General features: G+C 39.9%; 2 protein-coding genes across 3 annotated transcripts; one reads left to right on the forward strand and one right to left on the reverse strand.

Annotated features, from left to right (window-relative positions):
* Positions 1 to 43629: 43629 nt before the first annotated feature.
* Positions 43630 to 45957, forward strand: CLEC14A (C-type lectin domain containing 14A). Its single transcript, XM_071426858.1, is given in 4 exon segments — positions 43630 to 43928; positions 43931 to 43999; positions 44002 to 44030; positions 44033 to 45957. Coding segments are annotated over 4 exon segments (1404 nt in total). The 5' UTR covers positions 43630 to 43885; the 3' UTR covers positions 45296 to 45957.
* An 8381-nt stretch (positions 45958 to 54338) lies between these two features.
* Positions 54339 to 58393, reverse strand: SSTR1 (somatostatin receptor 1). Of its 2 annotated transcripts, none has more exons than XM_071426859.1 (2): positions 58288 to 58393; positions 54339 to 57906 (listed from the first exon to the last, which is right to left on the reverse strand). In XM_071426859.1, the coding sequence occupies exon 2, from the start codon at positions 57724 to 57726 to the stop codon at positions 56524 to 56526; it is 1203 nt and encodes a 400-aa protein (XP_071282960.1). In that variant the 5' UTR covers positions 57727 to 57906; positions 58288 to 58393; the 3' UTR covers positions 54339 to 56523. The 2 variants fall into 2 exon arrangements, with proteins under 2 accessions (XP_071282960.1, XP_071282961.1); XM_071426860.1 differs by lacking the exon at positions 58288 to 58393 and having other exon boundaries at positions 54339 to 55038; positions 56477 to 57931.
* Between the last annotated feature and the right edge of the window lie 13696 nt (positions 58394 to 72089).

Raw genomic sequence — 72089 nt, forward strand, 5'->3', positions numbered from 1 at the left:
CTAATGTTGGCATCTGCTTGCACCCAGAAAAAACTTAGCAAGCACATAAAAAACTCACATCAGGTTCTGCCCAAATTACTTCTGTAAGCTGTACCATATGGTCAAAGATAAAATCTAATATTGGAAATACCAGTTGTTTAATTGCTAGCTCTAATACACTGGGGAAAATAAGATATTTACTCTGAAGGACTCATAATTTGACTTCATCTCTTCTGGTTTTATTGCATGAATGTCAGTGCTGCCTTTTCTGATCATTCAGCTACTCATTAGCTCCTTGGCAGATGTAATGTTCCTGCTCTCTTGCAGTTAAATTTTAACAATCAGACTTCTCCCTGTCTATCACAGCCCTCAAGCAATTAATGCTATCAGAAGGAAAAGTGACTTTTCAGATAACTGAACCAGCCTCACAGCTGAGCATTCTAAATAATTTCTCCAGTAAAAATGATTTTATAAGGATTTTTGGATCCCTTCTGATCTGCATGAAGATTTTTATATTCCCAAACCTACTTTACTAAACAAATTTCCCTGAGAGTTTAGTCAAGTCTATTTCAAAAAACTAAGAACTGCCTAGTAGCTGAGGACTTTTTATTCTCAGTATTAAATAATCCCATCAAATTAACAAAGGATGTTGCTATTTTATATACATTTGAAGATAAAAATATGGTGATTATATATCATATACATAATATATGGCATTTTACAAAACACAACTATTTGAACACATCTTAGCTCCTGAAGACATTGTATATGACAGAGGTGCTCTTTAAATTCCACAAGAATTTTTGCCACAAAAAAAAGATTATCTATTTTAGATCCGTGTGAAAGCATACCACTCTGTAGATGGGTTTGCATAGTCATGTAAAGAAATGAAGGAGAAATATTCCCTCAGGTACATAAATACCACACAAGACTGTCCTGAGATTTTTTTAAACTGAGATCTTTTTTCTCCTTAGTTTGAGCATGTTAGGTAAGATAAAAAAATTACATATGGAATCTACTGCAAACTGGCTTCTTTATTTACCATTTTTTATTAGCAACCCACTCAGATGAGTCCATTCAGAAAGTACTAGAGCTCTCATTATAACTACTATTTCTATTTTTATCTTGATCTGGTTCAAATGCAATATAAATCATTTCTTAAAAGATTGATTTGCTATCACTCTATAGAGTAGCAGTTTTAAAATCAATTTACTGATGACAAAAAACCAACTTATAAATTATTGGATCTGGCCCAGTAGAAAAATTGATTAAATATACTTATTCCAATTCTGAGATTTGGGGGTTTACCTTTTTTTTTTTTTTTTTTTACTATTTCTTTATTTTTATTTCTAAGGCAGTCAGGATGACAATTACCTACTCCTTTAAGAACAAGAACAAAAATACCCATAACAAATTCATGAATTCACGCCTACTGAGGAGCTTTCTTTGAAACCTGATTTGCTAATGATTAAAAATAAAGACTGGGTAGCTGTTTGGAGAGGTAATCTGTTTTTCAGTATGTGTCAGGGGGTGCCTGATACCAGCTTTATTCAAATGATCTTTTCAAAGCTTGGGTTATCGGTGTTTCCAAGTGTTTCCCTTGAGCTGCATGAAAGAGATGAGAATTGGAAAAGGCAATACTTGAGCTACTTTTTTTTCTTAGGTACATTACCCATATATTTGTGTCAGTACAGCTTTGTGTTGAAGCTAATAAGCAGGAGATGTGAACAGCTGAATTTCTCTGAGATGGCAGTAAATGAGATAAAAAATAATGCAAAATATCAGATTTCCTAATGTCCTCTGATGGGTCTATGTAGACAGAACTGGCAGCATGTTATCAGACACAATTATGGAATGATTTGGATTAGGCCTGCTGGGGACAGGGAAAACCAACTGTTTGTATACTTACATACATATATACACTACAGCCACATGTATTCCCACAGCCTGAAATGTTTAGTGACAATTTATAAAATATATAAACTTTTTTTTCAAACCCCCCACTACTAAAATATCTCCCCCCTGTGTAAAAAATGTCCTCTTTGGCTGCGTTGCAGTATTGGTTTCAGTCAACCCGCGGTCCTTTGCTCTATCTTAATCTGACTTCTAGAAAATTTCAGTGCATGTTTTTACCAAAGTTTTTTCTTTTTTCTGGAAGCAGACAGGGAAAGTTTTTATTTATTTTCTTAATTCTACTTTTTTTTTAATTTCTAGATTTTTAGATATCTAAAATAACTAGCAGACATGAATCACTGACTGATGGGACCCTAATGGTCCACTGTGGCGGTGAATAATTGGTAGCTGTACAGAACTACAGAAAATTGTACCCCAAATGGTTGTCTCACTGAAAAGAGACAGCTGGTACCCAGATCAGCTATCCTGAATTTTAGAGGATGGAGATTGCAGGATTAAAAGTCTCTTTTTTTTGCAGCAATCAGTTAAAAGTTCCAGGGAGATTTCCCTACTGAGTATATCCAGGTATTTGACAAAATGGTGACTCTGTATATATTAGTTATCAAATGAAGATCAGCACTGCAGTCATATCAGGATGGAAGAGAGAAAGTCAGAGATGACATTTCTAGCATAAACAGCTGCTTGATAGGATTAAATTTTCCATATAAATAAATACATTTGCTACCTTGATAATATCCTCCCTTTATCCCAATTCAGGATTGGTTTACAAGACTACACCAAATCCTCTCACAAAAACATTTTGAAAAAAAATCCTAAAATGGACCTTTTAACAACATAAATGCATAGTCACTGACACAATGTTAGTAGGATTACAACACATCCCCCTCCACAAGAGAAAAAAAGCAGCTTAACTTCACATTTAAGCAAAATGAAATAGCTGTCATTTCATCCCACTGAGTTGAGGCCCAGCTAGAGTCTGCCTGTGCCTGTGGATGAATTTTCTGCTAAATGAGAAAAGAAATCTTCTGATTAATATGTAAATTTGAGAAATATAATAAAATATATTAGTATAATCTTTATCTATTGATGAGGTGTAGCTGTGGGAGTATGACAATCATATTTGGTTGCTCAGTCGAACATCTATGAAAGTAATGATCAAGTATAGATGCCCTCCTCAACTCAGCATGACTTATCATCCTGGCAAAGGAATATCTCAATTAGTGGAGTTTGCTGGTGTCTATGTTTTGTTGGTTATACACTTAGAGAGCTGTCCTATGGAAACATTTATTCAAATTGCACCTCCCCCTCACCTCCCCAAACTGTTCACATTTAACTATATATCCTTGGCATTTATTTGGCAAAAAAATTTCATCTTAGAAAAGAAATACTACACTAGTTTCTTGTTTGACATTGAAAAATAATTTGTCCCAGCAGACAATGCTGTAGATTAGATCATAAAACTAAAGAAAAAAACCTCAGTCAAATAATTTAGACCTGATTAGATTTCTAAAAATGGGAAAACTTCTGTAGTTTGCAACATTTACGGATGAAGAATAAGCTAATAGAATAAAAAAGGTGATTCTGATTGGGATTTGGTAATGTACTATATAACATCTGGGACGACAAACTGATACTTGTCAGTTATTTGTGTGCTGCAAGGTAGATACACACATTCACATAAACCTTACCCAAGCTATTACAGCTTTCCAATAAGAGAGTCATTTTGAAGGAATGAAAAAGCTTTGATGTTTTATTAAAACAGCACTGTTTTGAAATAGCCTTCCCTGAGGATCTAGCAAACAAAATTAACATCAAACATACTTCTGTGGCAAGCATTTTTTTTGCCCCATAACGTATATAGCTATAAGCACATAGATTCACAGCATTCTAAAATTTGAATTTAAAATGCAAACTTGCTGTTCAAGACAGTGAAAAAGAGCATTTGATAACTATGGTCCTCGTGGGGAACCCTTGTTCACACTGACAAGAGATTTTCAAGTGTACAAAGAAAATCACTCATTCTACAGTCTGATAGCCAGCTAAATAACTTGTGTTTAGCTTTATGCCTCTGGAAAGTTTCCACTAAAATAATGAAGGTTTCAAGAGCCCTTAGGACTTTCATTAAGGTTTTGTGATTGTTGCTAATACCAGATTAGCACAGGATACTGAGGCCATGGCTTCACATCTTAACTCTGCATCTTTGCACTGTGATATCAGCCATCCAAGCTGTGTTACATCAGTGAGCCTTTGTAAAAAGAGGTGTGAAGAGATTTCATATCACATTTATGATGATGCATGTAGAACAAAATGTATTATTTGTTGCACTGTAGTGTTACTTAATCTACCATTGAGCCTCTTGGTAAAATGATATTTTGAAAAGGTTTGAGCATACTTTAAATAGCAAATGATGTTTCTCTTTTATGGGTACTGTGTTTAGTGCAGTTGCAGCATCTTTCCTGCCATTCTGTTGGTTTGGATACTGTAAGTCAGCAAACCAGTCAGAATTATCCTCTCAGTTTTGGATTAGGACTGGAGACAGTCAGTGGCTGACACACCTTTGCTTTAGCTGGAGCTGTGCCTGTGAAAAGATTTCCACTGGATAAAATCACAGAAGTTAATCTGTTCCCCCTTGCAGTAGCAGCCAGGTCTGTTCCAAAAATAACTAGCCATTTTCTGTATCACAGGGTAAAGCTCAGTTGTGAAAATAGAAAGTAACTGACTTTTGCCATGGAACATTTATAACGAAAATGTGCAATCAAAGGAAGCATTTGGCAGAGTTAAAGGCATGTGAGGAAAGGTAAATTAAAAAAATTCAGTGCACTGTTATGAGGATTTATGGAAGAACACCAGTATTACTCTTTTACACATCTGTCCAGTTTTCCTGTTTGCTCAGTGTCATTTTGGATATTGGCTAATGCAACAATTATGTCTTGTCTTTTCATGATTTTTAACTCTCCACAGTCTATAAAGGATGCCATGCAGTCTTGTATAGCTACTGCTCTCTGGTCCCACTCCAATCATTTTAATTCCCACTATATTTTTCTTCAAGACCTTGACTGTGACATGAAGGTGGACCTGCAGAAAGAAGAAAATCATGCTGCACTGATCCTCCTGCTCTGTTCAGCAGAGAGGAGCACAAGACCTGCAGAGTTCATCCCAAAACACACCCTAAAATTGCAGAAATGAGAATCCTGTTAGGCAAAAATGTTTCAAATGACTGAAGAATTGTCACTAGCACAGCTGGAAAACAACAAGTCATAATACATGCTGCTTTTCCATTAGAATCTTTATTTTTAGTTCCAAACCAAGGACCTTGGAATAATCATTCCAGTGAGGTTTACAGATCATGAGACTGCATTTCTGAGGCATTTACTCTATAGATGTAATATATTTAAGAATTTCTTTACTTTGAAAAAAAGAAATTTTAATTGGAAAAAGACTTGTCTTTTTTTTTTAATTTAACAAAATAAGAACTGTTTCTACAAACAGTAGTAGCTCCAAAGAGCTTTAAACTCAAACAAAAAAATTCTAAGTAAAAAAATAAACAAAAAGAGGCAGAATGCAATCTCCCACTAGCACCACCTTCTTTGGAGTTAACCAGAAGGTGGCTGTGGGAAATATATGGTATTCCCAGGCTCCTTTGTATGCTTTTTTCCTCACCTAAATAATTTCCCATGTCAGTGAAAATATGTGCTCCTTATTCAGTAAATGATATACCTTCATGGGAACGTGTGGAGGCAAACCTGGTTTGGTTATGCACCCTGATACACTCCCTAAAGCAAACAATTGTCATCATAACAAATCAGTTTTGAGTGGAGGATGTCTTGTTGCGATCCAGGCTTACTTTTAAAATATGTTTGGAGATATTAAAATCAAGGAATCCATCAAGACACTGATTTTACCTCCTCCTGTAATTTTCCCACAATCATTCTTTCAATGATCTAGATGTGATAAATACCTGTTTCTATTTCTTTGAAACACAGGGGTTAGCTACCCCCTCACCTCTTGCAAACATCCCTTTCTGCTTCACAGCTACCAAACACCTTTTTCATCCTGTGGAATTTGCCACTTCTGTTTTAGACCATAACAATGTCCCCTATGCCAAAACCAACTTTTTCATTTGACTGTATCTATCAGTTCAACAAGAGTTAACATATTTCCCTGAACATGTATTCATCATCAGATACTGTTTTCTGATGGACAGAGTGTTTTGGAACTTGCATAAGAAATTGTTCCATTGCTTTTTCTTGGTCGTTTTTGCTCAACACGTGGGGCTTTGATACATAGGGACCTATTGCTGCAGAGTGAGGGTAACAGCAGATTTGAATGACCTCCTTTATATAGCAAAGAGCTGCAATATTTTTTGTGTCTATACAAAAATAGAGAATTTAGGATCCCTCCTATTTAACTTGGAAAGAATTAATTCATATACGAAAACTGTGTTACACTTGCATATGCGCATTTCTGGAACATGGCTTTTCTTGTCATTATCTCTAATTAAAAATGTTTGTGAGCAGGCAGTGCTTGTGTGTAATGTGCCATGCAATGTGTGCTTAGGGAATATTTTTTGGCCAAACTAGTCTCCATAACTTTATGTGAGACAGCAGGGAGATGGAGTCCTTCCAAAGTAATGGAATTTGTGAAGATTTAGCTGTAAGGAGACTGATAGTGGCTTATCTTACCCATTATACTGGAACAGAAAAAGCTAAACTAAGAAGCTGGACTGGCCCAGAGCCAGCCTGAAAGAAAGGAGACATTGTTACAGCAATCTGAGAGGAGAAACTCATGTTCATGGAGCTGTTTAGAGATAGGCAGCTTCAGAACAGAGCATGTACAAGAAGATAACAAAGATGGAACAGTTACAAAAGGGATGGGGTTTTACAAAGATGTTTATGATAGATGATCCAGAATTCATTCCTTCCTTCCTTCCTTCCTTCCTTCCTTCCTTCCTTCCTTCCTTCCTTCCTTCCTTCCTTCCTTCCTTCCTTCCTTCCTTCCTTCCTTCCTTCCTTCCTTCCTTCCTTCCTTCCTTCCTTCCTTCCTTCCTTCCCATAAAACCAGAAACTTTACTTGGAAACATATCAGCCTTGAAAGAAAAAAACGACCACCAAAAAAATCCCCAACCCAACAACTGCCCCCCCAGCCCAGAACCCTTTCTGACAGCAGTGGAAGGAGCAATGATTAATGAGTAACAAGAGGTTTGCAGGTAGGACTCCAGGGCACTGAAAGACCTTGTGGAATCTGCTGCTGTGCCTATAACCTGCCATCCCATACGGCACAGGAGTTCTTTGACTGTGAAATGAGATCAAGGAGGCTTGCCTCCATGGACTATCCAATATTTATACAAAGTAAAACAGCTCCAAGGAGCCAGGGGAGCACAGAGCACAGGGAAGGATTCATACCCAATGTCCAGATGTTAATTCATTACTATCAAATAGTAAGATAACATTGTCATATATTTGAGTATCAGAATCTAAATGATGTGAGAGGAGAGCAGTATGCTCATGTTACTCTGAGATGCCAAATGACAACTCTGCTTAGGGCAGACTACAAGAAACTTTGAATTAGCATAGTATTGACTGAAATTTCAGCTTCCAAGGGGTCTGGTAGTGTAAATCTAGAAACTTATGATGGAGGATCTTGGTAAAAAAGCCCCTGACAGGTGAAGGCAGATAGAAGTAGACTTGCTAATGCAGTTTGGATACAAAATCAAGTGTTTAGTAATAAAAGCTATATATATATATGCTGTGGGGAGGGTGGAAATTAGGAAAAGGATGACTGAAAAATTTTTTGTGGCTTTGTGTTGTTAAAGCCAGTAGCACAAATTAATTTTAGGAAAACAGGAATGACACTTGTAAACAAACTGGAGCAAGGAGTTCTGCCAAATAGAGGGATAATAATATTATGTAGGTATATGTCTGGCACTGCATTTCAGCAGCTTGAAGGCCCCTCTTTTACCATACTGTAACTTGCCAAAAAATATTCATCCTGTTCTTGCCAAGGGCTCAGCTGAGATCTAGAGGTATGATGGAGAAACTTGTAAAATTATAATGCTTTATGTATGTAAAGGAAATAAATTATTATGCAAGAAAACACTCCTGTTAAACTTATTGAGGAGTTGTACACAGAAATTGCCAAGTTTATTAAATGCTGGCAGTAATTTTTGTTCTTTGTACAACCATATTGTCAAAGTTATCAATCCTCATTGCTGTTAATCCTCTTACAGCACTAACTGAACATTCAGAGTGCCTCCCTTGCTTTTCCAGTGCTAAATGAAGGCTAATAAAGTATTAGTTCAAGCTTTTTTTTTCTCTTATTAACCATATAGCTTGATACGTTGTAAACAGAGAAGACAAATGTAGAGAGTAGCACACGATTTGATTTAATTTGTATTTGGCATAGCACATTCAGATACATTTTTAGCAAGCACTGACTTAAGCAAATACACTTGATTTTATTTCTTTATTGGTTTTCATTACTATTTAATGATTTCCAGTTCAATTTACCCTAATTTTGACTCGCATTGTTATTAATCATCTTTATCACTTGAAAATATTTGGACTCCATGGCATGAAAACAGCATTTAAATTTTGCTTGGAATTTGCTTTTCCTTGGCAATAAACAATAAAACAAGGGCAATCCTAATCTAACTTTCTTATTTTTAGATCTAATTTTATTATTTAGCCTTATCTTAATTTGAAGAAGAATACAATAGCTAATGTTACAGAGAAGTCACAGTATACCTTCCTCTTACTGTATGTTTTCAAAGCTTAAAGAAATAATTTAAGAAGTATTACTGTATCTATTCTTTTTACATTTCCTCTTGAACATAAAAGCTATTTCACAACTGAGTGATGAACCTTTCTGACTTCAGATTCAGTTTAGAGAATCCCAACTTTCCCACTGCAGCCTTTCTTGAGAGAGGAAGAAGTGCTTCTAGAGTCTCTAATTCAGATCCTAGCTCTGCTTTTTCTCCAATAATCAATTATGTTATAGAAAAAGAACTGCTAGCTCCCAAGAGCTTCCAGAATAATAGACTTGAGGCAGAAAGGCAAGCAGGATTACAAGTCTGCTCTAAGATCAGTCAATGAATGCATTGCTTTCTCATCCTCTGTAGAGAGCTTTTTGGAGAATTGGTTAGCTGAGAAAGGACATTCCGATGTGATGCCGATGGATAAGGGTAAGAGAAACAAGCTGGGAACTGAGCAACCGGTGCCCAATTACTGACGAAGGTCACAGTGACCTTCTCTAAAATGGGAAGACGGGGGAGAAAATTGCTTGCCAGAAAATGTAGTTATCCCAAGGTAGAGAAATTAGAAGAATGTACACATAGAAGCAAAATAATTGTTAAGAGATAGAAGTAGGTGTGTTTGATTATAGTGTGCTTTAACCAATAATGAGCTCAGATTTTGCAATATGCATAAGCTTCATTAACACTAATATAAAAATGTGTAAGCTTTCAATAAACTTCGAGATTTGCTATTCATCGCATATGGTGTGTCGCATCTCTCCCGCCGTTACGACAATCCTCCCCCCAGCTCTTCTGCTTTTTCTGAAAAAAAATGGAGGGGCTTACAGCTGGTGGAATAGAGTACATATTTTGAGGGAAAATATATACCTCTTGTTCTCATTTAACTAAGTAATTCTTGATATGGTATGCTACTGAAATGTAATTGTGTGTGAAAATTTTGCAGTGTTCCCAAGACAATCATACAATAACCTGACATAAATGCAATAAATCACATGCAAATAATAAACCCTCCTAATGACATCATCTTCTTGTAAGAACATTTCTCCTCAGACAGAGAACAGACTCAGAATAAACAAGAGACAGCTTCTTTCAATCTCAAACAGAAGAGCAAATAGAAACAATTCTAATACTCCCAAGCCAGATAAAGAGTCTTCATTCAGCCGTGTGAAGGCTGATCCCTGGGAGGAGTTTTCTTGGCTCCAGCAATGCTATTTGTAAGACAGTGCTCAGCCATGCCAGCAGCTACTACACAACTCTGTTTAAGACTTCACCATAACTTTGTCAGAAATAAGGAATCCAGAGGGATCTTGAGAAATGAACACATGCAAACCTCATGAGGTTTAACAGAGTCAAGTGCAAGGTGCTGCAACTGGGCTGGGGCAACCCTGGTACCAGCACAGGCTGGGGATGAACAGCCCCAGAGCAGCCCTGCCCAGAAGGACTTGGGGGTGCTGCTGGCTGAGAGGCTGCACATGAGCCAGCCCTGGGCACTGCCAGCCCAGAGAGCCAAACGTGTCCTGGGCTGCATCCAGAGCAGCGTGGGCAGCAGGGCCAGGGAGGGGATCCCTCTGCTCTGCTCTGCTCTGCTCTGCTCTGGTGAGAGCCCACCTGCAGGGCTGCATCAGCTCTGGGCTCCCCAGAGCAGGGAACTGTTGGAGCGAGTGCAGAGGAGGGAAACCAAGATGATCAGAGGGGTAGAGGAACTCTCCCATGAGGAAAGGCTGAGAGAATTGCAATTGCTCAGCCTGGACAGCAGAAGGCTTCCAGGCGATTGTATCGCAGCCCTTCAGTACCTAAAGGAGGACTATAAGAAATCTGAAGGGGAATTGTTCACAAAGGCTTGTGAACAATTGAAGGAGGTAATGTCTTCAAACTGAGAGTAGGATTAGATCAGATATTACGAAGAAATTCTTTGCTGTGAGGGTGGAAAGCACTGGAACAGGCTGCCCAGAGAAGTTGTGGATGTCCCTTCCCTGGAAGTGTTCAAGGCCAGGTTGGATAGGGCTCTGAGCAACCTGGTAAAGCAGAAGATGTCCCTGTCTGCAGCAGGGGAGTTGGAAGTAGAGGATCTTGAAGGTCCTTCCAACCCAAACCATTCTATGATTTCATGGTTCTATGATTCTATGTTTAACAATTATCAGAATGAGTAATTTCTTTCCCACCATACTGCAGATTACCACACAGGATGTACTAGTTCAGAGGTCAAGAAGATCCAAATTATTTTGCCAGCCTGGTACAATGTATTCCTTTTTTTGTCAGTATGTGTTCTGCAGGAGAGTATTCACAATTTCTACATGATTGGAAAAAAAACTGTTTTGGTTTTTTCAAAGTTTCTGTGCCAGTTAGTTCATCCATCCATATTTGTGTAGACAAGGAGGACTCAGTGCATGAAAACTAAACTAACTCCTAATAGACAGATAGAGTAATTGCCCATTAGCATTCTGGCAGAATTCAATTCAAATACTTTTTTTTTTTTTTGCTTCTTTGGCAACTGTGCCAAATGAAGAAAACTGTGGATGTTTTCTGACTTATGTTAATGGCTCATTTTCAGGATTTGTAGGTGGAGTATCAAGACAATGTGAGTCGGGTTACATCTTTGCACATTGTACAAAATAAAATTAAGGTGGATGACGTTTTCATTCATTTAAAAAAATAAATATAGGGAGTTCTTTGCAAATGACAATAAAGGTTTGCCCATAAGAGGTACTGGTATCTTATTTAGCTGAGCAATTTATGTTATAGTCATAAGAGAATGTCCAAGATTAATTAGATAGGCACGGCAAGCATCATGGACTCATTGCAAAGTTTGTGCCATGGCATTCTGATTGTGCTACAAATTTTTCATGTCACTGGATAGTGGGAAAAGTGCGTGTAATAATACAGCCCTAAGTTATATATTACTGCAGAAAAAGTGAAGATTAGAGTGTCTCACGTGTCTGTCTCAAGGGAAGAAAGTAAAATTACTTTGTGAATCCTCTCTACTTGCAGTCTTGGCAGAAGCATCAGGAGGAATGTTGGAAAAATCTTCTGTAAGTGTGACTCACTCTATGGGCAAATGGGAAGGGGCAAGCAAAGTGATGCTAAAAATCACATATTTAAGAGGAAAGGAAGAAAAATGATCAAAAGACAGAGGGTTGTGCACAAAAGGCATCATACCACTGTGGTCAGTAAAACTGAGGAAAACCAGTGTGATTAGAGGTGCATCAATAAGTCTGAATGTAATTACACTATGAGCTGCTGGGATTACAGATAAAAAGAATGTTTGAAGGCATTTGATTTCTGCAGAGAAAACTTTAAATTTGTCAATGCTCAAAATCTATTTTAGAGCAATTCAGTGTTAGCAAAGATAATTTTTTCAACTGAAGCTATTCATAGACTAATAACAGAGCATGTGTGAGATGTCACATACCCACTTATTACATGTAATTCTGTGAAAAAATGAATATTTAATTTGTATTGAAATCAATGGAAGTTGTGAATTTTACCTCTCACAGAATTGATTTCTGTCTGAAAAAGGTGCTGTTAAGCACTGTGACATTCACCTTCACTATTGCAAATGTTTGTGGAAGAAATCTATAGACAGTTGTGCAGTGAATACTACATCTCTGTTATAATCTGGGGGGTAATACATGATAATTAAAATGTTTTATCATCTTAAGAGAAGAAATGACTCATTATTGGCACACAGTCACACCAGGTTATATATATGCTGCTTTTCTAAATGTTATTAAAACAGAATGATTCACTGTGAGGCTTCAAGGACCACCCAAGTTCCACCTGGATCTCACAGGAAGAGCACTAGCAAGAGAGGGGGAATTTTTCCTGGATTTTGTCACCTACAGCATCACCTCACAGATCCCTGCACTTCAGGGAGTTCTGGTTGAAAAACTTGCCAAACAGAGAAGTCAAAAAGTTTATTGATTTAGAGGGATGGAAATTCTTAAAAAAATAAAGACTGAAAACCAGTTGCCAAAACACTGGCTTATTTAGATTTGTTTTCCTAGGAAGATTTTGTTGAGATTAGCTACAATTTTTCATGGTTAGGCTTCTCAAAAAAAGAGCCAGTCAAAAGCAGATGGCATGTTAGATAGGTTTTGATAGAATTTAGGTCATTTGAATTTGTCCCTAAGAGATTGCACATTAAATTGGAACGTATAATTTTTTTTCATGTCGTATGAGATTCTGTTTTGATGTACATTTTTATCTTTGTATTTTTATTTTTTTTAATGCTTTGTTTATTTTTATTTTAAAATCCAGCATATAAACCCAGGTCTCAAACCTGCGACAGCAGGTAAACAATTCTGTGGTAAATGTTTTTGAAACTTGGATGAGAGCCTCACCACAATAATTAACTCTACATCTGAATTTCCCAAAGCTCATTTAGGGAAGCTAAAACTCCCTAAGAAATATTGAAGAGAATGGACTCAGGAAATGATCATAAACCTATTTAGTAAATAAAATACATCCAGCAAACTATTTAATATGTTGCCTGATTTAATTCATTAAGTAACTAAACTGGGCAACACGTTTGTGCACTGACCATTACATGGTTTTGAGTGTTAAAGAATGGTTACAATCTGGTTCATCAATATTTAACTCACATTCTGATAAAATCTGGGCTGCCTGGTATCTTTAGGACAGCCTTCTGTGTTATAAATATCGTGCATCTTACTAAAGACTCAAGATCTTTCCCTAAAGCTATTTATGTGACAGTCCAGCTGTGTGACATCATCACTTTTTATGTCCTTTATACTTCATTTTGTTTCTCATTATGATCTGAACATTTTAATTTTTTTAGGCAATTCAGACCTCTCCTGCCCCTAAAGGTAACAGTCTTCATCAGACTGGGTTAATTTAAAAATAAAAGAAAATCTAAGTAGCTTCTTGAAAGTGATGTGCTGAGTTATCAAGAGCTATTCCATTGTAACCTGCCAGACATATTATAAGCCAAGGACATGCAAGTGACCAGCAGCTATCAGAGAAGACCTTCAGCTGAAAATGTCTTTAAAGGCCACATACCTTGTAAACTATGTTTTAGAAGGTGCTTTCAAATGTTAACCAGTAATAGCATCCATGGCCCAAAAATGCACTATTATGCTATTAAGGAGATTTATAAGCAACTCAACTGATATATACTAAATATATTCACTACATTGGTAAGTACCTTTTCCTCTAATTTGAGACAGGGTCAAACTTTTAACTTAGTAATACCTCTCCTCAAACCTTCAGCTAGGTTTTGGGATAGTCAGAAATGTTCTAGCATGAAAAAGAGAATGTATAAAAGCTCCTGGAGCAGGAGCCAAATTCAGAATTTGATACATTAAATGAAACTCTTCTCTGTGCTATAAGGCTTTGCAATGTTAGGCAATTAACTAGAATTTCTCTTGGCTCTTGTACCAGCAACAAACAGTAGTCAGAACACTTCTAATTACAGACTGCTGCAAGACAGAAACCAAATGCAGATTCTGATTGATTTACATACTGAATGAAGCCCATTTTGCATTTTGATAGTTCTTTCTCCTAGATGCCTCCGAGTTTGTTTTATTTCTTCTTTACCCCTCAGCACTTTATGATTGCTGTGCTTACATGATTTTATTATCCCCTCTTTGCTCCAACACACTTCAGTTAACAGGAACAACATCACCCATGGAACCTGGACAGCTTCTGATTGGGTTTGCCTGTGGGTCAGCTGGCCTCCCACCTCAGGACAAGGCACCTCTACAACAGCTCCCCCTCTGTCCCTCTTTCTATGGGAGGGAAGCTCAGGTGCACTGCTGAGATGGAGCCTGCAGAATGATTCAGCAGGTGTGGGGAGCCACCTCCCATGAGATGCTACGTCATGTCTCAGCATCAAAAACATGCAAAAGTGCACTATTTGTATTTCTGAACTTGCCAATGCCAACCAAAAAGACAAATCAGGAAATGCCATGGGAGTAGTCATTGCTCTGCTCTTTGCAGTCCAAATTCTGAAACAAACATTAGGCTTATGAAAATATTTTCAGGATCTTTTTCTACATCTTTGCTCTAAAAAGGCTGAAAAGCCAAAAGAGCCATCCACATTGCTAATTATCTACTAAACTGCAAGCACTTCTGTACAAACTGCTAGTTGTTGCTTTTGTGGTAAACACAGTTTAAATAAAATATGAGGGCACAATGGGACTTATATTCTTGTGTTGAGAAATACAAAATAGGAGGGAAGCAATACCTCTCCTGCTGTGCACAACCACATATACAGGTCTCCTGTAGCTCTGGCATAGTGGGATATCAGACCAATCACAAACTTACAATAAATACACTTTACCTAAAAGTTACTTCTTGAAGTAATCCTAGTGAAAGTTCCCCAAAAATATTGAAAGATGTGTAGAGTTTTGAGCTATTAATGGACATATGGTTTTTGTACAGATAGAGTATATTAAACATCATTCACACTTCAGGAGATTCCCTTTCCCCTTCAGGGCACTCAGCTTCAGCTGCTCAGCACGTTGGCTGGGATGTTGGCCCACCTGCTGCTGTACAGGGAGCAGTAGAAACATTTTTGTACTTTTGCAAGTCTCAGCTAATTCACAGTCTCTCAAGTCCTGCAATTCCATCTCCTTAAAGAGCTCAATGGCTTTTGGAACACAAGTTAAATTGTCTTTGGACTTATTATTTCTTAATATTACATGCGTTAGTTATTATAGTTTTCTTTACTGCAGTGTCTTTGAGGCATTCCTTGTGATTCTGAGTACAATTTATGTCTTCACATATTTTCATATGCAATGAAAATTCATTAAAGAAGAAATTCAGACAAAATCTCTCACTTTTATATGCTTTTCAGGTTAATTGGAATTGCATTCTCTATTGTCATAGAATCATAGAATGCTTTGGGTTGGGAGGGACCTTAAAGATCATCTGCTTCCTGCTGTGTGAGGGACACCTTCTGCTCAGAGCTCTATCCAGAGCCCTGTTCCAGTGCCTTCCACCCTCACAGCAGAGAATTTTGTCCTAATGGCTAATCTAATCCTCCTCTCAGTTTGAAGACATTACCTTCTGCTGTATGTTCACAAGCCTTTCTGAAGAGTTTCCTTTCAGATTTCTTGTAGTCCTCCTTTAGGTACTGAAGGGCTGCGATACAATCGCCTGGAAGCCTTCTCTTGTCCAGGCTGAGCAATTGCAATTCTCTCAGCCTTTCCTCATGGGAGAGTTCCTCTACCCCTCTGATCATCTTGGTTTCCCTCCTCTGGACTTAATTTGCTTAATCAATGTCCCTCCTGTGTTGAGGATATTGTTACTGTTCTTGCCTACTCCTTATAAAAATACATTAGTATTATAAAAATTTATTGAACCAGAATTACTGTGGAGTAAATATCATGCTATTGTCCTGCTTCCTCTTTCAAAGGCTTTTTTGTGCTTTCTCACAGCTCCTGCCTTTTGATAATCCAACTTTCAGTCAAAGGTCTAGCCAGTGGTGCTTTTTTCGTTTCCATTTTCAATGCTAATATTTTAAAGGCTCATATTAAACCCTGCCATCACAGCTTCCTTCCAAAACAATGGATATCTGGATGTAATAGCTGGAATAGATGCTACTACCTTTCATCAGTACTTTGCATTATTAATTTACTCTTACTTTGTTAGAATATTGCTTCTTCTTCTTTGTCTTCGTCTTGTTGTCAATGTTATTTTTTAATATTGTTATTATTTTATTTTATTATTATTGTTATTTTGCTGTTGCTCTTGTTATTATTATCACCAACATCAACATCATGATCTTTATTATTACCTCAATGTTTCTGGATAAGAAGAATTTTCAAGCAAAAACAATTGATCCAACATGGCTAAATAATTTTAATTCATGCTTATCCAGAATAGCAGTGTGGAAAACTGTAGGTGGGAGTTGAGTGACAAGAGCATAACTAGGTGCAAATTGATTGCATATTTATACAAAGCAAAAAAAAAAAAAAAATTAAATAATGACATATAAGAGCTTTAAAGGAAGACTATCAATATTTAAATGTCATAACTGCCAAATAATCATTAGTCATTTTCTGTCAGATAAAGCATAGTAGTGCATTTTTGACAGTGTCTCTTGGATTAATCTACATTTAGCCAGGATGGGAAAGTACTATTTCATGAAGACTAGAAGCTTTTTTGCAGGGTTGTATCCATGAGTACAATAGAATGGGGTCTAGGGAGAACAAAAACTGTCTTCCAGAAGTTCTGGGGTTTGGGAGGAAGCCAGGAGGACCTAAGAGCCTTATGAAATACTATGCCTAGACACATAATTCAGCAGTGTTAATGACAAGTATGCGGGCTAGACACATATGTTAGGTTCAGCAGTGCTGAGCTTTTCTGTGCCTAAATCTCCACTCTTGATCTATCAGCTTAATAAAGCTGACTTTGAGTGCCTCAAAATAGCTTTGAAAATGGAAGGAAGCATTAGAACATCACCTCCATAAGAAGGAATATATCTCTGGGATAGTTTATTGAACAGATGCCAATTTCTGCTAGTGAACTAGAAATATATTCTAATCCACCGTGAAATTGAAGACACAAATGTAAAACACTATGGTGTAGTAACACAGAAAAAGCAATCAGTCATTGTAGCTATCTAAGTTTATGTCCTTCCATTGTGCTGAAGGCTGTTTCTAAAATGTGTGGGGAGTTTAACATAAAAGGGAAAGATAATGACCCTGCAGCAAAGCCTTCAGGGAAAGATGACAGAAACTTTTCCCACTTAGTTGTGTCTGAAGTTCAGAGGTCTGTTTTATTCCAAGTCTTTCCACAGCACACCTTGCTTAGGTGCAAATGTATTTGTACTGTGCCTGTCCTGCTGAGACCCAGCAAGAGAAATACTAAGAGGACCAAAAGGGACTAATGAACACTGAGAACACCAAGCTTAAGGGTTTAAATCAGGGCATTCTGAAAGAGATCTGTTTTTAAACTTTGAATTCTCAGCTCGTGTAGCTACTCCATTCATTACAAATGCCAATAATCATGGCATTGAAATTAAAAAAAAAGTAAATAATGGGAAGGAAAATGTAGCATTTAAAAATTATTTGGTGCCTCCTGCATATTCTTAGCTCCTTTTCTTGGAAAACCAGCTTGAAATTTTTCAAGTTAAGACATAGAAATGTTTTTAACTCTTGGCCTATGCTACTGCCCAACACAATAGGAGAAACCCCTGACCAGAGAAAGAGAAGAATCTGGATTTCCTAAGCCTAAGCCTGCTCCAGAATCAGAGCCAAGGAATGATTCTGTGACCATTTGCAGGATTTTAGGTCTTTATAGTAAAAATAGTGGCTGGTGAAAGATCTACCTTTCTCAGTGAGTGATATCACTGCTTAGTGAGACTTTAGAAAAACAACTTAATGACTTCACACAGGAAAGAGAAGAGGTTTTTTGATGTAATAAAGGAACAGTACCCATAGAAAGGACATGGAAACCAGCTGGCAGTCATCACAGTAGAAACAGAAAGCACAGGATTTTGCTTCCAAATTTGAAGTTCTTAATCTCTCACAGTACCCTATTTTAATGGGTTTTTCAGACCAACAGTAAGTTAATCCACCACTTCATCCACACCATCATATTGTCAAATGAATAGATATGGGAATTGTATACTGTGTTAGTTCAACTCACCAAGTAAGAGAAATTAGGGACATGCTTTTTCTAATCACAATTTGTACCCATAAATATTTGTTACCACTTTTCAGCAGGTCTAAATATATCTTCCTGAATTAATATGATCTATTAGCAGGAATTTTATTCTCTACTTCTATCCCAAAGTACATTATCCTTATTTCACTTTTCTGACTTGGAAAATAAGTTTCCTGTCTTCCACAAATTTCTATGCTCTCTTTGGCTTTTCCTGCCAAAACAGCAGACCCTGCTCTATCTCATCACCCTCCACTGCTGACACTATCCCTTAAGCTTTCAGGGGCACAAACTGGTGGGTTTTGGTGGTTTGATGTCTGGTTAAACAGCCTTTCTTGTTTTTAACTTTATTCAACCAAGAGTCAAAAAACTCACAGTGAAGAAAACCCAAATGGATAGAGTAGTTTGTTCCCAGCAAGGCCCATTCTCAGTGCCAGGGTCTGGCACAAAGGCTGCTCAGGTCATGTCATCTGGGATGCCCAGAGCAATGCTGTGCTGGCTTATGGGCTCAAGGATGCCAGCAGTGTGTTGGGTAATGAGAGAAATCCAAGCTCAAGACTGACTGTGAGTGTGCTCACAAGCAGGGCTTTGCTGAGTGCCAGGTATAGCCAGATGGCAAACCCATGATGGACAAGGTCTGTAACATACTGTCACAGGGGAGAGTAGAGACTGAGGCTGGGGTGCAAATGCAGAGAGGAAGCTCTGGCTGTGTGGCAGCAGAAGTCAGGGGTTAGTTATCTGTGATTGCTTGCTGGACTTGATATAACAGGGAACATAAAGACATACTCACAGAGAACAACATATCAGGCTAGAAAGATCACCACATTTTATCCTCCTTTCCCCAGCCATTACCTCCTCTTCATCCCCTTCTTTCATAATGCCTACTCAGCATCTTTATAATTAATGTTTATTAATCAGTCTGCCAGAATTGAAGCAGATTAAAGAAGATTTAAACTACACACTGTAATAACATTGAAGGAAACCAGAGGGCAAGTAAATGCTTTCAAAAGCTAAATTGGGATGTTGATTAGATATCTGTGTGATCAAGAAGCCATGAAAAAGTTAACCTTGTAAAAGTGGAGAATATTAAATTATTTTCTAAAAGTTCACATGTAAATTACTACAATTTGGTTCATTTTAAAGGTATAGTGAATTTGTTGTCTTGAGCACCTAGAAAGTTGTTTATCTCTCCCTGTACAGAACATCTTTGATTAGGCAGTTTGTGTTTGCATGAGTGCTTCTGTCTTTGTTAATTTGTGTGCCTATCCAGGCTTATGTGTGAGTATCAGTTATATACACATGTGTTCCCACAAGGAATACGTGCTACTGGCTTGACCAAGGAAGCTTGACCATGGAGCTGCTCCAGCTCTGTTTCTCTCAGGCTACTGGACTCAGTGTCTCCTAACAAAGGTGACCAAAACCACATGTGTACGTGAACCAGGTAATTTATCCATATATTTATGCATGTCTAGAAGTTTAAAATATGTCTGCATGATTAGAAAGGACACACAGACTCAGCAGGAATTTTCCAAGATCAAGTCAATTTGAAGAATATCTACAACAGAGAAGTTTGTGTCATAAACACAAATTCTCATTTTAAGACTAAATGCTGCTAAAACACATCCTTGTGACAACTAAAAATGATTTTGTTTCACCTAACTTAGACAGACACTTCCAAGTAAGAGAAATCACACAAATGTCCCTCTCTTGCTAATGGGAAAGAATCCACCAATGTGGGAATGTTTGGGAGCCATCTTATTCTGCACAAAGCAAAAAAGAATCCTTGGAATATGTTAGGTTCCATGCCTAGGGAGATGCTTTTATGTAGCAGTAATATATGCCAAAGGCCATGGTATCAGAAGATTGAAACATGGACTTTTTCTTCTTGTGTTTTGTTTAATTTTGTTTATATACTGGAACCCAGGTGGATCTATCTGGTCATTTATTTTTAATATCAAAAGATGATTGTCTACAGAAATTTTCCACAACTAGGCAGGATGTGATAAGAGGTCAAGGTTCTCAGCGTGAAAAAGTCAGACATAACCCAAGACAATGATCTTCAAAAATACATGTTTAAACAAATGTATTTTAAAAACCTTCCCATAGGAACTTAGCCTGAAGAACATGATACTAGTTTTATTCCTGTTCTTAAGGCAGTTTAGACATCAGTACATATGTTTTATTTTTCTGCACTCATATGAAAACTTACATTGCTTATCTAGAGTGCTTATGGCCCAGAATTTATTCTTGGAAAGCTGTCTAGTTTCTGGCCATCTGCCATTTTGACAATGCAGGGTTGTTTTCAGTACTGTATTGAAGGAACTAAGCAAAAAACATTAAAAAAATTAATAGAAATGAGGAGAAGCTGAAAGAAAAACAAGTCTGATAAGGTACTAAGTTTTATGTGTGTAGCTTTTCCCTATATTTTAAATTTTTTACCTCATACTTAGACAAAACTTGTTATTTGTTATTTAAATTCCAATCCCTTTGATTTGGACTACAAAAATCATACTTCAGAAGAACAGTGTCATGGCTATGAAATAAGTTTTACATATTTCTGCAGTAATGCAGTACTTGTAAGAACTGTGTAGAAAATGCCTTTATCTTAGGTTGACAGTAGTAAAGAGTGAAAATGCTATAGTTCTTTTCTAGTGACCAGCTTCTGTTACAAGATAAATGAAACCTGCTGTAACTCAGATCTTGTCAAACTCAGATGCAAACAGATTGGTTTGCCCTCTATACTCCCTATAATAATAAGTCTAAGGTCCTCAATAGCAATATACATTTGAAGTCAGATTTCAAAGCATGACTTGATCTTCTCTAAAGGTGTTTAACAGATGCAGAAAATGAGAGACCAAAAGTTTTTTGCTATAGTCACTATGCAGATCTGCAAAAGAACTGGAAATAGACTCCAGTTCTAAGCTCAGTCCAAAGCCCTGCCTTTTAGGTCACGCTGCTAAATTTATAGCAGATTATTTTATAGAAAAGTTGTACTTAGCAATGCAATTGAAATTGCCAAGAGTGCCATTTTCCATGCAGCCCCATTAGCAGCCCAAGTGAACATCTCTGTCAGCAACTTCTGAACCCACCACCTAATTCCCCTCACATTTGGCAGAGGTAGTGAGATAATTAAGCTTCTATTATCATTATGCTAATGATGAGAGATACTTGTAATTGCTCTGAATGAAGGAAAAGTTCAAACCTGGTTTTACACCTTGAGACTCCTTCAACGTGTTCCTACTGGCAGAGATGGGCTTTTTAGGTTTTGTCCTCCTGTAAAAGCTCAACACAACCAAACCTTTTCACCACCCAGCAGCCTTGGAGAGGAGCCAGGGCACAGCCAGAAGATTGAAAGGACCTACCGGAGCAACCAGCTGTGAGTTTAATTGTAAAGTGACTCCTTCAGCCAGATAAAAATTGTCATCCAGACCCCAATTACTCAGATTAAGCTTGTATTAAAAGATCCTTGGTGAGGACCTAAATATGTGAGAAACACTACAAAACATTTTACCATTGAGTTATTTCACCAGTTTCTTTTGGACAAGAGTTTTCTTTTGACACCTTCACAAGCCATAGTGAAGGTCGACAATGAGGAGAGGAGGAGATAAAGGCAGATATATAACTGAGAAAACATATAACTTGTTGCTTAACATTTTAGAGGTAAAAGGGAAGACTTATAGGGTAACAAATTATTTAATTAATTGAATACTTGTTCAACTTTTCATTACACAAAGTTCCAAAACAGTTATTATCACTTAAGGGAAGTGTTTTCAGTTTGACAGATATTTCTGAAAATGGTCTTTCCAGGGTGACCTAAAAGTTTGAAAAGGAATTCAGTAATTCAGGGACCTGAAATGAATCATGGTCTTTTTGTGTTATATGTTGGGTGGTTTGGGTGCATTTGGGTTTTTCAGTGGAACTTCAAGCAAGGCAGATACTATCATGATAATCTTGACTAGCTGGGCTCAACCATATCCTTATCTCTGAGTTTTACACAGCATTGGGACCCCTTAAGGAGGATGCTGATGAAACGGGATGCTGATGATGGCAAGGTTATACTGGGGGAGGGGGGACTGCAGGGGTTGGCTCTGTGAGAATGGACCAGGGGCTGCCCCTTCCCAGGCAGAACCAGTTCCTCCTGACTTCAAAACAGACCCTAGGCTCCACAAAGCTCAGTCAGGCTAGTGGCACCTTCAAAAACATTTTTAAAAGGGTAAAAACCACTTCACAGCAGCTGTGAGAATGGAATGATAAAAATGTGAGAGAATCAACCTTCTAGGCACAAAAGTTATTCCTGCTTCCACATTGAAGCAGTTTATGAAGGACTGCATCCCCCATGTTGGAGCTGGGGAAAATTAGGAGGAGGAAGGGCAGCAGAGACAAAGTGCTATAAGCTGCCTGCAGCCCCCATTCCTTAAAAGCCATTCCACTTGCAGGAGGGAGGAGAAGGAAGAGGAGTCATGAACAAGGGAGTTAAGTTGAGCCTGAGAAAAAGGAGAGGTGGGGAAAGGTAGGTTTAATTTTGTCTTGTCTTACTATTACATTCTAATTGGCAGTAAATTAATCTTCCCCCCAAGTTGAGCCTGTGAAATGATGGTAATTGCTGAGTGATCTCTCTGTTTTTATCTTTATCTGTATCTCACAAGTTTTTTCATCACACTCTTTCCCTTTGTCCTGCTGAGGAGGAAAAGTGAGATAGTGGCTGTAAGGTGATCTGGCAGCCAGTCACTCTCAACCCACCACAGCTGGCATTGTGGGACATCAAAGCATCTAGCACAGGGGAAATCAAAATACTGTAACAAAAATCTTCCTTTGCCATTGGTTATATCTTCTCTCACATACATATTTACGTTTCTTGGGGCAATAAAAGTAACATTTCAGAATAAATTCTGGAAGAAATGGGAAGGTCCAGGAGTCGACAGTTGCTACATACCTGTGTCATTTTTTTATCCCAAACGGTGTGCTTTTGGCTGAGGTCAACCTCCACCATAGCCCATTGCTTTCTGGTTGCAGTCTTATAGTGAAATGTAAACATTTCAGACAGATATGTGGCAGTAAATTGTCTCTTCAAATATTTCCTAGCTCCTGTGTAGTATCTGCGTGTGGATGTCTCAGATACTCCTGGGATGTCTTGAATGGCACTTACATTTAGACAATATCAGTAAACCCCACACAGCCCAAGCAAGTAAGACTCTTGGGAGGAGGCTCATTCCCTCTTTTCTATGCCATTAAGGTCTAGGCCATTCATAATTCACCTATGAATCTGAAAGGGGAATCCATCAAGAAAAAAACTTGCATTATTATATGTTTCATTAAGACCCACATGCTCCCACTGTTAAGCTGTCATCTCAGTGTCAGAGGCTTCCCATCCACCAGGATATTATGACTGAATTAATTTAATAATTTTTCACCAGTTTAGCAAAATTATTGCCACTTTCTTTTCCCTTAACCATAAATAAACACCATTCCCATATTTTCCTTCTGTTCATCATGGAATTCTTGCCAAGCTGCCTCCCTCCCCCCTCCCTCTCCCCCCTCCCCCTTTTCTTCTCTTTACTGGCAAGTTTTCAAGGGCATTTGAAGACAATGTTGAGAAAAATCATGAATGATCTACTCATGACTTCTAGGCAAGAACTGCTGCATTACAATTGCATGGGAAGACAAAGGCTGACTGCCTTTTTATGTTTCAGCAGCAATTTAAGGCTGTTAACCTTGAAGGCAGTGGCAGCTGCTGACCCTCGAAGGCTGAATCCAGTTAGCACTGAGCCAGAGAGTGAAGGGCTGAGCAGCTTTAGAGCCAGCCAGGTCAGCAGCAGCAGGAGGGCTCAGTGCCCCAAGAGTTTGGCCCTGACTGATGATTTCTTAAAGCTGCCTGGGCTGAAATATTGATTCAAGCCAAGTAACTTGTTCTTGCAGCTTGTTTCAGGCAGCAAAGTAAGGTACCCCATGACTGTACAGCTAATAACTCAATTTAGGAGCTATTCTTGAAGGGCACAAAGTGACTCAATTCACCAGGACTTCCCTGGGAGCTGATGGTATTTGGCACTCTGCAGGGTCAAGCTCTAAAAACAAATATAAATGAAAGACTCCTCAGTTGACTTTTCACAAAGTGATGCAGTGAGGATTGGTCTGACAGATTAAAGTGATAAAGCCAGCTAAAAGTTATGTTGTAATACTGAGTATTTATTGGCCTTTTGTGTCTTGTAGCTGACAGACATCTGGCAAAATTCTATAGGGGGTGGGGATTCATGTATAAGGGTGGTTAATTTCACCAGTAATTTGGCTGAAGCAACACCAGTAAAACCAAATTAATTCCATGGGAAAGCTTTGAAGATACTCAGATTATGAGACTAAAAGACTTAAGCTATACTCTTCTGTCTTTAACAGCTGATTAGTCCCACTGAAAAATCTTCAGTGCTACACTTATTGAAGCCTTTATTATTTGTTCTGGGTCTTTGTTATAGGTCGCCCTTGGAGCTTTCTCTACTTGATTTTAATTAAGAATATATCTGAGCTTGGGAAAGTAATACCTGAAACAAAAAAAGAGATTTGTAATGACAACAGTACAGGAAATACTAATTTGTATTCAGAGCATGGAAGTGATGAGTGTAATTTCTAGCTGGTACCCTTGATATCACAGCCATATTGTTCATCTCTATACAATCCTGGTTAAAGTCCCATTGTCATTGTTGTTATTGCTATTTCTAGGCAAAGGCACTTCTGAGTTTTAAATCAGATCTATTTGAAGACTTTACTATTTTCTTCTTTGCTTTCCTCATTTTCCCCTTCCAAATGTTGTGATTCCAGTCACTTGAGGGGGAAGGAGTTTACTGAAAGGTTATGCTCCAGGACTATCTTAGCTGGAATTGTCATCCTGCCAGTCCTGTGCAAATAGGATTTTCATTCATCAGCTGCTAACCAGCACAGGACAATTAAGAAACCTGTTTCCAGTTCTTAATCCCACAAAAGTACCGTTTACGTAACACCACACCCTAAAACTCTTTTGCACATCTCTGGGCTGAGATCTGGGTGGTCTGCCCAAGAGTTCAAAGATATTTTGTGAGAAGGAGAAAAAAAGGAGGATGAAATCATTAATCTTTTTTTTTTTCAACACAGCTTGTCCCTAAAACCAGCACAGAATAGGATGTGATGAGCCTTGCATGGTGTCAATTTCTGAACATTGTAGTTTTCCCTTATTAATTTTACTTATATGTAGCCTGATCCCAGAGTAAAAAGGCAGCTATTAAAAACATCTAGTTTTCCTTAAATGAAATGTGTTATAATGATGACTGATTTTATGAATATTCATGCAGTTCTTAATACAGCAAAGGAATTAGAAATACTTACTGGAAAACAATATTAGTAGATTGCATTTACTGAGTTGAAGGACATGATGTAAATTGTTTGTACTATAACACGAAGATTTAACATAATGTAAACTGACATTTTTTAGCACAAAAAAGTGGCAGTGTTCTCATATCCTCTTGTTCAGAAAATCTGTCAAATGAGCAAGTGTTAACAGCAGTTTGAAAACAGTTCATGCCTGTGTTCACATTTTATTAATCACCACAAATAGATTTGAGATCAGATAATCTGCATGAAGTATTTTGATGCTATTTGAAGACACAAATAGCATAAAAATTATAAAAAAAAATATGTCCAGTTCTGATTTCACTCAATTTTTAATAAAAATTATGATCATAAAGAGATTTGTTGAAGTGTGTTAAAATACCATAGAGCCTATTACTTACATATCACTTCGCTTATATCACTGGAGACAAGAATCAGAAACTTGCTGATTCTGCTTGTGCCACAAATGATGCCACAGGAGGCCCTCACTGTGTCATCCAGGGAAAAGGAATCAGCTCAGTTCCCCCTCAGGAAGGCATTCATTATTGTGACTCTCCCAGCAGAGAATTCATAACCATCTGGCTTCCAATTAAGCAAAACATACAAAAGTGCTTTTGCTGCTTTCAGTTGAAGCTGGTATACCCTCCCTGCAGAACTCAAAGAACTACAGACAAAGACAACATTCAAGAGCTGAACACAAGACACCGTGCTGGAAGTGCAGATGCTTATTAGAGAAGGAATAGCATTGGGAACTTATTTCCAAACGTGTTTGAGTTTTACATTAAACAGCCACTTGGTAAAACATTGAAATATTAATTTTAGGCAAGGACTGGAAAAATAATCCCTCCTCTCCCAGGAGCCTGATTTCAGGATAAGGTCAAGAGCAGTGATCTCCACCAGGGAAATGAAAGCCTCCTGCCAGGGCTATGGAAGCTGCTGGTGCAGCTCCAGAAGGCATCTGGATGTAGAACAGCAGCACGTCTGATACTGCCTAGTGAGTAACGTGGAGCTATGTGCTAATTTCTGGTCCTACAGAGTATATGCAATCTCAGCATTTGTTGGAGTGATGATTTATTAAGATTTGAGGGCATTTCTCACCTGGCAGGATCAGGGCTTTAGACAGCATCACATTTTCTTGTTCACCAAGATGCTCATCCATAGACAAGAACTAGAGAAACAGGAAGAATTATTCAGCAGCACCAGAAACAACAGACCTGCACAGCTTGGCAAGGCATCTCTGAGCAGTACAATGAGCTTGTAACAGAGCCCAGCTATATTTCAGAAGCAAAGACAAGATGTTTGTTCTCAGATAAAAGGGAGCAACATTGCAATAGTCTGAGACTGAGACCCAGAAACTGCTAAAAATGCTCACTTCTGCCTAAACCCACTGGAATCCTGCTGTACCTGGATGGAAATAGAGCCTGAAATGTAAACAAGAATTGATATCCAGCTTTCCAAAGGGAAAGGATTTATGAAACCTACAATGAGTCCTTCCTCCTGGTTCCTCAACCTTATCAGATGGCATTAGGAAAGGAAAAGCAATAACAAAAGCAGCGATAAAGTTACAGGCTGTGGGATCTAGCAGGTCCCCTTTCCTTTGCATGCTCATTCAGAATTCCAGAGGGAGATAGCTAAAGGTGTACTATGGACCCATGCATCCTGCTTGGGCAGGCTGTGCTGGGGTGGTGGGAGGTGTTTGAGGAAGGGAAGGCTGCCTGTGAAACCAAGCACAGGCGGCACAGTCCATTGGGGAAGAAGCTGTGCCAGGGAGCAGAACCCAGCCCCACCACCCAACCTCCAGAGAAGCTCTTGTTCTCCTGTGTTTGGACTGTTATAAAGCAATTCTGATAATGTTCCTGTGGTAACATCATAATTAGATTTGAATAAAATATACTTCTTAAAGAGCTGCATGTATAAGTGCTCCTAAGCACCCCCGTTATGTAGAGGGAGCTATCAATGGCTCTGAGTGAAAATGTATGTAAATGTGAACTGTAACAGTTTTCCTGAAACTATAAACTGAAAGTACAGACACAGGGTGACTCAATAGGCACTCGAATTGACAATTTCTTATACAAAATCATATAACCCTGAAGAGAAGCCACTGTGTTTCCCTCATCTGACCAGACCATTGCAAACCTTTCTGGAAGTTTAAGCTCTCCTCAGAGCAGCTAGTCTGAAACTTCAGCTGAACTTTCTTTAAGCTTCTCAAAATGTACTTTTCATGTCTGTTACCTCGAAGCAACTGAGCTGACACTCCTGAAATGTTGCATTAGTACTTGTTTCTAAGCTTGTCAAGCATGAGAAGAAACACAGACTTATCACTGGCATGAAGAAGAGCCTTATCCCCCAGCTGTAGCACTAGAGCATGATGGTGTTGGTGTTTAACAAAATTCCTTAATGCCTCAGGCAACAGCACAATCAAATCTTAGTTTTGCTTTCCCTTTTCCTTTGTACAGGTATGAAACTTAGAAAGAGCTGTAACTGTTACAATATTCCAAATCCCCAGTGGATAGAGACTCAGGGAGGTATGAATAAATGTAAAATATGTATTGGATTGTTCTGGAACAGTCTAAGAAGAAGTAAGCTCTCCAGATTTCAAGGAAATAGTGTCTGAAGATATTATCTTTCCTTATATTCATAGAATCATAGAAAGGTTTGGACTGGAAGACATCTTCTAAAAGATATTTGAGTCGAACCTCACATCATCTAGTCCAACAAGGTAGACTTTGCAGAAATCTCTGCAGCAGACTCACTAGTCTTTAACTGAAGGGTCTTTTTTGCCCCTTGGAAGCATTTGGTGTTGGCTGCTGTTGGCAATAAGATATTGAACAAGATAATATGTGTTTCTGTGTTCCCTTTTTCGAAAGAAAAAAAAAAGAGGGTTCAAGGGAGTGGGTGTGACTTACATTCAAATAAGTGTTATGTACCTGTTCCAGGAGTAAATTGCTTTCACTATGTACTGCATAATTAAAGTAACATATAAGAAATTGCTTGGGCTCTACTGAATGTGTAGGTCTGTGTAATTAAATGCAATGATTGTATCCAATGAAAGTAAACAATATGAAGTGATTTGATTTTGAAGGATATGAGAACAGTAATGAGTTACTAACCATAAAGTAAATTTTCACTATCTTCCTGCTTAAGTAATGCATTTGACAAAATTGTCCAGTTGCTTATTTTTCTAAGATTAAAACCACAGCATGAAACCGCATCATTAACTGCCACAGAGAAAAATTTAATGGCTCACTATCAAATAATTATGTTAGTCAAAATATGGAATAACAAACAACATCAAATCTAATATTAAACATTGTGTTTTCATATTCAGTCTAATAATGTGAGAAGGATAGCTACACCTGTAAAGAGCAAACCAAGTTAAGCTTAATAACAACAGTATGCACTTCTGTAATTAAATAAATATTAACAACTAACAGTTGAGATAGTCACAGAAAATTACAACAGTCTGATGTTTGGCTCTGTTACTTTTGCTTTTATAATGGTTCCTGTTAATTAGGGACAATATTGACATAAAAATTTTAAGTGAAAGTGGCACTATTTCAGCACTAAAATATTTTCCTCAGTCACCCATCTTTATGCATTCACAGCTCTATCTGACAAAACTTTGCCTTGAGAGTTGGACACGCCATCACCTACAGATTATTTTCTGTTCTGGTGTTTCAGCCACAGATGTAACTCCCTGTGCCTCTCCTGCCCTAGTATCTATATAGTGATTTTGTCTGACCACAGAGGATTAAAACTAGGTTAAAATTCATTGGAGCAGGTATACTGTTTCTGATTTGAAACGAAGTTTTCACTTCTGCAAGACTGTTGTCAGTTCTGTTGGGATTTTACATATTTAATGGGAAAGCCTCCAGAAATAAATTAAGAAACATAAAAATCATTTGTCACTCATCATACCTTGAGGAAGAGAATTGTATGTTTGGTGCAGTGCTTTGTTCATTTTAATAAGATGTGTGCCTACTGCTTGTGTTCTTTGATTTTATTGCTATGCAGCAGAGCATTTTTACATCTGACATGAAGGTTATGGAAGTCAGCACTAAACTTTCAAGGTTTTGCCCTGAGGTAGATCTCAATACATAGTTTCTAAGAGTTTGAAAATAGCTGTCTTCTTGCCCTTGGGGATCACTAGTAAGGAGCTGTAGGACTCAGAACTGGAAATACTTCCTGTCTGCAGTCACCTGGCAAATACACAAAATCAGAGCACAACCATTTCATGTGAGCTGAAGTTTTCCCTGTTTATTTTAAAAGTTTTGTCAAGAAGACACTCAGTGTAAGAATGTTTAGGAGTGTCTGGGTAAGATTGCTGGGGCATCTGCACGACAGCTGTTCTGTAACACCAGCTCCCCAGCTCCTCTTGGTCTTCACAAGTTCCACAAGACTCCATTTCGGTCTATGAGGCTGGTTTCAGATTTTTCTCTCTCCTTTCCATCCATTTAAGTGTCTAAACTTCTAGACCATACAAACCCATGACTGTTAGTCAATCCCTTCCAGATATGCCACAAAAGAGACATTTGAAGATGCATAACTGTCTGATTTGAAAAAAATCCCAAAGTTCCATATTTTAAAAATAGTGTTAATCATTTAAGGACATGCAGTTTTATCTTGCTTTGAACAATATTGAGGAAACCCCTTTCTCTCACCATCCACCATGTGTCTGTTATTCCTCAGTCTTTGCCAAGGTAAAATAACAATGAAAGTTCTCTTTAAGAGACAAGGAAAATGAATCTAGAAATAAATTATATATTCTTGAATGTTTATGAATTTGGGTTACATTTTTATAGAAAGACTCTCCTTCTAATATGGAAAAATCTGAGCTGATAATATTTTGACAGAATTTTAAATTGCCTGCTTTACATGTAGCAAGAGCTGTTGACCAGATACTGAATTATAATATATTTATACTGTTAACTTGTCAGGATGCAAGGGAAGAGGAAACTGCTGAAGAAATCCTTCAATATACTGAGTGCTTTAGTCTTTATCTTCTTTCACTCTCACCACATTGCTCTTCTATCACCTGCTCTGATCTTAATCAGAATGACCAGGTCATCCTTTTTTATAAGCTTGCTTGATTAATTCTTTTTCAAGGTAATCTGTTAATTGAGTTTAGTATGAAATTATAAATTGGATGATATTTTAATATTCTACCCTATCCCTGAGCTTTAATCTAGAAGTGATGAGAGACAAAAAGAAACCCAAAGTGCATTTTAGAAAGCAAGACGATGAATGTCATTATCCAACACCTTTATAATTTCTCCTGCCCTGGACACCCTTAGCTTTCCCACTGAGCTCAAAGGGAGTTGAGGGAAATTCAGCACTTCCAGAAACAGTGCTTTAGTCTTTTAGCTAATATATCTGCCTATGATCTCTGGAGAAATCTGATGATATTGGTATTTAAGACACTTAAACCTGGCATTCAGAATTCTGTTCTGTTACAATGCATTTCTACTAAGGCAACAGAAATTCTCTGTCTCCTTTCTCTCTGATGTTGCCTTTTTAGTTTTTTTAATTAAAAAGCAGTATTTTCCTTCACTGTATTTTTAAAATAATTTGAAAGAGTTTAGGAAACTGGGTTTGGATTATCACCCAGCAATAAACTTTTAGATACCTGCAGAAACTTGGCTTCAAAGGGCACAGATTGTGAGGACCAGCTGAATAAGGATTGCAGATCTACTGGTTAAAGCTTTCCAACCATTTTCTAGAGGAACACTTACCACATGTCTGTGTTTACACCCAACTACAACACGTGCTCTTTATCAACTTTTAACATGACCATGCTAAAGCAATGATTTCACCCTAAATGACACTTTAGTTTGCTTTCCAAGCACAGAAGGCAAGGTATGGTTTCTCTCTGACCCCTCACAGACCATCAGTAGAGCTGCCTTTGGTCTCAACAGGTTTGTGAATTATTCATAGTCCTTCTTCAAGACTATGAAAAAGCTATACAGCAATTCTGTTGTTTCAACTTAAAGGACAAATAGAATGACAACTGGACAGTATGGTTGCAACAGAATGTATTCCTCAAGGGGTGTATTATTATTTGCCCATGAGGATTCTGCTAAGGGTTTCAGACTGCTCTAAGGAAAGAGGAGATGTTTATGGTGCTATCAGTACACCATAAACATCTATGAACTATAAAGTCAACAGAAAAACACAGAAGGAAAATTTGCTCCATTTGCATCAGTATTTTGAAGAAAGAGTGAGTTTTTTTAGGATCAGGACAGGCTTGAATCATGATTTTGATGTGGAACTATGTCAAATTCTGGGGTTTGCTGGGCTTTTGCTCTAAGCCACAAACAGGAGATAACAGCTGCTTAGTGTTTTAACTTTGTAATCACAGGAATTCTAAACAAAGAACAAAAGAAACAGCTTATACCACAAACCTTCTTGCTCTGTTTATGATTGTTGATTTCATTGTCATTTAGTCCTGCCAAGGGCTGATACACATAAAATAAAGACAATAAATGCAACACTTGTCTGTCTCCTCTCTTTATAGTTCCTTTTTGAAGGTATCTGCCAAGCAGATAGCTCTGGAAAAATAACTGCATGCTTATTTCAGCTGAACTTATCACAGGTAACTGCAGTGCATAGTGCTCCACACTCATCCAGCCATCATTAGGCAAATAACTGCAGGAATGAGAATTAGGCTCAATTTCCTGCCTAGACATAGGTGGGACATCCTGAGACTATCCAATTTAAGAATTATGACATTAGGACAATGAAGCAGAAGAGGCTTAGGTTCACAGCATCAATATGGTGTAGCAGTCTGGGGAGACCCAGAATATACAGATAGGGTTTTTTAATGCTTATAATCTCTATATGCTCATAATCTGAAGATAATAATAAAGTTGCCTGTTACTCTATACAGCCATATAAAATCTTTTATCTAAAGAACAGACACCAGATTTAGTGTCAGGCAAGCTGGAACAAAGCTCCAGTAATTTCAGTAACCTATTTCTATGTCACTGGATAATAGCCACTTTTCATTTCTGATGTGGGTAGTCACAAGAAAATGTCAATTTAAGATAATTTTTTTCAAATGCATTCTTCTGAAATTAAAATGCTTATTTCTTTTTTTTTTTTTTAAGGAAATTTTGATGTTACCATTTCAATGTCTTTTCCAGAAACCATTAATTGTACTTTCCAATAAGCCCTAGATGGCAATCGAGCCTTTCTGAATCTAGTTTAAAATTCCCACTGTTTTTAGTGGGGGTAAGGATTTTCTTTTCCATGTATGCATATTTACACAGGTGTTCTTAAGGCCACACACTTAGGTAGATGACTTTAGTTCAGTGTTCAAGTACTGTTTTTCCAGAATCCCTTCTCACTCAGCCCCTTACCCTGCTTTTCAGACACAGAGGGTTGTTGTTTTAAGTGGCACAGTCTACATGCATGGAGACCCTGTGAATTCAAAGGATGTATTGCTTATGCACACCAAGAATTACTGTAGAGGCCCAGAGAAGTTCCTTCCCCTTAAGGGTGGGTCATCACAATATTCTAGAAACCACATCCTGGAGTACAAACTGGGGTCAAATAAGTCACCTTAGAAAACATGGCACTATAGTGAAAGATCAGTACTTGGCTCCAAAATTGTTGTTTTTCTCCACTCAGGCTTCAGAATGAAGCCATTCCACCCAAGCCTGCTCACTCTTTGAATTCACTTAATGTCATCACTGAAGCAATAAAGTTTTGCTCATGGAAAGTTTAAATTTTGTGCTTGTATGCTTGATATTTGAGATGCATTATACACTGCATGTAGCCCCCTGACACAGCAATGGGCTTCCACTCTCTGAGCGGTGCCTAAGAGAGGAGCCATGAAAATGAGCAGTCTGTGCCAGGCCCAGCTGCAGCCACAAACAGGTTTACTAGTGACCACTGCAATGACCAGGACATCTGGATGTGACAGGGGTATTACCAGCACCCCTGAATTTGTGGCAGCCCCTGAGCTTATTGCCCCTGGCAGTGAGCAAAAGTGAAGATGTGCATGGAGATTGGTAACACCTCAGATCAACACAACTTCAGGATTCCTGTAAGTCCATCTGCAAAACCTTAGCTTGCACACATAGGGACTGGGACAGGGTATGCTGAGATGTGACACATCTTCCAAATGCCCCAGTGCTCTCACAGCTCTGAAATCCACTTCCATCAACCTCCTTCATATCTTTTGCCCAGAGCTCTGGAGCACAGAGATAGATCTAGAATGGCAAACTGCTTCTCTTGGGGGTTTTCCTCCCAGGCAGGCAGTGCACTACTGGTCCCAGTCATGTAAAAGACAATTCTGAATACTCTGAATGCCTCTCCTCTCTCTTTCTCTCTTTACCTATTACTGGAATGACAGAACTCAAAGTGAAGGCTTGGCTGGGAGGATGCGTTTTCAGGCTGAGGTTTTTGCACAAGAGGTGTCTATCAGTGATGCAGCTGCGTTTCCTTGGACACTGTGTAATTTGAGGATCTGCACACAATGCACTGCACTAAAAATGACTTATTTTTATTTTCTAACACGATGAAGAAGCCATAAATCTGCAGAAACTTACACCATGAGAAGAGTGAGCCCCAGAATATCAAAAAAAAGAAAGAGGATCACACATTCATTTATTTTGCTGTCCCATTTCCAGCATTGTGTGAATTAGGGCTACAAGTTTCACATTGGTATTCAGGAGGTCATTTGTCACACACAGAGAAATATATTAGAGGGAACATTAATGGTGACAAGCATACAAGGCTACTGAACAGCAGAAGCATTTCAATCCAGTTGGGAGTGAGACAAGCAAAGTTTCACACACCTCTGGTCTGGTTGCCATAAATCCAGCATACCAGCAATGAATGCATTCAAGCACACCTCTGAACTGTCATTGCATAGATTCACATATTAATATCTGTAACCATACAAGTCTAAAGGTCTACATAAAGCCTACTATTCTAGGAAGGGTGTTTCATATCATATTTGCTTGAACTGGAAAGAAGCAATTTAAATTATTTTAAGATTCCTTAATCCTGTTAATTATTTTTTTTTCCTGAGAGAAACTGAAAATCTAGTGGCTGTTAAAGACATGTTTATGGCATAGTCCCTTCACATTAAAAACAAAAAGAAAAAAAAGAGAGAAAAACCCCTGTGTATGTTGCATGACCAATTATAATTAAACAGTAAGCTAATCTTTACAGGTTCAGAAGGACAGGATAAGTTCTCTCTGTAGTGACTAGTACGACCAGTCTAGCAAGAGGATTCAGAATCTGAAAGTTTATCTCATCTTCTCTCTCCTTTGCTTCTCTCCCACCAAAGGAGTCTGGCTAAATCGAAACACCAGCCCAGCTCCATTCCTGTTTCCCTGGAAATGTTAGCTATTGTGAGCAGTGACTTGAAGTCACAATTACCTGGGAGTCTTGGTTAAAATATAGTGTTGAGATTTTAGCTAAGATTAAGTATGTTCATTTTCCTAAGTTTTCTTATGCTGACATGGAAACTCTTTGGGAATTACCAATGCAAGTAATTTTAATTTTTTTTCCCTTTAATATTTAAATGCTGAAGAATAAAAATCTCTCTTTTTGTACCCTGGTGCAAACCATGAGTAAGAAAAAAACCAACACATTTAAAAGTAGATGATTCTCACTGGTTTTATAGCAGCAACATTGCAACCCTGGTCCTGATATAGCAAGAGACTAACACAGAACATTTCAGCAAAGGCACTGTTTCTCTAGATATTTCTGTAAGAGCTCTTTCCTTTGGAATACAAATTCAATATTGCAGACAGGCCTCAATTTAGTATTGACTTCAAAGGAACAATCTCTGTCAAATGTCCCATGTTCCCAGCTTGTTTGAAGATGGAGATGTACTGACGCCCTTCCTGTCAGGGAAGAAGGAAGGAAAAGAGGTTTGTTTAGTCCAAATCCCCACTGGTTGCTTTCCAATACATCAGAAAACTGGTATTCAGTCAGTCTCTCTAAATAAGAAAAAGGAAAAAAGTCAGACAGCTCAGTGATTAATATGCTTACTTGAATGTCAGAGATGTATGTTCAAATCCTTCTTCTGTCAGACTGTGGAGCAGGGATGTGAAGCAAAACCCTGTGCTTGAGGAGAAGATCAGTCAATCTTAGTTGGGTTTCTGCATCTCTCTCTCCTGACAGTTGGGTTCTTTTTTTTTTCAGTAGATATACAATACCAAAATAATCACTGCAGCAGAAGTAACTATGCTTTGTCATGAAAAATGCCTTAACCTCCAGGCTACAGGATTTCCTTTCCCTGTCCTTTTGTGATCTGACTGCATTTTGTGCAAGGCTTTATGCATTAGGCGATTTAAGCTGATTTTATTCATCTGAGATCAAAGAATAAGCATAATACAGAAGGGACAATTCTTTTCAAATGTAAAGTCAAGATGCACACACGTGTCTAATGGGAAAAATGTAAAGTAATTTACAGGAAGGAAAATCAGAGTGTTGGGGAAGTGCCTCTAGAGGGTTAAATCATGGCATAGCAGAGGCTTTGAAGATTCTTTAATTGGCAGTGGTAGCATGATGCCTAAAATCCTTTATGAATCCAGTTGGGTGCTCTCAGGGTAAAATATGAAGGCCAATCAGAAAATACATGGGATGGAAATTCAGTGTAGAGGAAATCCATTGACTTCAATCCTTTCCCCCATCCCGCCATGTGAGGGCACAGGTGCAGTCCCATGAACCTGTCACCTCATCCTTATCCAGTCTCCTTGTACCTGACCTCTCCTCCCAGGAGAAGTGTCTTTGGCACGCCCAGACTGCCCTGAGGGATCAGACATAAGCAGAACGTGCTCTGCCAAGTAAGAACACCTTATTTGTACCTGACACACAGGAAATATTGTTCTTGGGTTGTTTATGCTTTATTCCCTGTGGCATCTGCTAATATATTCTTGGTCTGATTCTTATCTCTTACTGACACACATCAGAAGCATTTCTAAACCTCTGGGCGCAGAAGGGTTTGACATTTCTAGTTCAGATCAATATCACATCAGCAGAGATGAGTCAAACACTTGCAGCTCTCATTCCTGTATTATTTATCCACATTCAATTTTCTCTCACCTCTTATTGACCTTTTCTATTCAACTAATATGAAACCAAGGCCCTTTGAACCCAAGTGCCAAGGAGTGCAGCTGGATTGCAGGTTGCCTATTGTCCTGAGTAATGGGCAGCTAAAGCAACAACAAGCAACATTCACCACTCGTTCATGCCTTACCTGGGAAAATACTGCTGAATGTAAACCAATCTCCCAGAGAACTTGGCCTGCTACTGGAGCTCATCGATTAAATTAGATTCCTGCAGACCCTAACCTCTCCCCCCAATTACAGTGTATCTGATGAGCACCAAGCACAAATTACTGTCACTCTGTTTTCATACCACATACAAGTAGACAAAGTTATGATGGCTGAAATCTGAAACCAGCAGAGCAGTGATGACAGTCCCTTCCTTCATGGGCAGTCCCTGAACCCTGGCTATCTTCAAGGGCAGCCTCTGGCTGGCATCACTCTGAACGACGCCAGGAAATGAGGCCACTTTTTGTTTTCACATCCTATTATTCATGGCTTGTTTTAAATATGATTATATGGACACTAGAGTTGTTTTTGTCATTAGCCAAACAGCAGATAGGGCTTTATTTTATCATATGAATAGATGCATATCTTTTTTAAGTGTTCCCAGAATAATAGAGGAAGAATAACTACAAGAGTCCAGATATGGGCAGAATGGGCATACACATACCCACCAGGTACACAATTTGAAGAGGAGCACTTTTCCTGTCACATACACACCCAGCACAGAACAGATTAATGACAGGCTCAGGTGGGACTCAGTCTGCACAGATCTACAGGAGACACAGGATGTTCATGTGTTTTCTGCAGCCCTGAGATATTCATATCAGCAGTACAAGGACTGTATCTTTGCTGCTACTGTCTGATATATTTCAATGGAAATAATAAATCAATCAAACCTGGCCTGGCACACAACCATATTAAAATTTTTTTTTTAAACTATATTAAAGTAACAGAACCTGCTCATGGATGAAAATGTGATCAGGTCTACTTGTGAACGCGTAATTGCTTATGTACGGAATACATGACTGTGTTCTGAAATTATTTTTTCTTGATGTCTTTAGTGTTGATAAACCTCAATCTTTGAAAAACATAATCTTCATATGTCATAACAGAAATATTTGTTTCATTTAAATTGAGAAAAAACTGGCAGAGTTGCTAGGATTTTAACCTTCACATGAAAGAAATGCAGGTAAGGCACATCCAGCACTTAAACCATGAATCATTTCTGGAAAATAAAGTTAAGATATGGATTTAATTTTCCTATTTTAATTAGACACAGAGTAACACCCCAGTTCTGAATATTCCACGTACTGGTGTGTGGGAAGTCCAAAGTCAGACACTGATTTTTTTTTTCTTGAGCCTATCTGCATTCAAAAGGGACTTCTTCCAGAGCTTATAAAGAATTCCCTTGTCTTTATTTCCTGTGAAATTTCAGGCTCCTAGGTACCAAATGATAGAACCATTTAGGATAGCAAGAGTAAGTACTGCTGAACATTTAACACACAAGTGCAAAGGAGAGCACTGTTGGCCTTTTTACTATGATAAACAGGAAAGGAAAAAAGCCATGTGCCATTCAGCAAGATTCTCTTCTCCCCCTTCAGCAGATACTCTGCTTCTATGTCTTGCAAGCAAACAATGAGGAATATTTAAAACAGACTTTCTTGAGAAGGAAATGTTTTAAGAATTGCCATTATATAAAAAGGGAAAGGAGGGAAATGCATCAATAAAGTGAACTAAAGCCTTTTTAGTCTGTCTAGTCTCACAAAAAGAATGGCAATAAATATTTCCATAAAAGGTATGTTTACCTCCCATAATCTCCATGACAACAATTATTTCACTAGGCTCAGAATTTTCTTCCTTCCTTTTATTTTTTCATTTTGAATTAGCTGCTTGTGTAGACAAGCATCTGCTGCCTCTCCATCTCACAGCTGCTCCTTCTTGCTTTTATTCTTACTAGTCTGTATCCCTTACCCATTTTCAAGCAAATAGTACGAGACTCTCTGAAATGGTCAGTCTGGGCAAAAGGCCAGGAAGTGAAATCAGCTCTTTACCAATAGATTTCCTTCTATTTTACTTTATTTCCCTAGGAAATTTTGTCTCATCCCAAAAAGCCTGCCAGTCCTAGAAGTTTTTTGTGGAATTACAATACTATAGGTAGTTACTAAAAATATAGGGGTTTCTCACTTCAAATGAAAATTCACTGATTTCAAAAAATGCTTTTATTTAGGTCATAATCTGATAAAATGCTAGAAACATGTAATAGGACTGGGGTAAATCTCAATTAGACTCTAATTCTCCTCTTCTGTTTGCTTTTTTTCTAGGATAAGAGGACATCAGAACTCAGCATTATCCCATGTCTCCAAAACCTATGGTTTACATTGACTACTGATAGTACCCCTGTGGACCAGGAAGCAAATTGCACAAAGGTGGTGTTGACCTTATCACAATAATGCTAAGGGTGGCCTTCAAGCCACAAAATAGCTTCAAGGCCACCAACATCCCTCAGGACACAGTGCATCTCCTGCAGCTGCCTAAAAGGATATGCTTGAACACCCACATGCTCAATTTATGTGGTAACTGCCTCTTTGGTTGTGACTGTCCTTTGCTCTTTGCCCAGAGCCTTGCACCACGTGGCATCAGGCTGCTGTGGGGGCTGCCCAGCTGTGCAAACAATCCCGTGGGCACCAGAACCAGCTCACACAGCAGTGCTACCACATTGGGCAGTGGCAGCACAGACACGGCCCCTTGGCTCCCTCTACCACTCTGGTACTTCAACACTAGTGAATGATCTCACTTCTCTCTTTTCTTTTGATTTCTTCCCTATTCACTTCTTTTTGTGTATACTCCTTATTTTCCTGCCTACTGTTTTTTTTTCTCTGTGCTGCAGCTCTCCCTTCCTTTAACTTACCCTGTGCTGATCTCTTCTCTTCTCTTCTCTTCTCTTCTCTTCTCTTCTCTTCTCTTCTCTTCTCTTCTCTTCTCTTCTCTTCTCTTCTCTTCTCTTCTCTTCTCTTCTCTTCTCTTCTCTTCTCTTCTCTTCTCTTCTCTTCTCTTTCTCTTCCTCTTCTCTTCTCTTCTCTTCTCTTCTCTTCTCTTCTCTTCTCTTCTCTTCTCTTCTCTTCTCTTCTCTTCTCTTCTCTTCTCTCCTCTCCTCTCCTCTCCTCTCCTCTCCTCTCCTCTCCTCTCTTCTCATAATCATTTGAGCTTTTACTATTTCTGCCATTTTTTATGGCAAAATAGACCATATGGCCATACCCACCTCCAGTTCTTGAGGACCCCCTCACACCAATGTATACTCAGCACAAAGCTCATGTGGGGCCAGACCATGCTACATAATACAGGAAATATGAAGAATTTGAAGGCTGGGATGGAACTAGTATGAATTATCCAGTCAACAAAAGGAAGGGAGTAAGCTAGAGTGAGAATAAAAAATATCTATACTCTACAGTATTTTTGGAAAAGATTTAGTGTGTTTAATTTAAGAGTTCTGGAGTTCATTTCCCCTAGCTAATTACAGAATGGAATCTTCCTTAATAACTCATTAAAGATGAGTGGAAGTAGTAACAGAATACATTTTTTTCTTGCATACTTAGCAATGGAAACATGAACATAATAAACTAATCAGGCTTTAAGGGGAACATATGCATATGCAGTAATGCTACAGCCACATCAATGCAGTTCATCTACTAAATGTCCCCTTAGCAGGTCAGGATTAGTTACATTTTATGTCTATGTCATAAATGTAATAGATATACCACTGTGTTCATACCAGCAGTTAAATATCATTCTTTGTTATTAAGTCCAATACCTATGTGATAATGTCACTGGAAATTATTATTACAGTAGACAGGGACTTGCATGACCCCTGCTGGGTTGTCTTTTCCAAGCTCTGTAAGTGAACCTTGTAATCTGCAAAGTCCTTTTGAGAGATGAATAATTAAATTCTTACAACCGTGCAATTTGTTACAATAAGGCAGAAATTCTTATTTTAATTTCCTATCCTGTTCTCAGGAAAAGTAACAAAGAGATGCTGGATTCCACCTGGCATTTTTACTCCTTGTTGCAAGTTGTTTGCCTGAATGCAGAGAGATTAACGAGAAATCTTGTCACATTGTTGAAATAACACGGTTGTCATTGACCTCAGGACGGTCTTATTTTTAAAACTAAAGTATTTTCTTAAAGAATAATATAACTGTATAGTGAGAAAATACCTTGCCTAAACACAAGTTACATGTGAAATGTAGGGCTGCCTTATTTGATAAATTATATATATATATTTACATATTATACCACAATATAGTATATATATATTTTTTATATGATATAGATTTTGTTTCATGGAGAACTTAGTGACCAAAGGAGGATTTAACGCACAATTTTTGAGGCACACTGCCAAGTGACAGCAATTTTCACTTGTTCAAAATACCTGTTTACATTAGGTTATTTAAATTATAACCTATATCTTAGCAGAACATGGAAAGATGGGAAGTAAGTTTTGACTTTACCCACAACAAATTCAGCAGAAGGATGTCTGGATCCAGTAGAGATACCAGTTGGGATCAGAGGGAAGGAGAGAGCTCATAGGGACTGTACAACCTGACCACAGACAAATGGCATAGACTCTGGCAAGGCTGCAGCAAGCTAAAAGGCTGAAGCCGTGCAAACAGGCAGCGCTCCCAGAACACTGATCTTCATTTCTTGCTCCCTGTCCATGGTTTCCAGCCCCAAACAAATCTGTATCATGCAACAAACCAGGTGATAAATGGAGGTGCACATCAGCAGCCCTCCTTCACACTAGCAGAAAAGATAGCTGCTTCTGATATTAGATACTGTCTCCAGGTTTTGTTGCATAATAGGTAGACAGATCTATTTCCAGACATTTTCCTGTATCCCCTTTGGGGAAGAGAAATTTACTGTCCTTATGCTCTACACATTTTAGTGTGACACGATCATTTCACTTGTCCCCTTGAAAGCAAGGCATCCATACTGCGCCATCCATCTACCTCTGAGAAGTAAAATATGGCTCTTAGCAAGACCTGGATACTGTATCCCTCAACAAGACTCCTCCTAATGAAAATACAGCCCCTTAGGCCCTAGCAGTAGCAAAGTATGTGCTGATATACAGATGACATATTTCCTGGTTAGTTGCAAAAAGAATAGTTGTAATTTACCTTATAAAAATACAAAAGGAATCCACCCAAAAAGAGGAAGGTAGTTTTATTAACTCAGCACTTCTCAAACAGCTCCTTGTAAAAATAATGAAATAAAAATACAGTTACATAATGAAATAAAAATAAAACTTAATGGCTCCTATTAAAATACAACTAAAGCAAACCACTGTTTTTTCAGGGGCTGAGATCTTACAGGAAAAAGACTAAGGAATGACTATATCTAAATAAGGCTTTAACTATTGAAAGCAACAGCTACATTACAGCTTATATATTCATCGGTTGTAACATTCACGTTTGTGTAATAAAGCCTCCTTTATATGTAGAAGTTTAGTTGCCTCACATGTGTGTGGGAGTAGCTAGTCCTCTCTTTCAAAAGAGGACTTCTCTAGAAAAAGCCTCATGAAGAGTAATTTCTTACTTACCTAAAGGTAAGAACTAGAAAGAACAATAAAAATCAAAGGAAGAGCTGTTTTCAGGAGATCCAGCAGACTTGTTATTTTTTAAACATTTTGTAGGACATTCAGGGGCAGGAATAGGAGAGGAGAGCAGATATACAGGCAGGTTGAGTAGGTGTACAGCCACCGCCTCTATTTTCAGCTGGCAAAAACCTTCAGCTTTGGCAATACAGTGTTTTCATCTTTCTGTGCAGTACAAGTTCCTCCGACGACGAGACTGGACTGCCCAGGGCACTGGTGGCTAACCTATTGTTTCTAAACTGGTTTGCCAGGTTGCTGGTTCATATATAGCCTAGGAAATTAAAGTCATGGCCTGTGTGAAATGAGCCACTAATAGCCATCAATTACCTGGTAGAGGCCAGTCCAGATGGCTCAAATAATGCTCTTGGCTGACAGCTGAGAAGAGATGCAAGACTGAGCTGCATTCTCCTCCTCAGGGACAGAGTCCTAGGTGAAGAATAATATGAAAATTTTGGGGCTTCTACATTATTCCTTCTATTTATAAGTTTAGCTTCTGTTTGGCTATAATAAATGAACTCAATTTTGAAAGAGAAAACAAAGTGAAGCTGTAGGATTGCAGTGGAATATTAGGCAAAGCCTTGTAAGCATTCCCCAGTAAAATGACAACTGTAAAGCTGTAGCAAACTCTCTTCTCTCCCAAACCTATCAACCAGATTTGGGGAAAATGGCTCAAGATACTAAACAGGTATGTGCAGAAGCACAGCTTTTGTACATCATCAAGAAAAACAGGGGACTCAAGGAACAATTCATTTAGTTTGGGCACATTTAAAGCTAGATCCAGTGAAGAACTAGGCAGATTTGAATAGCAGGTGATAAAGTTTCCTGATGCAAAATGAATTGCATCTTTCTGGCTTAAAATGCAGGCAGGCAGTAACAATCTCCATGTGCTGACCCACACAGGCAAATAGCTCAATGCCTCTGACCTGGTGCACCATGGAGAAGAATGAATGCAAGAGTTACAATTCCAGTAAGCAGCAGAGCTCTGAATACACAGCTGCTGCAACACCGTAAACTTTGACTTAGGTGGCTGTTAGCATCTCAATGCCTTGATTAACAAGAAATCCGAATCCATCTAGAATTAAACCAACAAGCTCTTGCTTTGCTATGAAAACCTCTTTTCCATAAAACCAAGTCTACTGGCACCCAAATGGACTGAAATTACTGAGAAACCAAAATCAGATTTTGTGACTGTTAAATCACCCCCTGTATCCGGAGCTATGGAGTTGATGGCACAGCCTCACTTAACCAAGAAACCTCCACCCTTCAAGGAAGAGATAACTTAAGCTGGACCGCTTTTCTCCGGTAAGCGATGTGCAACAAGCTAGCAAGATGGCCCGGGCATCTCGGGGACACGGGCCTGAAAACAGGGTAGGGTGACCTCGTTTCGACAGCTGCGGCTCGGGGCTTCGCCACCCGCCTGCCCCTCCGACAGCGGAGAAGGCAGAGTCCTACCCGGCGGCTGGACACCCGCCCGCCGGGCGGGGCGAGCGCTTCCTGGCGGCGCCGGGAGCGGCTTGTCCTGGGCCCTCCAACAAACGGAGGATGCCGAGGTCAACCACGGCTCCCGACACGTTTCCTCCGGCAGGTCCGGGGAGGGCCATGGCAGCGGGGTCGGCACTGGAGCGGGACGGCGCGGGCAGCAGAAGCCAGCCCAAGCCAGGCCGAACGCCACCACAGCCGCAGGGGCAGCCCGCGCCCCTCAGCCCGCCGCGTCCCGCCGCCGGCATGAGGCGGGCGGGGCCCTGGTGCCTGCTCCTGGCTGCGGCCTGCGCCCTGGGCCGGAGCCCGCCACCCCCGCGGGCCGCCGTGCGCTGCCTGGCCGCCGGCGCCTGCTTCAGCGCCCACCTCGCCAACGTCTCGTACGCAGAGGCCCGCGGCGCCTGCCACCAGCGGCGGGGCAGCCTCGCCTGGGTCACCGGAGAGCAGGAGCTGGACCTGCTGCTGGAGCTGCTGGCAGACGCGGCGGTGCCCGCGCCCGCAGTGTTCTGGGTCGGGCTGAAGAGGAACGCCTCCGCCTGCACCCACAACGAGCAGCCGCTCCGCGGCTTCTCCTGGGAGGGCGTCGGGGGTGGGACGGCCCCGCAGGAGGTGCCGGCTGCGCTCGGCCGGTGGCTCCAGGAGCCCCTGCCGTCCTGCAGCACCGCCCGCTGCGCTGGGCTGCACCTGGCGCCTTTCCCCAGGGGCGACCGCAGATGGGGCTGGAAGGAGCAGGTCTGCCGGCTGAAAAGCCCGGGCTACCTCTGCAAGTACCAGTACGAGGGTGCCTGCCCCGACCTCAGTCCCACGGGCGCCCTTGACCTCGGCTATGGGCTCCCCTTCGAGGAGCGCAGCGGCGGCCCCGGCTTCAGCCCGCCGGGCACAGTGCTGACAGTGGCGTGTCCCGGCGGGGAGGTGCGGCTCACCTGCCAGCCCGAGCCGGGTGGCTTCGCCTGGAAGGCGGCAGAGAAGCCCCTCTGCCCCTGCCTCTTCGGCCGCACGACCCCCGACAGCGGGCGGTGCGCCGAGGTAGCCGGGTGCCGCGATGCCGCCGGCGGCTTCGCCTGTGCCTGCATCCCGGGCGGCCCGGACGGAACTCCCTGCCCGGGCACGGCGCCGGCCCCCACCGCTACAGGTGGCCCCGCCGAACCGTCGGATGCCGGGGTGGAGGGGCAGCGTCCTTCCATCCCGACACCCGGCAGTTCCACGGAGCCGCCCGCCACTGCCACGGCCGCCGCCGGCGGAGAGAAGACGGCTGCTCCGCCGCCTTCCTCCTCCTCCTCGTCCAACTACGTTTTCATCCTGGTGACGGTCGCTGTGGTGGTGCTGGTCATCCTGGTCATGACCGTCCTGGGGGTGTTCAAAATCTGCTTTAACAAGAAGTCCGAGGGCCGCGGGGACAAGGAGCCGCCGGAGGCCGGCAACAAGGCGGAGGCAGGCTCCGCGGAGCCCAGCGGAGCAGCGGGCGGTGAATAGCCCCGGACCGCCGAGGCCGCGTCCCTCGGGGCTGCCCCGAGCGGCAGCTGCCACCCGGGCCAGCGCTCGGCTGCCCACGTCCCCCCTGCCTCTGCCCTGCTGCCGCGGGGAGCCGAGGGAGAGGCGCCGCGGGACTTCGCTGGGCAGGGCTTGGACATTATCAAACGCAGGAGCGCATAGCGATATTCTTTTGAGGGGATTGAAGTCTTCGGACAGTCGGAGTTTTTGTTGGTCTGAAAAAGAGTTATTTCGGTGCTGATTTCACTGAAATATAAATAGATCAGCCTGGCCGACAGAGCGATTGCAGCTGCAACAATTGTGCATTTTTATCCTCTCAGAAGCTGTTCGTCTGGTGCCTTACTTGGAGCAAGCATAAAGTGGGCCATTTTGAGCACTTGCATCTTGTAATTTACAATTCACTCCTTGCCTGAGTGGTACTTGGAGGCTCTCGTTTTCAGTCTAATTGCTGGAACTTTTGGAGAGGTGAACTGCCATAATTTTGGGTGAAACTGCAACCCATGTGCTTTCATACTGACATTCTTAAAAAATAAAAGAGCATTTCTATACTTAGAAAGTCATTAAACTGCTGAGGAAGTGAGAGGTTAATGGGGAGTCAGTTTTATACTTCAGCTGATGAAAAGAATAAAAGATAATGTAAATCATGTTTGTTACTTCATACTCATTTTTATTGTAGCAGAGAATAATTTTTTCAGTTACAGTTTTTCTCCTAAGTTAGGTAGTTACAAAACTTGCTTTTTGTGTGCAATATGTGGCTCCCTTAGAATCAGACAAGGTGCTGACACACCACACTGCGTGAGGAGTTAACGTGAGTCCAAATACATCATGCAAATCTCATTCTCTTTAGTCAGATATATTGTTTTCCGTGGGGTCCCTGGAAAATAAGGAAAGATTCACTGTTCGTGCCCTTTTCTAAATGAGGTAAACACTTCCTCTGTGATTTCCCTTGGGAATTCCTGTAGAGGAGCTTTCAACCTGGCTGCAGAACTTGCTTTCTGTGCAGTTCAGAGTGCTGATGCTCGCTTATTGTTATTATGGTGTTGGTTTTCAATTAAAGTTGTAATATTAAATATTGATTCAAGGTTTTCTGAGTGCAGTTATACATATCTAAGTGGTCTCATCCAAGCCCTTTGGGGTGCAGGGAGAATAGGGAAATATTTTCTTCCCTTAAGAGAACTTTAATCTCTGAAATATCTCTTTAAATACACTTGCTTGTTTGTTTGTTTTCCTCTCTTGAGAGCTGACATTCTTACCACTACTTTAATTTTGACACTTTCCTGTTGGGTTTGAAGAACTCTGTTTAAAAATAATGCATGTTATTATTACCTATTTTTCTTGCAAGCAAAGACTTGATGATAAATATGGTGTAATCATCTGCTAAGGATAAATAATTACATAAGTAGAAGTTTTTTATTTTTTTCTCTCTCTCCCTTTAATGATGATAGGCAGTTGCCATCTGGGAAACAGTCTTTTGCTTTTGGTAAAGAGGTCACTGGTATTTGTGAGCCATCAGACTGACTGTAGCCATAAATTCTCCTGTATCATGACAGGAATTAAATCCATCTAGGTGAGAATGCTGCTCATTACAAGGTGACTCATAATCTGCATACTTTTAAAATCTGTTTATCTGACATTTATATTTCGGAAGGCAGGCATTTTTCAGCTTGGGCAGGAAGCTTGATTCTACATTCAGATGTGCACAGATTTGGAAAATCGCTTAGCCATTAATGCCTTATTTCTTAATAACGTCCCTGTTGCTGCCAGTGTAAGTAATTTCTTTTATGGGATGGTGTGTGTGGAGCTCTCTTCTTCTATTGGGGCTGTATAAGCAAATAGCAGCTAAGATGAATGAGAACCTCTCTAAATTATATTTTTGTATGTTTTAGTCTTCCTCTCGTATCAGATAGCTGAACTCTTCTGACAGTCTGATGGGACTGTCCAGGTGTGTTTTTGAGGCTCTAGAAAGTCTTTCATTCTCTGTTTCTGTTGTCTTACCAAGCACACAATTAAGTGCTGAGTTAAGGACCTGCCTACTTATTTTGACATCTCTCAGTATGTGACTCAGACTATTTAGTTAAAATATACAAGTTCATGCCCTTGCAAGCCATTCACCTGTCTCATAATTCCCATTTCCCTCTTCCTGTGAAATCATGTTTTGATTTAAGAGTTCTGTTTCTCACACAATTCAGGATCATTAGACATTTGTCTAGAGGACTACACAAGGGTTCTACTGTGTTCTCCCCAGCTTATAATTTGACTCATGTGAAACCAGGCTGTTTTGCATCTAAGGATGGGATCCATCTTACCATGCGTAGATATCTCCAATAATTGATCTAGACTTTTTTACTCACCTAGACACCTGTACTGCCTATCAAGAGAAATATGTGCTTGCAATTAATCTCATTTTAGACTAGATGCTGAAAACAGGACCTATGAATTACATCCTGAAAGTGCCCTTTCTCTGCATCGACTGAAAGAAGGCATATGGAGGCTACTTATATTTAAATGCCTGTAAAATACACATTTAAAATTAAATCAGAAAAATCAGCTCACTTAAGTCTCCAGCTGTGCAAGTCACTTTTCTAAAAGCAAGCTCATGGTGCCTTCTGTCTCTTCAAGACGTGGCTAAATGGTCATAATTTTATTATTGCTTTTATTGCTTTTACGTGTTAGAGATTCTTGTTCAGTATGTCTGGGTTTTTTTACCTTATTTTTGCAGTCAGTAGAATGCAAATCAAATAGCATTTGGAGTTGTTTGGAACCTGACAACTTTGAAATGCATGAATTTATCTTTCTCTATTGTTTCAGACCAAAAAGAAGATGTTTTGGGAGAAATGACTGATCATTTTTGCTTTCCACTCTTGATCAAATTGGGTCTTTAGTGAATAAGAAACCAACACATACCTGTCATGCAACCATTGGTTCATATCACAACCATGATTCACTGGTCTGCAAGGCAGATACAGAGCAGGGTTTGCTGTTTACATCCATAGAAGGAGAATAAGTAAGATCATGATGAGTACAGATAATCATAACAAGTACTGAGATAATAAAAGTGTCTGATTATGAAAATGGATGCAATTTTAATAAAAATTATTATGTAACACTCTATAGAAAACCCACAATCAAATGCAAGCATTTTTCCAAAACATGGCAAAGATAGAGACAAATCTTTTCTCTCATGTTGTACACATGCCCATTGAATAAACATTATATAAGCACATTATATTCCAACTGTTTTTCCAGCATAAGAAAAAATATTATTTCATCCCATATTAAAGCCATATAAATCACATATAAACTTTGTATCAGTGAGTTTTACAATGCTTACATTTGTAATGAAATGGTGATAGCAAGACACTGTTACTATACATTTGAAAATGGTGATTCCTTCAAAGAATAGGAATGTGCAGATCTCTTGTCTATCACAGTTATCCAAAAAGTGTCCCATGTTGCCAATTTTAGATTTCCTTAATTCCTAAAAATATAGTTTCACTGGTAGGCAAATAATTTGTCAGCTGCATATTTTACTTATGAGCAAGTGATGAATTTTTAATGGTTTGTTTCATCAAATAAAAAGAAATAAAACTTTAATTTCTACATGTTTAAAAAATAATTATTTATGCTGCTAAGGGCTTAATTAGGTGTTCTGTGGGATTGAAATGAAATCTCTAAGTGGACATGAGAAAAATTTGAGTACTTCTGACAACACTTCTCCTTGTTTAAGTGTATCACATAGCTTAAAGAATATTAAAAATATAATGGATTCTGTGCTTCCCCTGGAAACTCCCTATCACTTAATTTTTTTCATGTTTTAAATCCCAATTTTCTTTCCTCATTATTACATGGAGGTCAATCACTGGTAGATGCAATGTAGCTCCTTCTAGAAATATTTTTTTTTTATTTCTTCAGTTTGTGGACACTTAGCAAGGCTGTAGTATGGCAATTCATATATTTCACTAAAGATATATAATTGGCTTAAAAGGCAAACACAGCAGGGCAGCAGCAACAGTAATCACAGTCCCAGGGCTTCAAAACATTAAACTTAGTATCTTTTCTTCTTCCCCCAGTTCTTCTGCCCAGTATGCAGCCTTGTCTTTCTCTTCTGGGCTTGTAGTCGGGGACTCAAAGACTTGAAAATGGATGTGTAAAAGGAATCATCTAGCAAGCAAATCTTTTCCCTTTTCTGTATTGCTGATTAGAATCACAGAATCATAGAATGGTTTGGGATGGAAGGCACCTTAAAGACCATCTTGTTCCACCACCCTGCTGTGTGCAGGGACACCTTCTACTAGACCAGGTTGCTCAGAGCCCCATCCTGGCTTTGAACTCTTCAATGGATGAGGCATTCACAACTTTGCTGAGAAAACTGGTCCAGTGTCTTGCCACTCTCACAGCAAAGAATTTCTTCCTCATGCCTAATCCATTCCTACCCTCTTTGTTTGAAGCCCCTCCCCTTTGGCCTGTCACCACAAGCCCTAGGAAAATGTTCTTCAACTTTCTTGTAGGTACTGGGAGGTTGTTTGGAGGTACTGGAAACCTTCTCTTTTCCAGGCTGAACAACCCCAACTCTTTCAGCCTGTCTTTGTAGGAGAGGTGTTCTAACCCTCTGATCATCTGGGTGGCCTCCTCTGGACTCCAGCATGTCCACATCCTTCTCATGTGGGGAGCTCCAGAGGACGGCACAGTACTCCAGGTGGATTGGAAGTGGAAGTGGAGCTGGGGAATCCAGAGGTGTGGTGGTGGTCCTGCATTTGTTATGTACTTCCCTTCCTTCCACCTGCCAGTCCTTTTGCATTCTAAGTCAGAAAAATGGGGAAACAACCACTCTTGTGTATTTTAGGGGTAATATTAGAGAAAGAAGACTGCAGGTTCACAGAGAGGATGAGCTGAGGAGGGGAAGATGAGAAAGACAGGCAAGCATCCATCTTTACCAGGGTGTTTCTGTCCTAACCATCTTCTTGCTGCATATGTTTTCAGGTGTTCCTCAAAATGTGGTAGTTTGCAAACGAATAAATATTTTCAGTCATTAAGCCAGGAACAGCATATGGGTTATAACCTGTCAGAAAAGCATGGTTTTGTTTTTGGAAAGTAACCAGCAGGCCTTGTGTTTTTGGCTGATAAGAATGATTTACACTGTTCTCTGGAACATAGCATAAGATCATAATTACAGATAGCTTGAGTGGGATTATAAGTGATCAAAGTCTTTAATGCCTGTGCAGAGGAATGCGTTACATTACTTTTCATTTTTAGGAGTATATCTTTCTCTAAGGGAAAGGATTTTTCTCAGTCATTGGAACCTGAGCAACTTTGAAGATTCTGCTCAAATAAGAAATACTGTAAATTTTACTTTATTACAGTGAAAGGGCAGTGAAAATTCTTCTGTATTCAATTTCTGTCTTGTCAATATGAGATTCTTCTTGATTTGTGTTAAGGAAAAAAATTATTAGATCTTTTTCTCTATTTTAATGATAAAGGAAAAAAAAATCTGTGAAATTCAGTGTCTGAAAAATTCACAGTAAATTAACATTCAGAAAAATCTATTATCTATCTGCTTCTGCCTTGTTTTCCTGAGTTTCTTGTAATTCCATAAAGTATCTAAATTGTCATTTAGTTGTTAGTAAAAATGCCTAGATACTTTCTAACCTTCAAAAATAACAGTCAGATTGGAAAACAGCATCTGACATAAAAAGCACAACTTCATATTTTTTGCTGAGTTGGGAGTTTGTGTATTTGCTGTACTCTAAACAGTGGAAGTTAATTATGTGAAAGAGCCAAATTCCTGCTTTGCAATGCCTGTAGTGGACTCTACTTACTTTCTTCTGTTCTTAACAAAATGGCCTCTCCCAGCCATCACATACCTGGTTTTTCTCCATATCAGATTCCTTCTCTCTCAGTCTGCTGAGAGAGAAGGAATCAAGTATCCACCACTTTGGCCTTTTTTTATATCCATTCTCCCCCAAATATGCAGCTTTGCCATGTTTTGGACCACTCCAGTTGACCAGCAATCCCTTGGGCTTTCCATTGTGAATCTGAGCATGGGCAAGCGCTGTGTGCCTGAGTTGAGCTTGTGCCACACTCAGCCCATGGCAGCAGCACTGGTGTCACCTGGCATTGCTCAGCTTCATGAAGTGCAGTGCAGTCCAGCACCCTCCAGCAGCTTCCCCTGGGCTGGTAGGGCCCACACGTGCACTGACAACAGCACTGTCACCAACAAGGTAAGTGGAGACCATACAATCCTGTTCCAAGTCATAAATACAACACAGTTCAGATCCCAAGTCAGAGATCTGGTAATTGTTATCTGTCCTACAACTTCCCTATGCTGTGAATTTGGGCACTTTTATTTGAGCCTTTCTAGTTAGGAAGCTCAAGAACCCACAGAGCAGCCCTTAGACATATTACAGTGTAAGAACCCATATAGAAAAGACATTTGGGGGGGGGGGGGGTGGTAATGCAGAGTAGAAGGAATTTTCTGTATATTTATATAGTTTCCAAGGTGATGCTACCCATCATAGACACCATAACCATATAAAGATAAATGTATTCCATCCAGACTGGATACAAAAACCTGTACACCTCAGGCAAGATACAGCACCTTGCTATTTCTGCTTCATAGCTGCTTATTGCTCTGCCAAATCCAGATTTTAGGCTTTTGGAGAAAAAAGTTGGAAGGGAGTGGGCGCACTTAGCTTTTATTGAAAAGCATCTGTCTTGTCAAAATTTTGCTTGGTTTGTAGCTGTCTAATGATATACTTTGAAATACTCTCAGGTTCACCTTTTTTCTTGGCCATTTCTCTCCACAAAAAGTAATATCTAAAAGCATTTTTCTTAAAGAGAAATCTAATTAGTAAACCATCCTTTCTTCCTGTAGCTTAGCCTGAAGTTATCAGCCAAATAAGGCTACATTGAAGAGGATGGAAGTGCTAAATACACAATTCAGTAGAAGTATTTTATTCTCCTCTAGAGATTCATAATTCACATTCTTGTCTGTAGAGCCCTGGTGTCAAGTAAGATTCCTAGGGACTAATATCACTGAGTTTAGAACACTGGATTGATATTTCTTTCTTGGCTAATTTATTTTGGTTTTTTGAAATTATTTTTCTTGGATCTTTTTTTAATCAGGATTATAAGACATTAAATTGTCACTGTTCTAGAAATATGGCAGAGTAAAGTCAAACCTTATATAACATGAATGTATGACATCATTGGGTTCTTTTATTTCAGTAAGACTTAGTTTCATATTTAGAAATAGGATGCTGATTTTGGTAGCAGGTTAAAATACAGCAAATAGTCAGTGTTAATAGAGAATGCCATATACATTAGAAATGCAGATTTTTAGATTTACAGAAACAACCAGAAAGGCTGTTTTAAAATTCTGATTCACTGGAAAGCTGGCATTTCAGAAATTCTTTCATCACATTCAGAAAACTGATTCTCATTCTCTGTGAAGATATCAAATGGATTCTTTAAGAGTCGAATGCAAAGAAACCATACTCAGTGTAATATTCTCTGCTGTAGGGACCATCCGAAGAGGCAGAGTATCTGCATGCAGCCATCACCTTTTTCATCCACTGTCCAGATATAAAGGGCCTCTGTGACCTTGTTCAAGTCCACTAACTGCAGGCAGCAGCCAGCCTCAGGATTCTGAGATGTGTTGTCTTTGCTACTGCACTGGGAAGCCTGGTGAGAAAGGAAAGTGATTTCCTGTGCACCATTGAGTGGGAAAATGCTGCAGCTGATGTGTGCTGCCCACCTGATGTGAGTTCCATGTGAAGATTGCTCTCTGGAGTACATGCACAGAAAACAGTCCAGTCCATTGACTGGGTACTGCTTGGTGCTGTCCCACTGCTGCTGGGTATAGGTCTCAGGCTAAACAAAGTGCAAATGTTGCCTGTGTTTCAGGGGCCACAAGGCCAATTTCCATGACAAAGTGAATGCAGTATTTTTAAAATATAAACCAATACTCATGGGGAGTATTGTATTGTAACCAGTATTACTCCTGGTTACAAATTACAATTTTACAATTCACCCACTTGCAGCTGTATAAAAAGGTCAAAATGTCACCAAGAAATAAACCGCTGTACTATTTTTTCAGTGAATTAAGCACTAGTTAAAATAATTTCCATATGAAATCTGAATATTCTTATTTGCCATTTGGAAAGCATTAAAAAGAGTTCTGTTTATTTTCTAGTACACATTATTTCATGAGAACAACTTTTTATCTTTCCAGTGGTGATGTTCTACTATTCAGAATAGTAACACAGAATGAACTAACTTTCTTTCTATCTAAATTGAATGATTTACTGCTGTTGATCACCTCTCCCAGAGTGAAAAATAGCAGGAACAACTGTTAGTTTGGGATAAACAGATTTTGTTTCCAGCTGAAACCACACAGAGCCAGGAATCATAGGGGCAGTGCTGGCTGGGAGTGAATCAGCCCATCCATCTGAAGGCAAGCCTGCCATCTACTGAAGGCCCAACCCAACCTCTGCGATGTGCCTGGGAGAACTGAAACTGAAGTGCATATGCTGGTAGGTGTGCAGGCTTCCATTGCAGCCTTTGCAAGGCAAAGAGAAAAAAAAAAAGAACAAAACCCAGTTCAACTTTTCATCAAAGCTGAGTATGCAGTATGAATCTCTATGCTTTTTCACTCTGGCTTCATCGTGTCTGAGATTAAACAAATTCAACAGTAAAAAGTAGACTGATTCTCTGTTTGATTGACTAATCTGACCATACATAAGGATATGCCTGGGTGAAAAGGACCATATAAGATTATGAGATTGATGCCATCTTGAAGATATTCTGAGTGAGAATTCAAGTGAAGCCCTGGAAATAGCATCATGGATATCATGGGGCATTTTACTGTTTTGACAGACATTTGATTTCTATGAAAATTTAATTGAGCTTATAAAGCAATTTCATCCTCATTTCCCCATATGTACATGTAAAACATGACAAAATTTAATATTTGCAAGTTTTCTTTAAATCGTGTCCACTAGGAAGTAAAAGAAAAGAAACTGTACAATTGTTAAAGCTTTTCATGAAATATTTTAATAAGGATGTAACAGTTTCCACATTAGCAATTTTTAGACTAAAAGGAGTTGACTCACAGTCCATTGAAGGGAATTAGGATTTTTTTTCTCTCATTTTGATGGACTTTGAATCAGACAACTTTGAAATACTAAATTTATACATTCATTTAACAGTACCTAAGTTTTGGTGAAAGAAATGTACAAAGTAGCATCCTGCTTTTTGCTGCTGAGGAAAGTTAAAGGGTATAATTCAACAAAAAAATCTGTAGTCAATCCACCACCACAAATACTAGATGCCTTAATTGTCAACCTTACACTTTACACTGTACTTAAGCACTGCAGCTACGAGTACAATGCTATGGGTATGCTGCTACTAGAGATTTTTCCAGTCTCTTGCTTCATATTGCCAGTAGTTATAATTGATACAACCACAGTATTGTGCTAGAGAAGTGATTTGTCACAGCTGCTGGGAGACTTGCCACTGTGTGACACTGTTAGCATAGGTGGTAGAAAGCAAAAAACATAGCTGCTTATTTCAATACAGTCTGTAGCAACACTTCTGTGTGGGATAAAAGGCAGTAGGGATAGAAGGTTTCATTTAATCAGCTGTCATTTATCAAAGAAAGCTTCATCTGTTTATATGAAATTTGTTTTGTCGTAAGAGAAGAAGAGAGAAAATTCAAGAGAGAATTTCTGTGGGGGAGACAATGAAAATGAAAGAGTTAGAAAAAAAGACAATGTTTTTATCTGGAAAGAAGCCTTCTTGAGCATCACCCATTTTAAATGCAACCTTGCAAGTAGCCACCACAGACATAAGTACACAGTATAAATTGCTTCAGAAAAACACGTTCACAACACAGTGACTAGAATCAAATAAAAATCAAACAAGAAGACATCTGGCACACATTAAAAACAAGAATTCTTAGAAATGAAACATTAAGAAGCTCTGGGTCAGTATATTACATTGGCAACATATGAAACCCATTTTGTTGGGTTTTTTTAGTGCAACAGAAGAAACTGGAGCTAGGGTAATAGCTATTACTGAACAGCTACTTTTTCTGTCAAGTATTTATTTCAGAGACTGGTGGAGATTTTTAAATGACTCCCCCTTTTTCCATATAGGCTAAAGTGACTTTGCCATCATCTAGGTAATTCAAAAACTGTCTCAGCTCCCTTCATTGCTGTTTCACAGCTGACGGAGCAGGCTCAAGACAGCAGATTCACAGTCTATGCTCCCTTTAAACTTTAATATCAGCACACTTTATAGTGTGTGTGGACAGATTCAAACATTTCCCAACTGAGCAGTCCCCCCAGCTCCCATCTCAGTGAGTCCCAGCCCTCTGCTCCCTGTGTGTCACGGGACTGCTTATCTCCCATCATGAGCAACCTGCTGCACAGCTCCAAAGCAAAGCAACAATCAGATTTTTTCTAAGACATTATCTGCTCTGTTTCTGCCAAGGAGCACAGAGAGCCAAAGTCCCAGTGAGTTGGAAGCTGTCTGCAAAGCAAAAAAAAATCTCCATGACTATGCTGCTTCTTTCTTGGGGACTTTTTCCTCCCTGCTTTCTATTTTATTCCAGGGGAGGGAAAGGTAGGCACAGAGAGAGGCTACTCACTCCTTCCTGGGCGAGGGCAAGGTATGGGTTGGGGGGAATTTTTCCAGCATTTCTAATCTCTGAAGAGGAGGTGTGTACTGACAGATGTTGAGTGGGGTCATTTTCAGCTGGGGGGAGTCTGAGCCTGAATGCTGGGGCTTGACTGAAGCAGGCTCGACTCAGTGGCCTGGGGTGTTCCACCAGCCAAGGGGAAGGGCAAACTGTACAAAAGATGGAGGGAGAGAAGTCACTGCAGGACCTTTACAGCCACTTGTCAGACACAGAGAAGAATGGCAGAGCCAGGCCACCAGACCCTAAGCTACCAGACCCATGAGAGCCACAATTCACTAAGTGGATGTCAAAGCATCAGAGAATGCACCGGCTTTCAAGGGGGGCCAACAAGGGTGCAGGGGGGCAGCAAATCAAGGATGTGGGGTTTTCTTCACTCTTTCTTGCGCCAAACACTGGTGGGAGTGAGCAGGACCAAAATCCCCTCCCTCCCAGCCTCCCCATGCCACAGCCCTGGCTTCGCTCACCCTCCAGCTGGGGGGCAGTGAGGGAGCTGGGGGACAGGAATGCTTCCTCAGAGGGTGGTAATCCTGGAGGTGCAAGTGCCATTCCTGTACATGCTCCCTGACTCCAAGTTGTCTGGGGGAAAGTCCTCCACGCTGTATGCCCTGCTCTTGAGGGCAGTGGCATAGTAGTCGATGGGTTCCTCTGCAGCATTGTCCATCCAGCTGAGGCAGAGCAGCCTCTGGAAGGACCGCTTGAAATTGTCTGAGAGAAAACCATAGAGGATAGGGTTGGCACAGCTGTTGGCATAGCCCAAGATGACAGAGAGCTGGCTGATGGTGGCATCATCCTGCTCTACAAAGACATTGACCAGCTGCACAATGTAGAAGGGCATCCAGCAGATGACAAAGACCATCACCACCATCATGACCATGAGTGTGATCTTGCGCTCTGAGCGTTTGCGTTGCTGCCAGCCAGCCTTCAGGGCCACCATGCGCATCTTAGCGATGATGAGGATGTAGCAGAGGCAGATGGCCACCACAGGCAGCAAGAAGCCCATCAGAAAAGTGTAGATCACAAAGACCACCAGCCATCTCTGGGTGGGCTCTGGCATGAGCATGTTGCAAGCCACTGTTCCATCACTGTTGGCTGCTGTGTTGGAGAAGATGATGATGGGCAGGATGATGAGGATGGAAAGCACCCAGACACCCAGGTTGACCATCTTAGCCACCGTGGGCCGGCGGTACCTGGCCGCCTTGATGGGGTGCACCACGGCGATGTACCGGTCCACACTGAGCACCGTCAGGCAGTAGATGCTGGTGAACATGTTGATGGCATCCACACTGAGCACCAGGCGGCAGAGCAGGGAGCCAAAGGGCCAGTGGTGCAGCAGGGTGGAGGTAACCAGAAAGGGGACGCTAAGCATCAGCAGCTCATCCGCGATGGCCAAGTTGAGGATGTAGATGTTGGTGGCTGTCTTCATCTTGGCATAACGTAGGATCACGTAGATGACCATGGAGTTCCCGCACAGCCCCACCAGGCACACCACGGAGTAGATGAATGAGATGAGGATGGCGCTGCCCTGAGACTCACTCAGGGTGCTGTTCGGAGCGCCAGAGGAATTCCTGCCGCCCGAGTCCATGCCCTCCGCCGCCGCCTCCTCCGAGGCGCCACCGGCTCCGCCGCCACCACTGTCGCTGCCGCCGCTCTCGCTCTCGCCGCTGTCGCTGCCTGCACCGCCCGGAAGCCTGGGGCAGGTGCCATTGGGGAGCATCCTCTGCCCGGACCCCCACGCCCCGGCTCAGAGCAGCAGGCGTCCGCCGCCGGCTGCGCTGGGCATCATCCTGTCAGGGATGCCGGCGCGGCGGCTGCGGGACGCGGGCATCGGGAGAGAGGCGGCTGCAACTGCTGCTCCCCGGCTGGTGAATGATTAATAGCAGCGGCGCGTCATCAGCTAAGGAAAGAAGGAGGGAAAGAAAAAAAAAAATGCAGGAGGAGACGTAAGTGGGTGTCCCTTCCCACCCCCCTCTCCCCTTGCCCGCCTCCCATCCCGCCCTCCGGCTGTTCGCAAATCCGGCAGCTCCAGGGCAGCCTGTTCCCTGTTCCCACTGCCCCACGCTACTCAGTGCCCCCCTATCCCGCACTTCTCTCCCCACCCAGTATAGTTTCCCCCACTTCCACTGATCCCCTTCCCCGTCCACCGTCCTCTCCCTCCATTCTCCGCAGCTCTCCCTCCACGGCACCTAGGTCCAGACCAGGGGCACCCCTGGCAAAGGGACTATCCTTTGTCCTTTAAGAAAAAAAGCCTGGGTCTTGCATGGGTGAGCAGTGTTACCTAGGCAAGCATGCCTCATGTCTACGCAGCTGCTGTAACCCTCTCCTGTCACTGCACCGTCGGCATTGCCCACCTCACAGCGCTGGCACCAGGCACGGCACCGAGCGACAAAGCACAAAACATTCAATCCTGTGCACTCAGCACTGTCCGTGCCTCCCAGCGGCACGCAGCTCCACACCCCCGACCTTGTCCTGTCCCACCACCAACAACTCCAGATATCACTCATGAGCAGCCCTGCCCCTCTCCACACGCTCTGTCCTGAAAGATGCCCCCCTATCATATTGTAACACCCTGGCACATGTTTTGCCTCTGTCCATCACATCCAAGAGTGAGTGAGCAATTTGCACACTGCAGCTCGACACGACTATTTACACCACTGTGGTGCCAAGACCATCTCCTGCTGTCCATGCCTCTGTCCCCACACATCTGCTTCCAATCATAGGATCACTTCAAGCTCAACCACCACATGCTGCCTCACCAGTGTTAAAACCCCCTCTCTTAAAATATACTTAAAATATATAATATATTTATATAAAATATGCAAATATATATTTAATATATACTTAAAACATATGCATATCCCTGATAGGACTGTATCCACACCAGTGGAGGCTACAAACCCTCCTAAGCCTGTACAGTGACACAAACCATTGGTACCATCTCCATTCATATTCTGCATATATGCACTACATAACTTCTTCCAGCTGTACCCACCAACTGCTTCTATACATTGGCCTATACTGTGCTGTTTTTTACATACACCCTGATTCTAGATGAACACACATACACCTGTAGATCCTCCTGTTGTCATCTCTAGGCAGACACTGACACCTTAAACACCTCATCCTCACCACCAGTTCTAAACACACGTGAACATCTTCAGGTAGTCCTAAAGCTGCATCTCTTCTCTGGCAAGCAAATTTTTCTTAAAAAAAGAAGAGCATGACCTTCCCATACACCTCTCCTGCTGGGCAATATGTCTCTTCTCTCTACATGTTATTTTTCTGAGTATACCATCTGTCCTTACATGCTTGTACATAAAACTAAATCCCTTTTCATATACCACCATGACCATTCTCTATATACCAGCTGACTGTTCTGTATTAACCAGACATGGTTACTCACTAGTTCACATAGACCCTCACACTTGCTCACTGCATCAACATTCCCTCAGCCGAGGCATACCCACAAAATACTCAGTAAATGCTTGTTTATTCTGTTGTTTGTAGCCCCCATCTGTGTGAGCAAAGCACACCTGTTTGGTAATGACCTGTCTCTTCACATAAACTGCTGCACAAGAGCACCGCTTACTTTTGTCAAGAACAGCAGGTCCACATCACACAAATATCACCACGGTGCATATGCTGCTATATGCTCCCCACTGCACTGCTATACTCAGCATCACACATGCATCCTTGCAACCTACTCATTTTACCGTGCATACATACCCATCACCTCCTACTGTTCACACATCTTGTTATCACCGTCTGCCCACCATCACAATTATGCATATTATCACTACCCACCACCTTAATATGCAGATACATGCAGCATTACCATCAATTGATTATGACCCATCGTCAGGAATTAATTCTCTCTAGAACCATATATATCCTTCTACCTCTCATCAACACCAGCATCTATTTAAACACATGCATGTAACCTCTCTGACTGAATGACTTTGCCCATATCAGTCATCACCTCCAGTCATACACACCTAGGCACTCCCATGTGATGGGCATGAGCTCTTTGACACCTTGTCAAGAGTGTTACATTTAGCACATGCATACTTTTGCATGACCCTTACCAAGCTGTTTCTTTTCCTTCCATGTTTAAAGAGCAGATTGTGAATACATATAGATGTATATATACACCCCTACACATTAGAAAAGTAGCCTTATTCAGTTTTTAGTAATTGCACACAAGTTCTATTTGGATGACACACTTTGTGACTTTTGAGGAATTTTTTTAATTTTTATTCTAATATGGAAATGCATTTATTGAGTAGTTTTTGCGAAAGATCTTACTATTGCTATAACTGTTCCTGTATATGAGGGTTTAGCTAGGTGTTTGAACACTTGGGGATGTTATACAAATTAAAATTCATGCTTACATTTGGGTTTTAGAGGTTGTATATTCTGATGTGTTAGCATCAGGGCTTCCAGCATACAGAGAAAAAAAATTATATTTAACACCATGGAAAATCCTTTCTTGCAATGTGCTATCTGACGCTGCTCAAATTTCTGCAATTACATAAATTTAGCTGAAGATTTATCTTTAGAGTTTGTATACTAGAGAATATGAATCAGCCTTCAGTCACTGATATGAGAAGGAGCAGAAGTCAATAGCTGCAAAGCCATCAACAAGAACATCTGGTTGGTTTCAGCACTTCAGTCTCTTGGAAAACCTACAGTTCAAATACAATCCAATTTTTGTTTACATAAACATTAGTTTTGAGGGTCATTTGCTTATGGAGCACAAACCAAAGGGTTTCCTTCTTTCACATTGTAATAAATTGACATTTAGACATTCATGCTATTGCCCATTTCACATTACTTTGCCATGCTTGGATTGGTCCACGCCCTGCTCCCAAAAGGGTTGGTAAAAACTCTTCTGTTGAAGTAGATGTGAGCATGGTGTTCTTTCTTACTTCATTTATTCAAAGTAATTCACTTATAAATTGTGATTCCTACAACCGTAGTAGCCCCATTAGGCATCACACACATACCTGCTTGACATAAGTGCCCAGAAAAAAGAAATGCCATCATAGGCATAATTATAATAATGTACCCTGTGCTATAGCATAGACTCAGAAGGTTTGATATCTCCATTCACTGAAGTTTCCTTTGGATACAGAAAATTTCACAATAGAGAATGATATCACCTTCCAAAAAGGAGTTGTTTGAGTGCCTGCTTAGTCTCTTAGATCAGTTCCTCTAACAAATATTATAGGTATTAATTTACTGAGAATTTATAGCTACTGATCTTTACAAATGTTCAATGTTGCTCAAAATTTTTAACCTCAACTATTTGATAAAGTAGAAATATTTGATCAGAAATAATGCATTTTATTATCTCAGTAATGATATACTGCCATTTTAAATACCAACACTGGCGTAGTTTTAACATTCAAAGATTCCTTTAATGCAGAAATTCTGACATAAACCAATTCTAATTTAGGAACGTACTTAGAAATTTTATTCTTTTGGAGTTCTTTCTTTTGCCTAAGGACTTTACTGTAAGGAGTAGACCAGAGGTCTAAACTTGTGTTTATAATCCACCTGTCACAAAGTGGGGAAGGGCAGCTTGACCTTCTCAACACAGTCTACAGGTTGGCCTAAGACATACACAGAGCCTTTCCAATTGCCCATTTTTGTTGCAACTCTTGCCTCTCATGGAAGGCAGGAAAAAGAGTTATCTCTCAGATAAACTTCTAGGCCATGCTGGGAAGTCTAGGACTAAGGCTTAGGCCATGCCTGGGGTTAGAATTAGGATTGAGACAAGAAGCCCATAGCTCCAGGTGCAGTTGGGGTTCAAGGGGGAGGATCAGTGGTGGGGTAGTCTGTGCAAAGAGCTCACACCAGAACTCTTGGGATAACACTGGACATCTCAGGATACAGTTCATCCCATGCCTAGGCTTCTGTTAGGGTCAGGAGAGAGACAAAGCCAAGAGCTCCAGCTGAAAGGGGTTGAAAAGGGTTTAAAACCTGAATAAGGTAGGGGAAGACTCCACAGATGCTATCCCCTTACAATTTTCTCCTCTTTGCTATAGGATGGGGGCTCTGGATAGGGTAAATCTTGACTACTTGTCAAGCCCCCCCTTGGACTGGGGCTAGAAAAGAGACAAAGCCAAGAGCTCCAAGAGAGCTGAACTTTAAGAGGGACTGGTAAAGGGTGAGGAGAAGGCTGCAATTTTTTCTCTGTCCACATTCTCCTACAGGAAATGGCTGGGCTGTCAGGTCAAGGTCCATTCCAAACACACTGCAGGGTTAGACCTAGGTGAGGCAAAGCCCAGAGCTCCACATGATGAAGCCCTTCCCAGTGATAATCAGAGTGCAATCCCTTCAGCTCCATCTGAGCTATCTGAGGTGAGAGTGCCAGTGATAATTAGAGTAGCTGGCAAACCTTTCTCCTGAAGGCTGTGTAAGGCTGACACTGAAAATCTCCAACTCAAAAAAGCCTACAAACAGCTCCCAAGGCAGATGATACCTTTTCTCTCTGTCAAGATTCATTGCACCTGTGTCATTGTGTCTTGAGCATCATGGCAAGAAAAAGCAAACAGTAGTGACACTTAAAATGAGGTCTATGGTAATTCATTAAATATTTAAACCTGAGACAGTATATGAATAGTTTTCTTCAGTAGCTTTCTTTTGAGCACAGCAGTGATGTGGTAATGCATGAGACTGCTCTAATTTGCATACACCATAAACCCTAAGTAAATTCAAAAGAGTTTTTGTGGGCTGAGTCATTTCAATGAGGTCCCACTGACTAATTCAGTAGTGTCTCCTATTCAAACTGTAGACACCCTGTGCACCACTCAAACCAAGTGTTTCTTAAATCTTGCTGAGAAATTAATGAGTGAACACTTACAACCATATATTTCTACAAAATAGTAAAATATAATATAATTTGGGTAATCAATTGAATTATAGCTTGCTATAGTTTTGTTAAAAACCATTCAGTACCCATTTCAATAGCATATCTTTGGAAGTCATACATTTTTCATTACCTTTTGATTAAGATGGAAAATTTTGTGCTGCTTGAACCACTCAGATGTAAATTCTGTTCTTAATTTTTGAAAGATACCATTGGGTGAGCTTTGAGTCAGCAGAGATTTTAACTTTTCATTAGAATGTCAACATATTTTTAAAAGCTCCCCTTTTAATATAGATATTTTATCTTAGATGTCATGATTCTGGTTATAATTTTACTTTTAGCAGAGTGCCTAAACTTTACATCAATTTTAGTTATGATTGAAAATGAGGTGCAAATAGACAGATGGAAGTGGTTCATTTTAGTAGTATTTTAGAAAGCATTTTCTTAAAGAAAACTTTTGTCATTTATACCTTACAATTAATTGAGAAATTAACAATTATTCTGTAAGAACAGATGTGTTAAACAAGATTCATCAGAGAAAGAGTCAAGCTGTTGCTTAGAGAACTCCCAAATGAATCTGTGTCTTGATCCAGTTGCATTTCACAGACCCAGCTGCTCAAAAAGTTCAAATCACATGGCTGACAAAAGCTGTGTTACATTGCAATTCTTCCCACTTCATCATGTTTTCTACTGTAGGAGTTAATAACTGGCACAAAGTACCATTATTTAAATCAATTATCTAGAAACCATACATCAAACTGCTTTGTGTCATTAATATTTTTTCATGCAGGCTGAGGGCTGTACACGCGTGCTGACAGCACCCTCCCTCTCAAGAGCAAGGTAGCTGCCCCAGCAAACAAGATATAATATAATACACAAATATGATCTCAGACACACTTTTTCAAGTCTGATAATTCTGTCTACCGGTAGTTAACCAGGTTTGTATAAATGTGTAAGTGGTTGGTTCTCAGGTTTCATCTCTTGTCTCCTGTGAAAAAGTTACTCAGTGACAAGTGTCAGAAGCAGCAGGTGCAACCCAAAAGCTACTGAGTAAGTCTGGGCTGGAAACATAGCCAAGGACAAATTGTATTTAGCAGATTTCCATCATGCCTAGCTAAAATGTGCCTGGATCAGGGCAAAAGCTGAAGAAAAAGCCATTAGGTTTTCTGCTTCTTGGCTTTTGGTGAGATGTTTCCCTACAGCAGATAGTGCTCTCTGCCGCTTCATCCAGCCTAATTTTGGAAAGGCTCTGTTATTAGTCCTCACCAGATTCTTTACAGTAATTGCTACGTTTAAATGTCTGCTGGTTGGATACTGTTTTCCAGTGCTAAGTATTTTTTTTGGCAGTATAAATATTGCACTAAATGTAAGAGGAAAATAAGGAGTGATCAATTATGAATGGGGTGGGCTGGAGAGAAGGGGGGGTGGTGTTTGCAAGCAAATAACTTTAAACAAATCAATAAATATTTGTATGATTGAAGAGAGCAAAGTAAATTTGTAGGATAACCATTGATGTTATATGGCACCCAGTTAAATTTTATCACTTATTTCATATAGGTTGTGGAAGGAGTCCTCAGAGTGTGAGTTTTCATTTAAAGGTGATATGAATAAATGATACAGATCTTCCTGATGAATAGCTTCTCAGCCTTCTGAAACATATTTATACAGCAAACAATTATTAAACTCACAAATCTTGTTAAAATTTGATTTTCATCACATTCTGATGTGTAATTGTTTCTTTTCACTTGAGAGTAATGGGAAGCTATTTTTAGAATGGAAATGAGAACACACAGTTAAAGGGAAATATAAGTACTAACAACTGAAGTAGCAGTAGTGTCACACAGTGACAGCACCAGTCTAGTTTGTGCTGCTTGAAGCTTAAGTCCAGCTGCACAAGACTGACTAAAGAAAAGCCTGATCTTATAGTTAACTTTGGTTATCTCTATTGCTTGTATACCTCTGGAAATGATTCAGCATTTGGGGAACATTATTTTATACACCTAACAGTCACTGAAAATATTTCAGATAATTCTTTTTTTTTAATCTGTTATCTGGTATTCTCATGTCCTGTGCTTTAAGCAGCCACCAATGCTACTCCAGAAGGGTACACTGCTGTGCTCTGGGTTCAGTAGGAGAATGATGATAGCACTCTGATGTTTTAGCCTTTGCTAAATGTTGCTCACCCTGAGTCAAGGACTTTCCAGTCTCTCATGCTCTGCCAGTGGGGAGCTGCACTAAAAGCTGGGAGGGAGCCTGGCCAGGACAGGTGAGCAAACTGGCCAAAGGGACACTCCATACCATAGAATGCCATGCTCAGTTTATAAACTGGAGGGAGTAATCAAGGAGCTGCTGAAATCTGCTTGGGGGGCTGGACATTAGTCAGTGGGTGGTGAGCAATTACATTGTGAATCTCTTGTCCTTTCCCTCTCCTGTTCATTACAATTATTGTTACGATCATTATCATTATTGCTATTATTAGTATTATATATATATATATATATACAATAAAGTGTATCATGGTTTTGACATGCATAATCACACTTCTGTCTCATTGTATGGACAGGACTCAAAAGACAGGGCTCAAAAGGAATGAAGACATTTCTATGTGTTGAGTAAAGGTACTATTAGTCATTTTCACAAGCAGTTACACACATGTAAGTGTCCCTGTTTTTCCATAATTTTATTTTCACCTCAAATTAAAACTCAAAGTATTTGTTTTTCATTTTCTACTATGCATATAATCTTCTTTTGACACAAAAATCACAAATTGTTTTCACTTCATTTCTTATTTATCCAGTTGCTGTAATTTTCAGACAGGAAATGTGTTTGCAATTTCCAAAACTATCTAAGAAGATGAGGAGTCAAGGTCACAAAACAGGAAGGGATTTGAATGGCTGTTTCATCTCTGTGTCACAATCAATAATGTACCTTACATCACCTTAAAGGGCAAGCTGAGTGTGATAATATGCCAGTGAAATACAGAAAAGTAGGCAGTTTTTAAGTACATGCATTTATTAGAAGATGTACGGTCTTGAGCTCTTGGATTAGAAAGAGGGTATGAAAAGTAGTTAAATGTTGTAGATAGCATGCATGTTTACCTTCCTAAATTAGTAATGACTCACAAACTTTTTGGCTCCATTCAGAACTAATCCTTTGGTAGTGGGATAGAGCCTGGGCTAGCATAAATACAGTGCCCTGATTTAGTGCCTGTTTGTGGTGGCAGTACATGAGGAGTGTTCCTGGAGCACATACTCAGTTTTTGCACCCAGGCACCACTTTGCAGTGTGAATAAAAGAGAACTGAACAGTGATATTAGGAGATACACTTGAAAAGTGATCCAAATTGAACCACTGATTTAGACATGCCCAGAGGGGCTTGGTATGGTATGTCATGCTCCACTGAATATTAAAGGCAAGCCCTGGATTTTGTATATACAGAACACTATTTTGAGCAGGAAGTTTGTTAGCATCTATACAGGGGATGAGAGACACTCTCTGCTCCACTCAATCTTTCAAATAGTGTGTGCTGAGAAACAAAATTTTTAGACCACCATTCAGACAGAACTTTCATTTTTTCTCTTTTCCTGTTTTGCTGTCATGCTGTGCATCTCTTCCCAAGTAGTTTGCATCACTCCATTTTTCATGCCAAACAGTCCAAGAGGGTTGTGCTGTTGGGTTTGCTGGGTAATAAGTCAAAGCATATATTTAACATACTTCTCATCCTGTGAAACCTGCTTGTCCATAGGATGCTGAGCCCTCATTCCCCCCAAAAGATGACTTTTCTACTGGTGCTTCTGAGATCAAACACATGAATAACAGAAAAGTAAGAGCTGTGCAGTGTGCAAGCCACCTTAGGAATAGCCTATGCAATCTAATATTCTGCTGTCTGAATGAATAATGGCAATCACTACTGCAGGGGCTGTGGACTAAGCCCTGGGGGCTGTGGCCATGCCTGGTTTGTCAGTGTGCATTTCAGTGGCCAGCAGTTCCTGCTTTTAGCTGCTGGGAAGTATGGCTGCCAGTCTCTAAGCTCTAGGGGAAACCACAGGGAGCAGAGGTCTTTATGTGTTCTCTAGCATGGCCAAAGCTCTTAAATTTTACCCTATGGCTCAGACACTAGTGGACATACACAGGAGATGAGAAGTGGGAGACATCTCTGTTTTTAAAGTACAAACAGGCATACCCAGATAAGAGTAAATGTTTTGTGGCGCTTCAGGATTCCCACAAAGACTCCCATGCAAGAGAAGGGGAATAAACCTAGATGTGGTTACTTCTTTCTCTTATAAAACCTATAATGACTAAAAGATATTTATTATTTTAAGGTTATCAAAATAAAATGTATTATATGCTGATCCAGTTGTGGTAAATTTTTCTCTGAATTACCTGAAGCCAATATTTTATCTGAGGCAGACTGTGGAGGATGAACAAAGAACTCAACATTCCCTCTACTGATGGAAATAAACACATCACATTGTGCTAGTACATGATTATACGGTAATAAACCCATGACTGTAAAAATGGGGTTTTCTAATTAGACTAGAGAGAATATAGATATAGCATACCACATTGCAGCTTTTTTAGCTTCCCAAGACTAGAACAGCTATCTGCAAATATGGGAGAATGTGTGGAGAAAAGTCTGAACTACAGTATACCATTAACAGGGGTGAAAAAACCAACTGCCACTGCAGTTCCTTTCCATTTCTAGCTCTGCATTTATTTCTGGAACACTTTAAAGGAACGGTGGGCAGTACCCTGGTGGCCTGATGGACAGCAAAGTTCTGAGTTTTTCGTTCTTAGTAGCCATGATCTCATGACCTCTATCATGCTGTGGGATAGGCAGAATTATTTTCACACTTAAAAATTTGAATTGATCAGAAAGTTAGGATTTTTTTTTATAATAACTACAGAAGAACAGGAAGGGGGGAATTTTCTGAAGAGATTTCTTCTGAATGGCCTGTATTTGTTTCCTTCTGTCATTGTTGGCCCTTACTCATATCAGCCCTGATGCTGCAATCTTCATGCACTTCAGGTATCATCTAATGCCACAAAAGCTGGTCTGAAACAGATTTTCAATGTTTAGTTTGAGGACTGGTTGCAGAATTGTCCCTTTTAAAATAGGTATTTGATATTGAATATTCCTCTGATTCTGAAATTAGGTCTTCCAGAAAAAAAGAAAGGAAAATGTTCTTTATTGATCATGCATCATAAAAGCCCTTTGCATATCAACATATTGGCTTTGAATTTTTATGCATTAGCAAATCCCATTGCAGGTTTAGAGTGTAATTAGAATAGGGACAATTCTACTGACTTCAGTCAAAGCATTACCAGACTCATTTTCTGATGTGGAGAGAAAAATGAAAAAAAAATTTGGAGACTGCTAACATTTATATTATGAGATCATTTTAAACCTGCTGTCTTATCATCTTTAAATAAAATCTCTTCCATAAAAGAGATATAAAAGAGATAAAGGAGACTGTTAGAGAAGCCTGCCTCATCTTTTAAATTCTCATAAGCTGATAACACTCAATTTGCCAAAAATTTTGCCTGAAACCTGTGTAATTTGGATAGCATTTTTAGAAATAAAAGACAAGTCTTAAAGTTGGAACATCATTATTTCAAGACATAGCTCTGAGGAGGAATATCCACCTTTGATATCATCAAAGGGAGCTATGTATTGATTAATGAATCAGATTTCTGCTAAATAATGAGTGACACCAGTACCTGACATCCTAATGGGTAAAATGATCATCATACATCTTTAATTTCACAGGCCTATCTGAATTTCCCAGTTTGGTCCTCATTTTTGTATGCTCTGCTAAGATTACAGGGCTGGAGAGTTACTGAAATACACATTCCACTATGTTTCAGGTCTGTTTAATTAAAAGTCATTGTAAAGAAATGCTGTTTCTTTCTGCAGCTATGCAGATATCCAGTGAATTCACCCAAGCTCTCCTCTACTAGAGTCCAAATTTCCTGTTCATCACGTTTCAGCAGTCATAATTCACACAAGCTTCCCTATGGACTGCAAGTTTCCATCCTTTCCATATGTGGCCACTCCAAGAAAACAAGGTTGAGGTAGCTTCCACAACATTACTTGCTATCCTCTCTCAGGAATGAAAAGATTATTTCACCACCTGTAAATTTTTAATTAAACTCAATACATTCCTTGCACTGGTGTGGTATTAATCCTACAGTCTTGTTATTTGTGGACCTCTATTCCGAGCTGGAATCAATGGTGAGCTCTCAGTGTCAGAATTTTAAGATGGGCTGGTGAGAGAGAAGGGTATGTGCCCCTGTAACAGCTGATAATGTGAAGAGTTGTTATTCCAAAAATTATGAATAAAGTAAAAGCGAGATGGGTTTTGCAACAACAACCACTGACCTTCTTCCTCTTTTTAGCAGTTTAATGAAGTTGGTAATGAATCAGCTGAACACTGGAGCAGGGGTTTCTTGCTTCACTGTAACTTTTGTTCTATGCATATTTCTTATATATTCAGTCCCTAATTTTAGCATTGATTTTGCTCTTATGACTTTATAGTCTGCATGAATTTATTTTCTTTCTCATAAGAAAAGCAGTAAATAATCCTCCTGAGTGCAGTTTGATTTCACATACATGTACAAACCCATTTCCTCTTGTACTTGTTGGAAAAGCTTACTCAAAATAATTTAATCTTTACTATGGGTTAGTTTATTTTAAATAAATATGCAACAAACACTACAAGTCAATGTGTCAGTACTTTTAAAGCATTTAAGATAGATATAGGAAATGGTATTTTTAACCTTTTAACTTTTAAAAAACATTTCAAATTTTTACTTAACATTTTCAGCTCTTACTTGGTGAACTTCCAGATCCACTAGGCTTGTACATGGATGCAGGAAGATTTACCGGTTTTTAGAGACCAATAAATATACACCAAAAAGTTTGCCTTCTTCTCTTTATAAATTGATAATACTTTGAAGTGTACCCTGAGGTACACTTCTAAGGGTTAGGGGAAAAAATAGGCCTGTGAAATGTGTAGAGTAAGCTCTCATGGATCTGCCACTGGTTCATCACTCATTTTCTGACATGTTTGGAATTTGGAAATATTTACACTGCAGGAAAGTATCCAATGCTGCTTGGGCAATATGAAACAGAGCACAGTCTGCAAGAGAAATTAGTCATGTGTACTTTCACAACTTCAAGGCCGGTTACATGCAAGGAACATGACAAGTATGGCCTGAGAAGAGCCATCCTTTCCTTTTGAATATGGCTCCTTGAAGGCAAGAGTGATGTGGGTATTCTCATGACAAAATTGGCAAAAGTCCTAGAGATACTTCAGAGTTCCATGGCTGGCACTAAATGCAGATATTCTGCTGAAAAAATTTGTTTGGAACAAACAGAAATTTGAAGATACACTTTGGCTAGTGTGCTGATTGATCCTAATGTTAGTTTTAATCCAGTGTTCTGGGTAGAACAGCTGAAAGGGCAAGGCTTATTGTTCCATTGTGGTATCATTCCAGCAGTTTCCCTTGTTCTTCTCTCACTGATGTAAAAACACAACTCCCACAGCGCTGTCAGGGCAGGGAGCTTAATGACACTGAGACTGCTTTAGGCATTAAGGCTGCCAGCTTTGGGTGGTAGCATTCATGCTGGTTTGTGTTTTCTTGTCAACCTCAAAATTTGACCAAGCTTTCCTGTTATTCATCTCACCTGTTCCATGATTGTTAAAAATTTGGGAAAGATTTAACCTCAGTTTTTATCAGCAGCTCTATTAGTTTTATATTCTACATTAGGAATTTAGTTTCACATTCTAAATTTCTAGTCACTAAGATCTGAGAGGGAGCTGTCTTTAATCACATACTGCTCTTACAGACTATTAGTTTTACTGTAGCAATAATACTGGTCAAATTGATTTATTACAGCAATTACGGCCAATTTCAGGTTTGCTACTAAGTTAACTGCTGTCACCATGCCCTTATAATTCTTTTACCAATTTCTTAATTATAAATAATAATTATGAAACACAGCATGTTTCACTGCTGACAAAGATTGACTATATTCTAATATTGTGTTATCAATATGAGGGCAGCTGCGGTAGTTGAGCACTGCATGACCATTCAAGTGATCTCTATGACTTGCCAATTAAATTAAAAGTTAAATATATTTTTAAATGGCCTGAAAAGCTTAGCTCTTACCAAATCCCTGTAGGCAAAGATCAGAAATAAGAAAGTTTTTCCTCCGTTACAGTCTACATGCATTCCACAATTTTTTCCTCCATGTTTCTGTAAAACACTGTGCCATCTGTAGAAAGACATAGAGCATGGAGTAGAAGAGCAGAGCTTTCCCAAGACCTGAGATTATCAGCTTTGGTTTCATGTTCTAGTAATACCTGATTAATTGATAAAGTATTTTCACAGAAGCAGCCGGAAAAAGGAAAATTCTCTTTTTTCTCTGCATTACATGCTAAAGGTATTGTTCCCCTTCTTTGATCACATCAATACCTCCCTGCCACAAAAACATTGTAAACTCCAGAACTGGCAGTGCTTTATGGTCTCCTGTTCTCTGCCCATAACATTTAACAATTAACTCTTCTGTGCAAAGAAAGACTTCAGATCAATTATGCTTTGTGGTGTGAATATAGAGAACTTGGGGTTTTGACTGCATGATCCCTATGAGGTGTAATCTCTATGAATCTATGAAAACATCTTCACCATCTCTAACAGCATCAACTCTCCCTCCTATGCTGAGCTCCCACCATAATAGAGATGAAAAGGGAGGGGAGAAGTGGGTGAGCCTCTTGCCCTTCCACCTTCCAAGGTAACACATGATCGAGACAGAGGAAAGTGAGCAGCCATTCATTACAGCCTCTGTTTGGGGTCTTACATTACTTATTTTTTGTAATGACTGTACTGTAATAACATCCAGTGAGCCTGAGGTAAAACATTTTCCTGTTATCCTGCATAGAGACACAATGAAACAGAACTCTCAGCCTCAAAAATTTACAATCCAAAATGACAGAAAGCAGAGGGGCAAAGAGCATTACAAATTCTCAAGAGGCTGGGGAAATTGTGAATGAACACTGGATTTTTAAAGGTATTTTGATGTTTATACATTGAAATATTGGTGAGCTAAATATACACAGGAATATAAAACTCAGACCCATAAATTCTCTAATTATTTTAAATTAACTGCAATTATACTCAAAAATATTACTAGTAATTTAAAAA

This window comes from Agelaius tricolor, unplaced genomic scaffold (assembly GCF_023055355.1).
Source record: "Agelaius tricolor isolate 1412-34295 unplaced genomic scaffold, bAgeTri1.0.p SCAF_5, whole genome shotgun sequence".
Classification (NCBI taxonomy): domain Eukaryota; kingdom Metazoa; phylum Chordata; class Aves; order Passeriformes; family Icteridae; genus Agelaius; species Agelaius tricolor.

Bases quoted from the DNA above. Each gene is read 5' to 3' on its own strand.
- SSTR1 (XM_071426859.1), bottom strand. From the start codon at position 57,726: ATGCTCCCCAATGGCACCTGCCCCAGGCTTCCGGGCGGTGCAGGCAGC.